General features: G+C 45.1%; 1 protein-coding gene and 1 non-coding gene across 2 annotated transcripts; one reads left to right on the plus strand and one right to left on the minus strand.

Annotated features, from left to right (window-relative positions):
• Nucleotides 1-299: 299 nt before the first annotated feature.
• On the plus strand, nt 300-32,809 carry LOC145393528 (aminopeptidase O-like). Its single transcript, XM_080267682.1, has 7 exons — nt 300-404; nt 6,943-8,007; nt 16,933-17,121; nt 19,572-19,709; nt 20,554-20,762; nt 27,639-28,947; nt 31,600-32,809. Exons 2-7 carry the CDS (start codon nt 7,168-7,170, stop codon nt 31,771-31,773), a joined length of 2,859 nt encoding a protein of 952 aa, XP_080123808.1. The 5' UTR covers nt 300-404; nt 6,943-7,167; the 3' UTR covers nt 31,774-32,809.
• Nucleotides 5,602-5,720, minus strand: LOC145394425 (5S ribosomal RNA). The gene has a single exon (XR_013896420.1). It is a non-coding gene; the product is annotated as a 5S ribosomal RNA (ribosomal RNA).
• Nucleotides 32,810-58,653: the final 25,844 nt, after the last annotated feature.

Below are 58,653 nucleotides of genomic sequence, written 5' to 3' on the forward strand. Positions count from 1 at the left end.
ATTTATATATGACTGTCCCAAACTGAACATAATTGTCTGGTACCAATGCAAATCAACTGGAAAGGGCGTCAACAGGATTGAAAGAGCTTTAGTATACGTTGATAATTCCAATAAATTTAGCGATTTGGGAACATAGGTACGGTGATCCCTGATTGTGTTTTCTGGTATAGGCTACTTTCCATTAAATATAGAAACTCGCCCGTTTTCCAGCCACTTTTGGATTTTTTTTTCATACTTCACGTTATCTTATCGGTTTTAACAAGAAGAGCAGTAATTGCTAATATAGATATGGCGACCCTGGGAAGCGTCATGAGTTGCCGCACGTCGCAATGTTTTGATCGATTTTCTGCAGATAACAATTTTCTTTGTTAAAATCTTCCGCCCCTCCACCGCAATCATTTTTGGTGAGTCGAGGCCGTTCTGTAATTCATTTCCCACCATTTCAACAGCAGGGCGTCCCGAGATAAGGCCGGGAAGGCGCCATGAGGAACAATTTATGAGGGGGTTAATGGAGAGCGTTTCCCGAAAATCAAAGCTTGTCAGTGCAAATGACCTTAACCCCTTGATTCCGGTGCCGGATTTTTAATATATTCCTTCCCCAGCCGGACGATTTTATTCATACGTGGAGTGGCATGTCAGAGTGGAGGGGTTGTGCTTAGTAAACTGAATATAATCCTCTGGAGGCGGCGAGGGTACATACAAAAATCCATCCTTTTATTAACCCTTTCAATTTGGTGCTGAATTTTTCAGTATAATATTTTGATGGTGCCGGACATTTAGATTCAGCTCTGGGTAAATTTGCAGTTTGAGACAGACCATGTTATTTTGATTTTTTAAAACCTAAAATCCATAATCTAACCCATCTGATCTATCATAGACTACCATAACTAAACAGATCTGACCGGATAAATATACTTAATACCTGCCAGACTAATGTAAGGTGATGAACTAGGCTGCGGGGCGTGACTGATACTACAATAATACCCAACTTTATAAAGGCCTTGGTATTTTTTGCAATTTTTAGACAGTTAGGGTAGGTAAGATCAGCAAGGTTAGGTTGTTTAGTGAGGTGGTATAGGTTAGGTTAGATTGGTAGTGTACTTATAGATTAGTTGGCAGAGGGTTAGTGCCCCTCCCCATCAAACAACTAACTCAAACGGCCACCTCGTTCGGGATTATGGCTCTTGGCTATAAATAGATAGTTAGATCGACACCCTCATTATACAGTTGCTCTCTGTACGATCATGGGCGTATAGTCATCTTGAATTTAGGACCTTTTTCATTTTACGATCTTTTTTATTTTATATATATACGATCACAACAACAGTAAATTTGTTACATGATCACTCGTTATGCAGTCGATTTTCAAAAAGATATCTCCATCATAAAGCGAGGGTGTGATGTAATATCCCCAGGTGCAGTGGGTTAATTTTGTATTGGCCCTCCATGCTGCTTAGTCTCTGGCAGCCTCACTTATTCAGTCCCTTATCCCAGAGGTCAGTCTCTCTCTGACCCCATCCCAGGTCTTTTTTGGTCTTCCTAATGCAGTCCTACTTCCAGCATTCACATCTCTCACTTTCTGCATCCAGTTGTCATCCTCCGTCCTCTCCATGTACCCAAACCATCTCAGTCTACCCCTTCTCATTGACTTATACCACATTTGACTTGTGCTGGGACGTGTACGGTACATCCTTATTATATATTATGCTCTGCCATTTTTTCCACATCAGATTTGCAATGGCTGGCTGCATCTAGGAAAAAGAACTATCATTTGTAGATATCAAAAGAGAAATTGTATAACAGATGAAGCATTTTTGTTGACTGTTTCCTGCAGAAGAGAGATTTTTTTTTGTGTAGGAAGTGGGTGGTTGGCCATGTGGAGTGGATGGTGAGCGAGAGACTAACTAGGAGTGTATGTGAGCGAAGTGGAAGGGGGGGTAGACTGAGGATGAGATGGAGGAATGGAGTAGAGAGGTATATGAGAGAGAGGGGATATCAGTTGGGGGGATGGAGTGAGAGACTAACTAGGAGAGTGTGTGTGTGAGTGAAGTGGAGCAGGGTAGAGGGAGGGTGGGATGGAGTGGTGAGGTATATGAGAGAGGGGGGTTTAGGTTGGGGGAGGGCAATGAAATGGCAGGGGATGGGGTGATATGGAGGTGATTTGTTTGTGGCTGCCCCTTACTGGATGAAGGTGTCTGGCAATAGATAGATAGATGAAGTGTGTTTATTTGTTTATTATTTCCAGCACAAGACAATTTTTTTTCTTTAATGGTATTTGAAGTGTTTTTTTTATTATTATTATTATCATTATTATTATTATCATTATCATTATTATGAGTGGATGGAGTGGTTGGTCAGTGGGGTGTGCCAGCTGAAGTAGATGGGAATGGTAGTGCTTTGGTGGACATCTGTGCTGGTAAGGGGTTGGCAATAGCCAACACCTACTTTCGTCATAAGATGATCCACCGGTATACATGGAGAGTAATGAGGAGGATGGATGGTGAACTTGTTGAACGAAAGGCAATGATAGACTACGTGTGTGTGGATGAGCGAATGAGAAGACAAGTGTTGGATGCAAGGGTGTGGAGAGGGTGGGGGAATGGAGTCTCGGACCATCACTTAGTGATGGCCAAGGTAGAGCTGCAAAGAAAGTGGTTGAGGAGGCGAAGGGGAAAACAGGAGGAAGCAGCTCCTGTGAGAAGAGTGGAGAAATTGCAAGATAGTGAGAAAAGGACAGAGTATAAGAGCATAGTGGAAGAAAGATTGGGAAGGTATGAGCTAGAGCAGATGGAAGGGGTGGAAGAAGTATGTAAGATATTCACGGAAGAGATAAGCGCAGCGTGTGAGGCGGTTTGTGGAGTGAGGAGGAGATGCAAGGGTGTGCAAGGGACAGCATGGTGGAATGATGAGGTGAAACGAGCTGTGGAACAAAAGAAGAAGGCATATGGTGAATGGTTGGCGAGTAGAGGTAGGGGAGAAGATGAGAGAGAGAAGAGAGAGGTATATGTGAGCAGGAGAAGGGAGGTTAAGAGACTGGTGAAGGAGAGTAAGAAGAAAGTGGATGAAGAGTTTGGGAGGAATCTGAGTGTGAAATGGAGGGAGAGTAAGAAATTGTTTTGGAAGGAGGTAAAGAAAGTAAGGCAGTGTGAAAGGGGAAATAGTAGGGGAGTGAAAGATAGGAATAATAGATTGTTGGTGGAGAAGAGAGAGAAATTGAGGAGATGGAAGGAGCACTTTGAGGATTTGTTGAATGTAGAGAGTGAGAGCAGTGTGAGTATAAGTGGTTGGGGAATGGCTGGGAGAAGAAGAGATGAGAGGAGGGAGGAAGAGATCAGTAGGTCTGAAGTAGTGGAAGACGATGAAGAAGATTAAGCTGGGAAAGGCCCCAGGAATTGATGGAGTGTGTGGTGAAATGCTTAGGTATGGGGGTGAGATTGTTGTGGAGTGGATATGGAAGTTGTGTAGATTGGCTTGGGAAGAGGGAAGGGTTCCAGAGGACTGGAAATCAGGTATAATTGTTCCTCTGTACAAAGGAAAGGGGAGAGAGAAGTATGTGGGTAACCATAGGGGTATTTGCCTTCTTAGTGTGACTGGTAAAATATATGGTAGAATACTCATTGATAGGGTTAGGCATATGACAGAGGAGCTAGTTGGAGAAGAACAAGGGGGATTTAGGAAGGGAAAAGGGTGTGTAGATCAGATATTTGTTCTAAGATGTTTAGTGGAGAAGTATCTAGAGAAGGGAAGGAAAGTGTATGCTGCCTTCATGGACTTGGAGAAAGCTTATGACAGAATAGATAGGCAAGGTATGTGGAAGGTATTAAGAATATATGGAGTGGAGGGGAAATTGTTGAGTGCTGTGAAGAGTATGTACGAGGGAGCTAGGGCTACAGTGCGAGTGGATGGTGAGCTGAGTGAGTTCTTTGATCTCAATGTGGGACTGAAACAGGGGTGTGTAATGTCTCCATGGCTGTTTAATATATATATGGATGGGGTTGTAAGGGAGGTACAAGGTAGGGCAGTGGATGTTGGGGTGGCCCTAATGAATGAGGGTGAGATTTGGAAGCTTCCAGTGTTGCTGTTTGCTGATGATACAGTATTGTTGAGTGAAGATGAATGGGAGTTGCAAGGTTTGGTGAATGAATTTGGGACAGTGTGTAGGAGGAGGAAGCTGAAAGTTAATGTAAACAAAAGTAAAGTTATGGTGTTTGAGAGGAATGAAGTCACAGAGTGTGCAGTGAGGTTGGATGGTGAGGATATGGAGAATGTGAGTGCATTCAAGTACTTGGGTAGTGTGATGAGTAAGGATGGAACTTTGGGGGATGAAGTACGTGAAAGGGTACAGCAGGGAAGATAGGTTGTTGGTACACTGAAAGCAGTGATGAGAAATAGGGAGGTGAGTATGGAAGTTAAGAAGTCACTGCATGATGGTACTGTATTGTGATCCCTACCCTGACATATGGAAGCGAGGCATGGACATTGCAAGAGGGGAACAAGTCAAGAGTGAGAGCAGTGGAAATGAGTTACTTGAGAGGAGCATGTGGAGTGACGTGGAGGGACAGGTTGACGAATGAAGAAGTGAAGGAACGTTGTGGGGTAGATGTGGATGTGGTTGAAAAGATTAGGAGAAATACACTGAGGTGGTTTGGACATGTGGAGAGAATGGAGAATGAAACACTGACTAAGAGGGTGTATGTAGGTGAGGTGGAGGGAGGGAGAGGGAGGGGTAGACCGAGGATGAGGTGGAGGGATGGAGTTGAGAGGTATATGAGGGAGGGGGGGTGAGTTGGGGGGAGGGGAGTCAAATGGTGGGTGACAGAGTGACTTGGAGGCGTTTTGTCTGCGGCCACCCTTTGCGGGATTAGGGCGTCGGGCTATAGATAGATAGATAGATAGATCATTATTATTATTATTATTTCCTTTAGAAGAGAAATGGTGTAATACAGGTATGTGAAGTGTGTTGGTTTATATTTCCAGCACATGAGAGATTCTGTTATCTATCTATCTATTGCCAGACGCCATCATCCCATATGGGGTGGCCATTTGACTCAGAGTTATTTGTTTTACAGGGAGGGGCACTAACCCTCCACCAACCCACTTGACACGTAGGGAGCACGTATGGTTTGGTTATATGGTTACCACCCAGTGTTGTAAATGGTTTCTTGGCTTACAGGAAACCATTTGGCTTGTCACTCAATGTAAAGCCACCTGTAAAGGAAAGAAAAGCATTAAGTAGTGACAGGAACGATGGGAGAAATAGGAAGAGAGGAGGGCAGGCACAGAAAAAGAATGATAAAGGCTAAGGAAGAAGTAGGCAGCACTACATCAAGTGAGTGGATGATGTTCGCCACCACCTACCACTATGTATTATGTATTAAATTTTTGTTTTGTTTTGTATATGCAGACAGCACAAGAAGCATATCGCTGTCCTGTATCGTAAATGCATTTATTCTATACATTTAGAGTATTGGCGGACAACATTCATTCATTCATTCATTGCCAGACGCCATGTATCCCAAATGGGGTGGCCAAGGGCTTAGAGTTAATTGTTTTACAGGGAGGGGCACTAATCCTCCACCAACCCCACTTGACACGTAGGGATGCCAACAGCATCTGGTGTTCCCAGGCGGTCACCCATCCAAGTACTAACCAGCCCCAACGTTGCTTAACTTCGCTGATCGGACGGGAAGCGGTGTACTCAACGTGGTATGGCCGTTGAGAAGTTTTATTTTGTCAGGGTGGTGGGTGGCAGCGACTACGATCCACTCATCTGATGTAGTGCAGCCAATGTCTTCCTTCACTTTTGTCATTCTTTTTCTGCGTCTGCCCTCTTTCTTCCTATTTCTCCCATCTTTTCTGTCACTTTTTAGGTGGTTGTACAATGAGTGACAAGCCTAATGGTTTCATGTAAGCCAGGAAGCCATGTACAACGCTGGATAGTATCCATTTTACCAGTCCCTGTGTGTTCTTTGTGTGTAATCAGGTGGGTTGGTGAAGAGTTAGTGTCCCTTCCTGTAAAGCATGTAGCAAACACAAAGACAGATGCCACCCCTTACAGGATTATGGTGGCTGGCTATAGATAGAGAGGTAGATAGATAGGCAGAAGTTAAGTAACGTTGGGTCTGGTTAGTACTTGGATGGGTGACCGCCTGGGAACACCAGATGCTGTTGGCATCCCTACGTCAAGTGGGGTTGGTGGAGGATTAGTGCCCCTCCTTGTAAAACAATTAACTCTAAGCCCTTGGCCACCCCGTTTGGGATACATGGTGTCTGGCAATGAATGAATGAATGAAAAAATGATTTCAGTGTGTATTATTTGCAGAGAAGACAAGGTGGTATTGTAAAGTAAGTATTTTCATTGTTTGGTGCTGAAAGAGAACACAAGAGAAAGAATGTTGTATATTAAATGTTTTCGTTGCTTTGTGTGTCCCGTGAGGCAACCTGCTCACCATTGCTGTAAGTTTTGGGATGGGGTAGCCTAGCCCAGGGCCCATAGACTCCTGATCTGGATAAAAAGGAGTGAATGATGATGATGATAATGAAGATGATTGATGGTGATGGTGATGATGATGATGATGATGATGATGATGATGATGATGATGGTGATGGTGATTAATTGTGATGATAACAATTGATGGTGAAGATGATGATGATGATGGTCGTGATGATGATGATGGCAGTAATGATTGATAATGACAGTGATGATGATGACAGTGATGATGATGATGGCAGTAATGATTGATAATGACAGTGATGATGATGATGACAGTGATGATGATGATGTCAGTAATGATTGATAATGACAGTGATGATGATGATGATGATGACAATGATGATGATGAAGATAATGGTGATGGTGATGATTGATGATGATGATGATGGTTAATGATGACAGTGATGATAATGGTGATGATGGTGATGATTTCCTGCCTTATTTTCCAGGAGCTGCTGCCATGGCCATCAGTAGGCAGTAGGAGAAGGGAAACATTTACAGCCAACAACACGAGTGACAATGTGCACGTCTGCCTAGTAGTAGTAGTTGTTCCCTAGGCAGTCTGGCTGAACAGCCCCGAGTCTGCCTAGTTTCATGCACAGACTCTGCCACTGTCTCTCGCACACACAATGCTTCTTCATGGACAGAGCTGACTGGGATAAGAACCAAGCACCATGAGTAACCAGGACCTCCCGCTGCTGGCCAACATCAACGACATCCGCGCCCGCCACTACCTCATTCGCTTGGAGCCCAACTTCACCACCAAGGTTATCCGAGGGAAGGTGTTTATATTTTTTGAGCCGACCAGCGAGTGCGAGGTGCGTGGGGGATGCTGCACACGCCAGTGTTCCTGCGGGAGCGAGAACGGCACAAACGACGAGACGCGCATCCTGTACAAGTATACGCCCAGGCCTCTGCCCCGGACCGAGTGCCACTTGAGCGACGACGATTCGGACGACGAGGATGAGAGTTACCAGCACAACAACGGTGAGAGCAGCGTCGCCAGCAACGACGACGAGAGTGCCGATGAGAACAAAGACTTTGAGGTGGTGCTCGACTGCTGTGACATTAGGGTGAGGAGTGTGAGTGAGGTGAGCTGTGAAGGAGTGGACCTAACTCAGTACTTGGACCCCAGCCATCAGAGACTGTGTAAATTTGCCTTGAACTTTTGGTCGAGCAGGGACCGTAATCCCCTCCAGTACTCGGTGAACCCCTGGTGCATCAAGATATGGAAACCCGGCGTCAAGGATGCCGGGGGGTTTCCAGGGGCCGTGTGCATCGAGTACGAGACGTCTCCGCAGGGGAAGAGTCTGCTCTGGCGGATGGACCAGGACGGGAACCCCTGCCTCTTCACCCCCGCAGCAGCCATCAACAACCGGTCCCTGCTGCCCTGCCAGGACCCGCCCTTTGCCATGGCCACCTGGCAGGCCTGGGTCACCGTCAGGAAGGAGTTCTTCGTCTCCATGACTGGTGATGCATCGCCGGTCAGATTTGTAGGCCACATGGACGACCAGGTGCGGTATTTGTAAGCTTTGTTGAGTCTGGGTGCCGTGTTCTGAGAGGCTGTGAGGTTCATGTAGCACCTCTTCCCTAGTGATTTATGTCTCTTGCATGTTACATGTATTTAATAGTTCTGTACCTTTTTACTTTAACTTGGCCACAAATTGTCACCTTTCCATCTTGAATACTGAGTTGTAACCTGAGATTAGCACTAAAATATGCTGCTAGTCACAAAGAAGTTCTGTGGAAAGGATGTAGACTCCCAAGCATTGCCTCTCTATGCCACTGTGCTTTGTGAAATAAAACACAAAAGGGCAAAAATCTGGGCCAGGTTAAGGTGAAAAGAGTGTAGTATTGATATGGTTTGCCCATTAACACAATCCATCTGTCTGTCTGTTACCAGATGCCTTAATCCCATAAGGGGTGGCCACAAACAAATCACCTCCATGTTGCCCTGTCCCCTGCCATTTCATTGCCCTGCTCCCAGCTCACACCCCCCTCTCTCATATACCTCTCCACTCCATCCCTCCATCTCATCCTTGGCCTCTCCCTCCCTCTTGCCCCCTCCACCTCATTCACATACACTCTCCTTGACAGTCTCTTGCTCTCCATCCTTTCCAAGTAACAAACAAGAGCATAAAAACGTGTCATCTGTAAACATCCAGGAAGAGGTGTTGTGGCATTTTCCTGTGCTGTATAGAATACAGTACCATATATCCCTAATTTTTGCAGTTAGTTCCCATAATGTGTCACCGTTTTTTTACATTAATTTTTTAGTGCACAGTAATGACAATAATTAACTATAAACTTCCCATTGCTATTTATTGCACTCGTTTTGTTTTGTTGATAAAGGCTCCAACAGGCTTTGATACAGCGGCCTTGGTCACTTAATTGCTGCTGTCCATGTTGCTCGATCTCTGGCAGTCGCCCTATACAGTCCCTTATCCCTGAGATCACACTGAATGACTTTGTCCCAGGTTTTTTCAATCTACTTCTCACAACCTTACTCCCAACTTTAACACTTCACACTTTCCGCACCCAATTGTCATCCCCCATCCTCTCCACATGCCCAAACCATCTCAGTCTACTGCACTAAGTGTTTTAATATTCGCACTAATAGAGAATAAGTGGAATTTACGAATATTGCAGTGTGGTACTAATCTCCTGATCCCCCCATTTAAAAGCATTATAGCCCTCAAAATTATCCTAGCCTGCCAAACACATTCATTTAACACAAAACTTGAATATACTGTATGAATGAACCAACCAAATGAGCAGACTAGCTTGGCCATGTGGAATATGAGAGGTGTGAATGAGGAGAGCAAGAGGGTGGAAGTGGTGAATATGTTCAAGAGTGCGAGATATGTCGTGATGGTACTGTGTGAAATGAAGATGAAAGGGTGTGAAGTGGAGGTGTAGGAGGATGTGAAATGTGTAAAATCGGGAATGAATGGACAAGGAAGATGCAAGGAAGGAGTTGCTTTGTTGATGAATGAGGTGTGGCAGAGTGGTATGAGAGACTACGAATGTGTCAGCTTGAAGTGTATGTATGTCAGGTTCAAGTTTGAGAAGGTGAAAGTGGCAGTGATTGTAGCATATGCACCGTGTGAGGACAGGAGTGAGAAAGACAGGTTTTGAGATGAGCTGGGTGAAGTAGTGGGAGAAATGCCCAGGAGCTATAAAGTGATCGTAATGGGGGATATGAATGGAAGAGTAGGCACTGGTCCTGAGGATGACATGTGGGTTGTTATGGAGTACCAGGAGAAAATGGTAATGGGAAGTGACCAAAGAATATGTGTCACGAGAGGAAGTTGTGCATTTGTAATTCATATTTCAAACACAAAGATGCACATAAATATACATGGTATAGAGGGAACGAGGACCGTGTTGAAAGAAGCCTGATTGATTACGTGCTCGTAGAGAGGTCGATGATGGGAATGGTTGCTGATACGAGGGCTGTGAGAGGACAGTGTGGAGGTCTGTCAGATCATATGATTGTGGTATGCAAGATCAAGCTGAGAGGAGTGAGGTGGTTCTAGAGAGAGAGGAGCAGTCAGGGAGAAAGACTGCAAGCTGAGAAGCTGAGGACCAAAGAAATGCCATATCATTACAGGACCAAAGTAGAGGAGGAGTTAGAATCAATGAATTGGAATGAAATGGATCTGGACAGCCTGTGGAATGCATATAGGGATTGCATCTTTAGGAATGCTAAAGAGTGTGTGGTGTGGCAAGAGTAACAATAGAAAAGAAAGGTACAGCATGGCGGGATGAGGAGGTTAAGAGAGTGGTGGAGGAAAAGAGGAAGAAATGGCTAAAATTGTTATAAGATAGGGGTTCAGGTGAAATAAGAACTGAATATATTGAGAGCAGGAAGCATGTAAAGAGACTAGTGAAGAGGAAAATGAAGGTGGTAAATGATGATCTAGGAAGAAAAATGAATGTGAACTACTCTGAAAATAGAAAGTTATTCTGGAAAGAGGTGCAAAAATGTAGAAGTGAAAATGGAAAGAAATGTGATGGTGTGAAGGATGCAGGTGGTAGATTATTAACCCAAGGGGATGAAGTAAGGACCAGATGGAAAGAATATTTTGAAAGCTTGAGGAATGGAAATAGAGAGAGCTGAGCGGCTGTAATCACAATTGGTTTTGAGGGTGTGCAGAGAAGGAATGCAGTACCAGGAGACGTGACACTTGCAGAGGTGAAGAGTGCTGTGAAGCAGCTGAAAAATGGGAAAGCGGCTGGGGTTGATGAGGTGTATGCAGAGATGCTCAAGTGTAGTGGAGAGAGTGGAATGAAGTTCTTGTTGGAGATATGTAAGAAGGCATGGATAAGTGAAACTGTGCCTGCAGAGTGGAAAAAGACTGTGATTGTACCCCTGTACAAAAATAAAGGTGAGGGAAGTGAGTGCAAGAATTATCGTGGCATAAGTTTATTGAGTGTGGTAGGGAAGGTACAGTAAAACCTCGATATAACGGACTTCAGTAGTCCGGAATTTGCTTTTATCGGACTCTTGGAGCTACTGGACTAAATTCCTATAGTATAGGAAAAAGTCCGATAAAGCCAGAAGCAGTCCGAACTGCCTGACCTCTTCAGCTATGTTCACCACAATGGGGTAAATAAAAGACATGTTTATCAGTGTACAGTACAGTATTATTATACCATTTGATCAGTGTTGTGAAGTTATAACACAGTACAGCACCGCAGTGGTAGCCAAAACAATTTAAAAACCGTTCATGCAATCCGACCTAATGTCTGATATTTTGGAAAAAGTCTGGATTAACAGGGGGAAGTCCGGATGTCGCTTTTATCGGAATTTCGCATTTTTTGGAATGGTTTGGGCCCCAATTAGCCCGTTAAAGTGAGGTCTTACTATATATGGAAGAAATAGAGAAAGTAAGAGAGATTTCAGTAGTCCTAGTGAGTGATGAACAGGGGCAGAGGATGTGCAGATCAAATATTTGCAGTGAGAGAGATAACAGAGAAGGCTTGTGAGAAAGGCCATAAGGTGTTTATGACATTCATGGATCTGGAAAAAGCATAGGACAAAGTGGACAGAGAGGGATTGTGGAAAGTTTTGTGCATGTATGGTGTAGATGGTGAGCTGTTAGGTGCTGTCAAGAGTTTTATGATGGTAGTGAAGCATGTGTAAGGGTTAATGGGCATCTAAGTGAATGGTTCACGATTGGTGTGGGCATGTGACAAGAATGTGTGATGTCCCCATGGTTGTTCAATTTATATATGGATGGGGTGATGAGAGAAGTAAAAACACAAGTAATGGAGAAAGGGATGGCATTGGTAATGAATGGTGATGGATGGAATATCTCATATTTGTTGTATGCTGATGATGCAGTACTGCTTGCAAATACCGGACACAAACTTGGTAGGTTAGTGTAGAGTTTTGCTGATGTCTGTGAGTGTCGTGCCTTGAGAGTAAATGTAGAAAAGAGTAAAGTGATGGTTATTGAGAGAGAAAGTGACTCCCAGTGCGATGTTACAGTGAATGGAGAGAGACTGGAATTGGTGAGAGTGTTCAAGTACCTGGGTACAGTGACAGAAAAGAGAGATAAATGTGCAAAAGAAGTGGAAAGTAGAGTGACACAAGGAAGAAAGGTAGCTGGTGCAATGAAGGCCTTGATAAGAAACAGCGACTTGAGTGTTGCAGCTGCGCGAGGCTTACGTGAAGGAGCGTTAGAGCCAACTTTAACATATGGATGTGAGACTATGGTGTGATATGAAAATGAAAAGTCAGGAGTAAGAGCATTGGAGATGGGACTGCTGAGGAATGTATGTGGAGTATGGAGGATGGATAGGATATGAAATAATGTGATTCATGAAAGATGTGGAGTGAGGAAGTCGGGGGACACCAGAATAGAAGAGAGTGTACTGAGATGGTATGGGCATATGGAGAGAATGGATAACAATAGAGTGGTGAAAAAGGTATACATGAGCGAATTTGAAGGAGGGGGGAGGCGAGGTAGGCCAAGGAGAAGGTGGAGAGATATGGTGGATGAGTGTGTGAGGAAGAGAGGTATGGAAGTCGGTGAGGCTAGGGAACTGACGAGATCGAGCTGGCTGGATGAATGTTGTGAGGAGAAGTGCATGATCAGGGATTTGGCACCCCTTTTTAACGTGGCAGCATTCGGATTGACTCTATCGGATACGTTTATGTGAAGCTACAGAACATGGTGAATATTTTTGGCGTATCCGATAGAGCCAGGATTCTGGGAGCTTGAATGATGAGTGGAAGCATAGCCCATTGGATTGGGCAAATTTGGGCTGTCTGGACATTGCAACTCCTCACCTTGCCCGAGGGTGGGAAAGGAGGTCCGGATGATGATGATGATGAACGTATAATGCTGTACAGTAGTTGGACATACCAGTGCTAGTCAGACACTGTTTATATTCCCCTTGTTGTGGTGAAGAGATGAGGTGGAGGGGAAGTGGAGGAGGGAGAGACCATGGATGAGATGGAGGGGAAGTCGAGGAGAAGGAGACCATGGATGAGATGGAGAGAGAGAGGAGGAGGGAGAGACCATGGATGAGATGGATGAGGTGGAGGGGAAGTCGAGGAGAAGGAGACCATGGATGAGTTGGAGGGGGAGATCATGGATGAGATGGAAGGGGTGAGGAGGAGGAGGAGGGGGAGACCCTGAAGGAGGTGGAAGGATGGGGTGGATAGATATATAAGAGAGAGAGGGATGTGATTTGTAGGGAAGGCAGACAAATGACGAAGGATGAGGTGATGTGGAGGCAATTTGTGGCCACCTCTTACGGGATTAAGGTGTCAGGCAATAGATAAATAGATAGACAGATAGATGGATGGATTGTGTTTCCGTACATTAACCATAAGTGTGTTTGTGAAGTGTTTGATGACTCTCCAGGCTGAGTGAACAACGAGGTGAAAAATATAAAGCGAGCCATACATGCACATGTGAGCCCGTCCAGTGGCCTGAAGAGGTCGGCCTGTTCAGTCAGACCTGAGTGTGTGTGGGTAGGGAACAGGCGCCTGTGCAGGCAGCCTCAACGGTTGTCATGGAATCTGTCACGGACAGATTTTTGTGGTCAGGCTCCGGTCAGTTTCAGGCAAACTGAGTGTGTGCGGGGTACCGCATGCCGTCAGGTGTCAGTCTCGTGTCAGTTGTGCGGGAGAATTTTAAATCCTCGTACGAGCAACCTGTGGCAGTGAACCTCAGTGTGGCTGTCAGTCTTTCATGCAGCGAAATAACACTCCTCATACAAGTGTCCTTCTTCTTTATTACTGGGGAAACCAGTGACAACAGCTGCAGGCAGGAATCCTAGTCCATCCTCAAGTAATTAAACGAGTTATTTTCCTCACACTGCAGTTCTTTCGGCAGAGTCAGATGGGACACTTTACTCCTTCTCATCAAGCAGTCTTTTGCCCATTTGGTTCGTTTTTTCCTCCTCTTTCTGTTATTTGCAATATAGGCCGCGGCAACAGACCCAGCAGCATACAGCTCAAGGTCATCTGTGGGCAGCAGAGCGTCCATGGCCACCCTCACGCCACGGCGTTTCGCTTGCAACTGAGCTAGACTCGTGAGGCCGACTGAATCGTGTTTGGGCACAGCATTGTTCGTTGAGGATGGGCTCCTCAGGCCACTGGACGGGCTCGCCTGTGCGTGTATGGCCTGCTTAACAGAAACTAAATAATTTATGAACATATTTAACTGCTAAGGAAGGCTTGTTTATTGCAGTAATAGGATAAGATCTGTTACGTACACTTAATTATTTACAGTATTTAATTATTTATGATTGTCATTATTATTATTAGCTATTATTATTATTATTGTTATTTACTGGTATGTAATTGTTATTGGTATTTATTATTTTTGATTGTCGTTACTCTTGTTATTATTATTATTTTTATTATAAGTTTTATTTTGTTGAGATAGGCTCCAACATGCTTGCATGCATCGGCCTTGGTCACCTAATGGTGGTTCTCCATGCTGCTTGATCTCTGGTAGCCTCCCTATTCATTCCCTTATCCCTGAGGTCACACTCTATGACCTTGTCCCAGGTCTTTTTTTGGATTGCCTCTCGCAACCCTACCTGCAACATTCACAGGTCTCACTTTCTGCACCCAGTTGTCATCCCTCATCCTCCTCACATGCCCAAACCATCTCAGTCTACCCCTCCTCATCACAACACCAATACACTCCAGTCCCATCCTTCCTCTTAATTCTTCCATCATAACCCTACCCCCCAGGCTTCACATTCAAGGACACACTGCACATCCACCTAATCATTGTCATTTCTGTATGTTTGAGCCTACAAATATCCTCTTCCTTTACTGCCAAGGTCTCACTACCATACAGCATTACATTCCTAAAACATCTATCTATCTATCTATCTATCTATAGCCCGACGCCCTAATCCTGCAAAGGGTGGCCGCAGACAAAACGCCTCCAAGTCACTCTGTCACCCACCATTTGACTCCCCTCCCCCCAACTCACCCCCCCCTCCCTCATATACCGCTCAACTCCATCCCTCCACCTCATCCTCGGTCTACCCCTCCCTCTCCCTCCCTCCACCTCACCTACATACACCCTCCTAGTCAGTCTTTCATTCTCCATTCTCTCCACATGTCCAGACCACCTCAGTGTATTTCTTCTAATCTTTTCAACCACATCCACATCTACCCCACAACGTTCCTTCACTTCTTCATTCGTCATTCCTAAAACATGCTGCATACAAAGATCCCTTAGCACAGAGGGAGAGCCCTCTCAATGTCAGGAGAGGCAACAGCTCCCTGAACTTCTTCCAACCACTTCTCATCAGAGCTGCTCCAGCCCCACCTCCAGCACATAGCCTAACATATCTCCCAAATAACAAAACTCTTCCACACACTCAAGAGGCTCACCAGCAAATTCAGTCCTTTCCATCCATCTGTCATCTAATCCTATGTTGCCCTATGGGGAGCATAGGAGCCCAGGGCTAGGCAAGTTGGTCCAGACATTTAAGATGAGAGTGACCAGCTTCATTCATCCCTGAGTGGCATAATGTGAGCAATAAACACCAAGCACCCCTTGGATCGAACCCGCACAGGCTCAATCCGATTGGAGCGCCTTAATTACCCACTAAACCACTAGGTTCCATAATTTGGTTATATGGTTACCACCCAGTGTAGTAAATGGTTACTTGGTGCACAGGAAATCATTTGGCTTGTCACTCAGTGTAGAGTCACCCATAGGCAGAAAAAAGAGGAAAGAATAAAGATACTTTCATGCCTGACAATCTCCACCTGCTCTCCCCAACACGCCACACACATGAAATCTGCATTATCTCGCAGTCTGCCTCGAATACCACTACATTTCTTGTGCACCCATTTATCACAAACACTGCTCAAGATGGAATTACAGTACTTCCCACACCCTTGTGACAAACCGCTCATGGCCACTCGCCTCCTCTTTGACAGTACTGCCACAAACCCTAGATACCATCACATTTGTTTTCTTTACATTTACTCTAAAGCCCTTGTGCCTCATGCTATCTCTCCACTTCCAAAATCTTTCCTCTGGCTCTCTTTCATTCTCTGCAATCAACACCAAATCATCGGCATACAACATCTCCCACAGGAGTTCATATCTGAAGTCACTTGAGAGGGCTTCAAGTACCATGATAAACAACAAAGGGCTCAAGACTGACCCCTTTTGCACACCAACATTCATGGAAAAGTCATCACACGTCTTTCACTCTCACCACTGTGTGAGCACCCACATTCATGGCCATAGCCACTCCAATCAGCCACTCCTTGATCCCAAGCTTTCCTGTCGCCCACTTCACCACCTCCCCAGGGACTCTGTCAGAGGCTTTCTCCAGATAAACAAAAACACAATGTGGTTTCTTTTTCTTTCATTCATATTTTTTCTCAGGCTGTCAGACAATGAATATGGCATCAGTGGTCCCTTTGCCTGGCATAAACCCAAACTGCATATCTTCACTGTTCACCTTTTTCCTAACCATATCTTCTCGGACTCTCTCTGCTACCTTCATTATCTGATCCAAAAGTTTTATGGCTATAATTTCCTCTCTCCAGGGCATCACTCTTCCCTTTTGTACACATTTACAATCACACACTTCAGTTAGTCATCTTGGACAACACACTCATGTATTATCATATTTATCACATCAGTAACTCACCCCACCGCTATATCTTGAGGCCTTCAGCATAATCTGTTGTTTTATTGTTGTTGGTTTTGTTATTATTATTATTATTTATTGTTGTTGTTGTTAGATTTATTCCTTGCTCCTTTGACCCTACCTCACCCCAGCTATAGGTGGGAAAAGAAATGTTGATGATGATAATGATGATTGTTATTATTATTATTATTATTATTATTATTATTTAGTAGTAGTAGTAGTAGTAGTAGTCATAGTAGTAATAGTAGTAACATTATTTATTCCCATAATGCTTTATGTAGGAGTATCATGCAGCAACCCACACACCAAGCAGTGCCGTCTGCTGCCCTGACTCAGACAACCATGATGGGGGTTACTATGGTAGCCACGTGCCTGAGTGGGAGATCTCTCGTGTGAGCTACTACTACCATACTACCATGGTCCTGCCCATAGCCACCATTGCCATAGCAGCGGGCATGTGGGAAACGCAGGTGGGTGCTCCAGGCTTGATTTTCTTTCGTCAGACTGAGCTACTAACCACAATTTAAATACAGTGCAGTAAAACCATAATTAAATGTACTAATTTTTCTATTCATTTATTTTTCCTTTCTCTGTTCATGTGGAAAAACAAGTATGATAAACCGGATATCAGATTTAATGGACACTGTGAAGCCTCTGGATGTCTGTTGGCTGTAATGAACAATGTCTTAAACTTGGCACAGTACATGTGTTTTGTGAAAAAGTACAATGACAAGGATGTGAAAGAAAGTGCAAAAGGGTAAAATTATGGACTAAATATAAAATGGGCCCAGTTTTCATTATTTATGTGAGAATATGCTGTTGTCATTTATTTTCAGACATGCTGGAAATCTCTCCCCAGGAAAAGATAGTGTATCTATCAGATTTTCAGCTTTATTAAACCAAGCTTTCCTCCGATTACTCCATTATAAGGAACTTTTGCCGCATTAAATTGTAGTAGCATGTAATTTGATGAGTCCTGTGTAGTTCGTTCACTTTAACTTGGCCCAGATTTTTGTCCATTTGCAGAATATTTCACATAGTTTAGTGGCAAACTAGGACAATACTACTGCCTTACTCACCTGACACTTCTTCATGAGTAATGTCATACTCTTGTGTTGTTGACCCTATTGGATATGTGTATGTGAAGCTACAGAACGTGGTGAATGTTTTTGGCATATCAGATAGAGCCAGGATTCCAGGGGCTTGAATGATGAGTGCATGGAAGCGTGGCCCTTTGGACTGGGCAAACTTGGGCTGTCTGGATGTTGCTACTCCTCATCCTGCCCTAGGGTGGGAAAGGAGGTCTGGATGATGATGATGAGGATGATGATGATGTGTTGTTCTGCTGTGACAGGTCTGTGGCAGGATAATATGTTGCTCTGGCTCTACAGCAGTTTTTCATGACTAACATCGTTCTTGGTATTAATTTATTATCGTAACTCTGCATGAAGTATGGCATATTTAGTGTTAATCTTTTGTTACAACTCTGCATTCAAGATGAAGAGATGGCAAATTTAGGCCAAATTAATGTGAAAAAAGTATAGGAAACCATCTGTGAACATTTTATGGACCCCGCCACCCATTGAGAGCTGAATTTTAGGCCATCTTGAAGTGAAAGGAGTATTGGGGAGTCTCATACAGTGCACCCTCACACAGTGTGAGTTTGTGGGTGGCAGAAACCCTCGCTTTCTACGATTTCGCATTGTGTGAACCAAAGAACTTATGGGAAGAATGGTATATGGTGGACAGCCCACCCAGTGCTTGGTCTTCGGGTCCCCTTCCAGCCTACTCTACCCTGCTAATACTAGTACTGCTAGTCGTACCAACAAATAAAACAACAAATAGAACACCATGTACCTTTATTTAAGAGACTTTTGGGCTCGTTAAGAAGGGAGGGGGTGGGTATCTGAGGCTCGGAGCGTCTACTCTTGCCCCGCGGGGCAGGGCGCCCCATTGTCACTCTCTGTCACTGCTGAGGTTTCCTGGAGGTGCCATAAAGCCTTCAAAGTCAGCAGCTGAGACCATGATGAACAGGTGGGTACTGCTATGATGCTAAAACAGACCACAGGATGCGAGGCATAACATGTGTTCTCGCGGCAGTATGGAGGAGAAGTGTCTGTTTACCCAGGAATGTCAGTAGATGGCATGCAGATAGCTTGCCAGCTGCCTGCCATTTTGATTCTGGCTCATTTCCAGCCACCTGCCTTCTCGTGACTGACTCACACTGTCCAGCCCGACACTTGTAGTAGTGGAGGGAAATCCATTTTTGCCTTGGAATCATACAGCCGATTCGCATGTTGGGAAGTTCGATTCACAGAGTTCGCATTCGATAAAAATAAGCATTTTCTGTGTTGACCTCGCATTGTAGGTGATTTGCTCTATGTGAGTTTGCATTGTGTGGAGGTGCACTATACATGAAAAGAATCCTACCCACAGACCCTGCTAGCTATCAACAATTGCCAGTTTAAGGCCAAGTTACAGTAGGTGGAGTATAGCATCATAATTGTAGTATTAGTGTTACAGCTCAGCATTTAGAATGGAGAGATGGCAGTTTTAGACCATGTGAAAGGAATAGATGGCAGTTTTAGACCATGTGAAAGGAAGAGATGGCAGTTTTAGGCCATGTGAAAGGAAGAGATGGCAGTTTAGACCATGTGAAAGGAAGAGATGGCAGTTTTAGGCCATGTCAAAGGAAGAGATGGCAGTTTTAGACCATATAAAAGGAAGAGATGGCAGTTTTAGGCCATGTGAAGGGAAGAGATGGCAGTTTTAGACCAAGTGAAGGAAGAGATGTCAGTTTAGGCCAAGTGAAAGGAAGAGATGACAGTTTTAGACCAAATTTGACAGTTTTGTACCACATTAAAGTGGAAAGAGTGCTGTACAGGGAACCGTTTATTCTATCGAGACTGCTGCCCCACAGAGCCTACCAGCTGTGTGTAGCAGCGACAGCCCCACTCCCAGCCGCCCGTGCAACCACTATGCCTACCCCTGCCACCACCAGGAGCAGTGGTCACGCGTCACCCCACTCACCGTCGTACACCCCATCTCGTGCACACAGGTATCCCCATTATTTATTTGACTGTCTGTGGCCCGTACTCTTGTCGGGTGAGGAAGCTCCCTAACGCCTCTCCCTTAGCAATTTGTTTTGCATTTTACAACTTGCTGTCCTCTTCTGTGTTACTTAAACCATTCTAATATCGCCATACTGTGAAAAAATATTGTACTTAAATCATTCTAATATCACCATACTCTGCAAAAAAGATATTAACCAGCCATATCTAAAAATAAATCACTAAGGAAGAGGTGCTAGGGAGCTTCCATATCTGACAAGACTACCGCCCTTTATCTGTCTCTTTGGCTTGCATTCTGGTCAGGTAAGGAGATATTCCAGCATTACATTTCCAATTTATGTGTAGATATTGTTCCTACCTTACTGTCGTACCTTACTTTCCTACCTTACATTCCTACCCTATCCTCCTACCTTACATTTCAACCTTATGCTCCTGTCCTACATTCCCACCTTATGTTCCTCAATTACCCTCGTACCTTACCTTGCTACCTTACACTCCTACCCTACATTGCTACCTTATGTTCCTCTGTTACTCCCCCTACCCTACATTCCAACCTTATGCTCCTACCTACCCTACATTCCCACTGTATGTTCCTGCCTTAGTCTCCTACCGTACATTCCTACCCTACATTCCCACCTCATGTTCCTGCCTTAATTTCGTGCCTTACATTCCTACCCTACTTTCCCACCTCATGTTCCTGCCTCACTCTCCTACCTTACATTCCTACCTACATTCCCACTGTATGCTCCTGCCTTAGTCTCCTACCTTACATTCCTAGCCAACATTCTCACCTCGTGTCCTGCCTCACCTTGTACCTGTGTTCTTCCCTAGGCCATCAAGCCTGTGGTGGCCTTCCTGCCGTACGCCCTCCGTGCAGCCACGCGCCTGCTGGGGACGTACCCTTGCAGGCGGCTGGAGGTGGTGGTGCTGCCCCAGTGCTTCGGCAGCCTGGGTCTCGCCTCACCCAACCTCATCTTCCTCTCACCCACCGTTGTCATTGATGATCCGTCCGCCTTCATCAGACTCGCCCATGAGATCAGGTATGCACACACACACACACACACACACACACACACACAGTGCAAAGAAATGTAAAATATTGGAAATGGGTAAAAGTACCAAGAGGCCTTCATTGAATTAATTATTTGATGGGTAATGAACCAATCACAAATGCGAGAGAAGAGAAAGATTTGGGAGTGCTGGTCCAGGATAGTTTGTCACCAGAAAAGCACATTAACAAGACAGTTAGAGAGACATATAAACTCTTGACTAACATAAGAGTAGCATTTCATCACATGGATGAGGAGGTGATGAAAAAATTGATAGTGGCCATGATCTGCCCCAGGTTAGAATATGCAGCGGTAGTGGGGTGCCCACACAAAAAGAAAGATATAAACAAGATTGAGAGAATACAAAGAACAGCAACCAAGATGGTTCCCAGTCTGGCAGATCTGTTATACAGAGAGAGGCTGGAAAAGCTGGATTTGCCTTCCTTAGAGGAAAGGAGAAAGTGACGCGACATGATTGCAGTGTTCAGGACCATGGTGGGAGTAGATAAAATTGACAAAGAAGATCTGTTTTTATTGGATACAAGAGTAACAAGAGGACACGGAATGAAACTGAAGAAGCCAAGCTGCTTGAAGGATATCAAGAAATATAGTTTTCCTTATAGATGTATAGACCTGTGGAACAGCCTGGACAAAGAAATCATCCAGTCTAAAAACTTAAACGAGTTTAAAACGAAATTTGACTTATTGAGAAACAGAGACGGGACCCCACGAGTGTAGCTCATTTCCTGTATATCACAATTAGGTAAATACAACTAGGTAAATACACACACACACACACACACACACACACACACACACACGAACACGAACCGCCAGAGAGAGAGGTCGTCCCAGGCATCGCTCCTAACCTTGAGTAGTTCCAGGAATTTTGTCTGTCCTGTCTCCTAGGGTCTTTCTTTAAATTTAAAATAATGAAAGTTGGTAGACTACCAAAAATGTAAAGATTTGTTGGCAATAGTATACATGAATGTTTGTGGCTTATTCGGTAACAGCTGTTCAGGTACTTTACCGGTATGTTAAAGATGGCCGAAAATGTAAACAATGAGGGAATGGAATTTCAAGGATTTGATGCTAATACTAATGTCATGGACCTGGTGAAAACATTAATTATGAGGATTAGTGAACTCGAAAAAAAAGTAGAGAATCTAGTGATAAAGGATGTGTCAGGAAATACGGAAACCACCATACAGAGTCTAATCCAGTCCAACGAAACAGCCAATGAAGAGATTAAGAATTTGAAGAGGGAAAATGTTGAACTGAGGAGGAAACTTGAAGAGAGTACTAATAAAACGGAGAAGGTGAGTAATGTACTAGAAGAACACAAGGCAAAGTGGGCACACGTAGAAGAAGAACAGAAAGAAGTGGTCAGCTTAAGAGAGATCATCCAGGAAGAAAAGGAAATGAACAAGAAAGAAATGGAAGAAAATGTAGTGAAAATACTGAAGAAAAAAGAGAAAATAGTGAGAGAAACTGTAGAAAGGAACAGATGTGTGGTAGTATTTGGAAACAGGGAAGAGGAAGAAAAGGTTAGGTTCGCAAGACTCGAGAGAGACACGAACATGGTGAGAGGAATATTAGGCAAGATTGACCCCGAAGGAGACAAGTGGGTAAAAGAAATTGAGGAAGTAAGGAGGATAGGGCCTTATAGGAAAGGGGAAACAAGACCAATGAGAGTCAAGTTTACATCAGAAAGTGTAATAAATGAGATACTTAAAGTGACCTGGAAATTAAGCAAAGAGGCGGGGATGGAAAATATTATAATAAGAAAAGATCTGAATGAAGAAGAAAGAGAAGTTTTAAAATCATTAAAGGAAGAAGTAAAGGAAAAAAATGATAAGAGGACAGAGGAAGAACGTAATACTTTTTTTTGGAGAGTATTGGATATGAAAGTAAGGAAATGGTATTTAAGGAAATAGAAGTGAAGGAAACTAGGGGGATGGTTGTGAAAGATCAGAAGTTGAGGAAGTGGTACGGACAGAGAGTAGGAGAGAAGAGGGTATTAATAATGTCAAAAATAATTTGAAGGTGATATATACTAATGTTGATGGTTTCATATCGACAAGGATCGAAATTAATGATTTCTTGAGAGAACATGAACCTGATGTCATGTGCTTTGTAGAGACCAAATTAAGAGAAGATATTGATGTTCATTTGGGAGATGGTAAATACAAACTGTGGAGAAAAGACAGAAAAGAAAAAAAGGGAGGAGGAGTGATGATAGCAGTGAAGAACAACATAAATGTAGATACTGTGGAAATGGGAGAAGGCAGGGCTGAAGTGATATATATGAAATTAGAAACTGGAGAGAATGTTAAGAGAGATATGGCGGTAGTGTATGTTCCCCCAAAGACGAGAGCATGGAAGGATGACGAATACCATGAGATGTTGTCAGATATGGCTAGCTACTTGCAAAAAATAATTGAGAAAAGCAATAATATAATTTTGGTGGGTGACTTTAATTGTAAAGAGGTGAACTGGGAGGAATGGTACTTGGGAGGCGGCAAGGATTCGTGGGGTACTATGTTATTAAATATAATAATGAATAATGTGATGACGCAGTGGGTCAAAGAAGAGACACGGTTTCGAGGTGAGGATACACCAGCAAGGTTAGATTTACTGTTCACCAAAGAACCCGATGTAATAGAATCATTGGAATATCTCTGTCCTTTGGGAAAAAGTGATCATGTGGTCATTGAGTTCCAGATGTTAATAGGAAACGTTGAGCCAAGAGACGAGCTTCATAGACAGGGAAGATACAACTTTGGCAAAGCAAATTTTACAGGATTGAGAAACTTTTTTGAAAATGCAGATTGGAGAAAATTCAGAGAAACAAGAGAGATACAGAGGAAGTGGGATATCTTTCTAGACCTCTGTAATTTGGGAGTGGAAAAATTTGTACCAAGAGTAAGAGGGAAAGAAAACAGGAAAAAGGAGTGGTTTAATAGAAGGTGTATGATAGCCAAAAAAAAAGAGAGATAAGGCGTGGAACAATTGGAGAAAGAGAGGTAACGACAGAACAAAGGAAGAATATAAAAGAACAAGAAACGAATACACAAGAATACGTAGGGAAGAAGAAAGGAATTTTGAAAAAGGTATAATTGACAAATGCAAGGATGAACCCAAACTGTTTTATAGATTTGTTAATGGCAAACTGAAACAAAAGGAAGGAATCACCAAGCTGAAAGTAGATGGAGAGGTCTTTAAGGATGCGGCAATGCAAGCAGAAATAATGAACAAATGTTTCCAGTCAGTTTTCACTAAAGAAAAGGAGCTTGTGGAAGGGGAGGGAGTGATTAGAAATGTTCCGGTGATGAAAGATATAAAAGTGGAGGTGCAGGAAGTGTACAAATTACTGGAAACTCAAGATGTAAGGAAAGCCCCAGGACCTGATGGAATTTCTAATTGGGTACTGAAGGAATGCAGAGAACAACTGACAGATAAGATTCACAGCTTAATTGTATGCTCACTGGAAGAGGGGAAAGTGCCAAAAGAATGGAAGAGGGCAAATGTGGTACCAATTTACAAGAGAGGAAACAGGGAAGAACCCCTGAATTATAGACCAGTGTCTCTAACCAGCATGGTCGCAAAATTGTGTGAGAGAATCCTGAGAGACAGATGGATAAAATATCTGGAAGAGATGAATATTTTGGCTGAATGTCAGTTTGGATTCAGAAGTGGAAGGTCATGTGTTTCAAACTTGTTGAGCTTTTACTCAAGAGCGATTGATGTGGTACAGGAGAGAGATGGTTGGGTGGATTGTGTGTACTTAGACTTAGAGAAGGCCTTTGACAAGGTACCTCATAAGAGACTAATGTGGAAACTAGAATATATAGGAGGACTAAAGGGGAAACTTCTGGAATGGATGAGAGACTTTTTGAGAGACAGAAAAATGCAGACAGTAATAAAGGAAAAGATGTCTGGATGGAGGGAAGTAACAAGTGGAGTCCCTCAAGGCTCAGTGTTGGCGCCAGTAATGTTCCTGATTTACGTAAATGATATAGTAGATGGAGTGAACAGTTATGCGAGTCTGTTTGCTGATGATGTAAAGATCTTGAGGAAGATAGAGGTTGAGGAGGATTGTAAAATACTGCAGGAGGATTTGGATAGGATACACAATTGGAGCCGGACGTGGGAAATGAAATTTAATGTAAAGAAATGTAAAATATTGGAAATGGGTAAAAGTACCAGGAGACCATCACTGAATTATTTTTTGGGTAATGAATTAATCACAAAAAGGAGAGAAGAGAAAGATTTGGGAGTGCTGGTCCAAGATAGTTTGTCACCAGAAAAGCACATTAACAAGATAGTTGGAGAGACTTATAAGCTCTTGACTAACATAAGAGTAGCATTTCATTATATGGATGAGGAAATGATGAAAAAATTGATAGTGGCCATGATCCGCCCCAGGTTAGAATATGCAGCGGTAGTGTGGTCCCCACACAAAAAGAAAGATATAAACAAGATCGAGAAAATACAAAGAACAGCAACCAAGATGGTCCCCAGTCTGACAGACCTGTCATACAGAGAGAGGTTGGAAAAACTGGATTTGCCTTCCTTAGAGGAAAGGAGAAAGAGGGGAGACATGATTGCGGTGTTCAGGACCATGGTGGGAGTAGATAAAATTGACAAAGAAGATCTGTTTGTATGGGATAAGAGAGCAACAAGAGGACATGGAATGAAATTGAAAAAGTCAAGCTGCTTGAAGGATATCAAGAAATATAGCTTTCCTTACAGAAGTATAGACTTATGGAATAGCCTGGACAAAGAGATCGTCCAGTCTAAAAACTTAAACGAGTTTAAAGTTATATTCGACTTATTGAGAAACAGCGACGGAAACCCACGAGCATAGTACATTCCGTGTATATCACAATTAGGTATATTCTTAAATATTTAGATTGACTCAGACAAAGAGGTGGTGCATGAGAAAAGCATTCATGTGTGTAAAGGTAGACTTGATAAATGTGGATATGGAGACAGGACAACACGAGCATTGCTCAATTCCTGTATACTACAAATAGGTAAATACAAATAGGTAAATACACACACACACACACACACACACACACACACACACACACACACACACACACACACACACACACACACACACACACACACATCAGCTATATACAGTATGCACACACACACAGGCTGTCCACATATCACCTGTACAAGCGCATGGCAAATATTTATCTGGATGTCTTTAGTGTATTGTAGGGGGAGGCCAAGGATGAGGTGGAGGGATGGAGTGGAGAGGTATATGAGAGAAGGGGTTGTGAGCTGGGAGCAGGGCAGTGAAATGATGGGGAACTGGGCGACATGGAGGCGATTTGTTTGTGGCCACCCCTTACCGGATTAAGGCATCTGGCAATAGGTAGATAGACCTTTACAACTTTAGGGCATGTGTTTACCTTGACGTCTTCAGTGTGTTTATGGTATTGGAGTTGGAATAAATCAGCAGACATGTCTTGAAATAGGATGCTGCACTGACTCACCAAGATCTGGGTGTTGGAGAATTCGTAGGCAAAACAGATTCATGCTGTTGAGTTTGTTGGATGTGACTGAGAAAATTAGGAGAAATACACTGAGGTGGTTTGGCCATATGGAGAAAATGGAGAATGACAGACTGACTAAGAGGGTGTATGTAGGTGATGTGGAGGGAGGGGGAGACCGAGGTTGAGGTGGAGGGATGGAGTTGAGAGGTATATGAGGGAGGGGGGAGTGAGCTGGGGGGAGGGCAGTCAAGTGGTGGGTGACAGAGCGACTTGGAGGTGTTTTGTCTGCGGCCTCCCTTTGCGGGATTAGGGTGTCAGGCTGTAGATAGATAGGTAGATAGAGTTTAAAGAGATGAGCCAAGTTCTTCATGGTATTTGTGGTGCTGGTGTAGAGGTGTACTGAATGCCCTCACAAAAAGCTTTGATATTTTCTTGTTAATATCAGCAAAGCATGTGAAAGTATCTCAATTCTTGTAGCGTTCTAAAGGTGTGTAGATAATTTGTGGGCACCCCATATTACACTGCATTTCACACCACTGGGTAATTTATTATGTGTTGTGGGGGCAGGTCATTCAGTGTTATCAGCATCTCTCTCTCTCTCTCTCTCTCTCTCGCTCGCTCGCTCGCTCTCTCTCTTTCTCTTTTTAATGCCAGGAAGGAGGAACCAAAGACTAGCCTGCATGATTGTTCGCTCCAAGAAAAGATAAAACCAAGATAATATACTGTAGATCGAATTCAAGATCTGTTCATTTTGAAATACTTGGACACACAGCATTTAAAAGTGGAGGTCATAGACGGTTGGAAATACAGACAGAGGGAGACAGTTCCAGAGTTGACCTGTTGCATGCATGAAGGACTGGGAGTAACAGTTAACTCATACATTATAGAGGACAGGAAAGGGATGAGAGTTTTCTGCTAGATGGGTGCATCGTTCATTCATTTCCTGATCCCACTGACACACCCATGCCCACACCAGCAGACTGAACAATGCCCACAACACAATATACTACCATGTGAGTTGCTGGTGGAGTGCTGTTTGCTGGTTATCCTGTATACTACATTCTCCCAAACCACCACATATGATTTCCAAATACCTTCACACTCCAGAATATTTTTTCATGCACTAGAAGGGTGTTGATATCATTTGTCCCCACACTATCTATCTATCTATTGCCAGACACCTTAATCCTGTAGGGGTGGCCACAAACAAATCCCCTCCATGTCACCCTGCCCCCCCACCATTTCACTGACCTGCTTCCAGCTCACACCCCCCTCTCTTACAATCTGTGCATATTTCAAGACAGTTTGTTTGTGAATAGGTATAATAGCCCAGCCTCTTTTCTCCCTGCAGTCACGCATGGTTTGGCATCGTGTTGGGTGCGCAGGACTGGACAGAGGAGTGGCTGAGTGAGGGTTTTGCCACGTACCTGGAGGACGCCATTTTTGCCGATGCTGCCTTAGCCTATCACCGCGCCAGTCGGGCCCCCTCGCCCCCATCGCCGCAACCCCAGTGCAAGAAGCCTCGCAATGGCACCAGCGAGGAGGAGGAGCAGGAGGGAACGGAGGAAGAGTCTCACAGTGGTGGAGAGGAGGAAGAGGGGGAGAGAGAGAATGAGGGGGATGAGGCCAAGAGTGGAGATGAGGAAGAAGATGAGGAGAGAAAGAGTAAAGGAGATGAAGATGATGTACCTGATGAATCCAAATTGTGTGAATCTCATGATGAAGAAGAACATCCTGGAAATAACCAGCACCGCCACCAGTCCTCCAAGGAAGCTGAGGGAGGCAGGAAAGGGTCGACCGAAGAAAGTGCCGGAGGCGAGGAAGACAAGAGTGTCAGGTGCGGGTCAGATGAGGAGAGAGAGGGAGACAAGAATCCCTCCGGTGAGCCAGCAGCGCCCCTTCGCTTGTGTTCGGGCCAGACCCTGACCCGAGCCCGACTGGAGGAACTCGCGGACCTACGGGCCCACATCCGGTACCGCACCCTGGCCAGCGAGCTGGAGCACTCAGCGGAGGACCTGCAGACCCTGAGGCCCATGCAGGGGGAGAGTATGGTGGGGGCGGATGGCATCAGCTATGTCAAGAATGGACTCAACCCAGACAAGGCCTTCCTGCAGGTGCACTACCTCAAGGGATACTTCCTGCTCAAGTACATGAGCCAATTGGTGGGTCGGGCCAAGTTTGACGCCATGATCCGGGAGTACGCCGGGGTGTACCACGGCCAGCTGGTGCTGTCCCGACACATACTGGACTACTTCATCAAGACCTTCCCACAGGTGAAGCGGCACGGGGTGACCCGGGAGACTTTGTACACCACCTGGCTCAACCAGCCTGGCCTTAACCAGGAGATAGCGGACATGTATGCAGAGACCTCCAGTGACCTGGTGGCTCAGGTGGCTCACCACCTTCAGTTCTGGGAACACTTTGACAAGTCCAAGAAGCGCTCCGGCCAGACCATCAAGCGAGCCAAGGTCCAGCTGGACCCGTTTGTGTTCCCAGACCAGCTGGTGCTTCTGCTGGAGTACCTGCTAGAGCTGCCCAAGGTGTACAAGCGAACCCTACGCCAGATAAACGAGTACTACGACATGGCCGCACAGTGTGGCGATGCACGACATCGATGGTGCGAGCTGGTCATCAAGAATGACTACGAAGACTTGTCACAGGTATTTAGCTTGGGATGTTCCCTGTTTATGTTTTCCTACAATAGTTGTAGTATACAGGTCTTGAGCTAGGCTGGTATTATCCATTCCCATTAGCTACATTTTTCCAGTGTATGTGTGTGTGTGAAAGGATGCGAAGATGTGTAAAGGATGCAAGAGTGTCTAGAGGTGGGGGAGTGGACTTTCTGACCACTACTTGGTGGTGGCCAGAATTAGAATGCAAGTAAGATGGAGGAATAGAAGAAGAGAAAGACGAGAGGAAGGAGTAGTTGCAAGGAGAGTGGAAAGGTTACAAGAGGATGAGAAAAAGGCAGATTATAAGAGAGAAGTGGAGGAACGATTGGGAAAATATGAATTGGAGCAGATGGGAGATGTGGAAGGTGTGTGTAAGATATTTACAGAAGAAATATGTGCAGCATGTGATGTGGTGTGTGGAAGGAAGAGAAGACGGAGGGGGGTGCAAGGAACAGCGTGGTGGACTGAAGAGGTGAAACAGGCTGTGGCACAAAAGAAGAAAGCATACAATGAATGGATGAGAAATAGGGGCGTGGAAGAAGTTGAGAGGCGGAAGAGAGAGTTATATGTGGAAAGAAAGAGAGAGGTGAAAAGATTAATAAGAGAGAGTAAGAAAAGAGTGGATGAGGAATTTGGAAGGAATTTGAGTGTAAAGTAGAGGGACTGTAAGAAAATGTTCTGGAGAGAAGTGAAAAGAGTAAGACAGGGTGGAAGTGAAGTAAGCAGGGGAGTGAAAGATAAAAATGGTAGATTACTAGTGGAGAAGGGAGAAAAAGTGAGCAGATGGAGAGAACACTTTAAGGAATTGTTGAACGTAGAGGATGGAAGTAATGCGAGTATAAGTGGCTGGGGAATGGCTGGGAGAAGGAGGGAGGTGAGAAGACAGGAAGAAATCAGTAGGATAGATGTTGTGGAAGCAATGAAGAAAGTTAAATCGGGGAAAGCCCCAGGAATTGATGGAGTGTGTGGTGAAATGCTGAAGCATGGGGGAGAGATAGTTGTAGAATGGATGTGGAAGATGTGCAGATTGGCCTGGGGGGAAGGTAGAGTCCCGGAGGATTGGAAGTCAGGTATAATTATTCCCTTGTAAAAAGGAAGAGGGGAAAAAGAAGTGTGTGGTAATCATAGGGGCATTTGTCTTCTGAGTATAATAGGAAAAGTGTATGGTAGGATACTTATAGACAGAGTTAGAGAAAGAACAGAGAAATTAGTTGGAGAAGAACAGGGAGGCTTTAGGAAGGGAAGAGGTTGTGTAGATCAGATATTCATTCTTAGATCTTTAGTGGAAAAGTTTCTAGAGAAGGGGAAGAAGTTGTATGCGGCTTTCATGGATTTGGAGAAAGCATATGACAGGGTGGATAGACAAGGATTGTGGGAAGTATTAAGAATATATGGAGTAGATGGGAAGTTGTTGAATGCTGTGAAGAGTATGTACGATGGTGCGAAGGCTGCAGTGCGTGTGGATGGTGAACTAAGTGAATTTTTCTCTTTGAAAGTTGGTTTGAAACAGGGATGTGTCATGTCTCCATGGTTGTTCAATCTGTACATGGATGGGGTAATAAAAGAGGTACAAGGTAGGATAGTGGATGTTGGAGTGGCCCTGATGAGAGAGGATAGTGTTTGGAAGCTCCCTGTACTGTTGTTTGCAGATGATACTGTGTTGTTGAGTGAAGACGAAGGGGAGCTGCAAGGCCTGGTGGATGAGATTGGGAGAGTGTGTAAGAAACGGAATATAAAGGTGAACGTAGGGAAGAGTAAAGTGATGGTCTTTGAGAGAGGTGAAGTTAGTGAATGTACAGCGAGGTTGGATGGTGAGGAATTGGAAAATGTGAGTACGTTTAAGTACTTGGGTAGTGTGATGAGTAAGGATGGAGGTTTGGAGGGTAAAGTGCTTGAAAGGGTACAGCAGGGAAGAAAGGTTGCTGGTTCTTTGAAAGCAGTGATAAGAAACAGGGAAGTGAGCATGGAAGTGAAAAAGTTACTACATGACAGTATTGTGATACCAACTCTAACGTACGGAAGTGAAGCTTGGACATTGTTGGAAGGACACAAGTCAAGAGTGAGAGCAGTGGAAATGAGTTATTTAAGAGGAGCCTGTGGAGTCACGTGGAGAGAGAGGCTGACAAATGAAGATATAAAGGAGCGTTGTGGTGTGGATGTGGATGTGATAGGAAGTGTTATGAGGAACACACTGAGGTGGTTTGGCCATGTGGAGAGGATGGAGGGTGAAAGACTGACGAAGAGAGTGTATGTGAGTGAGGTGGAGGGGGGAAGAGGGAGGGGGAGGCCGAGGATGAGATGGAGGGATGGGGTGGAGAGGTATATGAGAGAGGGGGGTGTGAGTTGGGAGCAGGGCAGTGAAATGGCGGGGGACAGGGCGACTTGGAGGCGATTTGTTTGTGGCCACCCCAAACGGGATTGAGGCGTCTGGCAATAGATAGATAGATAGTGTGTGTGTGTGTGTGTGTGCAAATGAACCTAATTGTGCACAGAATTTCAGGTAGGCTCATGTTGCCAGGTCTCCATATCAACATTTATATAGTCTTTTTGAAGGCATGGGTGTTGATGGTGATGTCCATGTGTGAGAAGGGTTTAATCATCATACTCAGACCTCCTCTGTCTCTCTCCCGTGTGACTCAGGTGGAGAGGTTCTTACGTGAGGATCAGGCCATGGGTGTGTACTTGTATGGGGAGCTGATCATCTCTCGCAACACCAAGCACACCCGCCTCGCCGACCAGATGTTCACCAAGACACAGGAGGACATGGACGAGACCTCACGCATGGCCGTCTTCTCCATGTTGTACGGGGAGTAGGGTACAGGGCCGGGGTTCTGAGTGGCATGGCAGGCTTTGTACCACCTCTTCCTGCGTGATCTCATTTGCATACTACACCTTAACATTCTCGCGCATGCTGTTTTTGTCATTTTAGTACTGACGTAATTTCCTTCGGGTGTGTACGAGAGAATGCCGATTTTGCATAATACGTCTTTCCGTTCGTTTGTTTGTTATTTATGTCATTTTAATATCCATACAGTTTTTTTAGTGACTTACAAAGGGAAATCAGTGTATCATTTGCATACCTTACCTCTGTGTTCTCGTTTATATAATTTTAATAGCATAATTTCCAAGAGTTATAAATGAGAGAATTCCGATTTATTTTTGCATCCTTGGCTTCAGCATTTATGTCTGTGTTATGTCTGTCATTTTAACATCAGTAGTTTTCGTCCATTCCTTACAAGAGGATGTGGAAGTGTATTTATATTGCGTACTACGGTTCAACATATTCTGCTGTGTTATTTAAGGACTATTCGCACAAGTCACATACAGGAGGAGTGTGAGGTGTAATACTGAGCATAAATCACAAAGGAAGAGGTGTTAGGGATCGCCATAGCCACTTGGAATGTGACTTAGAGTGACGGTGGACCACATGACATGCCTGATCTACCCAGGTTTAAGTAGATGGCAGCACATTAATACAGTACATGTACAGTATGGTAAAGTTAATGAGTTACATGTCCTCCTAACCCCTCGTAGTCCCAGGGTGTATTTCCTACTGTATTCTTGCCACATCCACACCGTTATACCCAACACCAGGCAGAGCTCAGGCACTGCATTTAGTATATTCTTTCCACATCCACACCGTTATACTCAGCACCAGACAGAGCTCAGGCAGTGCATTTAGTATATTCGTGTCACATCCACACCATTATACTCAACACAGGACAGACCTCAGGCGGTGCATCTAGTATATTCGTGTCACACCCACACCATTATACTCAGCACAGGACAGATCTAAGCAGTACATCTAGTATATTCGTGTCACATCCACACCGTTATACTCAACACAGGACAGACCTCAGGCAGTGCATCTAGTATATTTTTGCCACATCCACACCGTTATTCTCAGCACAGGACAGATCTAAACAGTGCATCTAGTATATTCGTGTCACATCCACACCGTTATACTCAACACAGGACAGATTTAAGCAGTGCTGGGATCAACAAAGACTACACTATCTCCACTCTGAACCTGTATTCTTGTCGGTTGAGGAAGCTCCCTAACACCTTTTCCTAAGCAATTTATTTTGTTTATTACACCTTACTGTCTTCTTCTGTGTTATATAAATCCTAATATTGCCATACTCTGCATAAAGCTCCTTAACACACATTCCTAAGCAATTTATTATGCTTATTGCACCTTACTGTCCTCTTCTGTGTTATATAAATCCTTCTTATATTGCCATACTTTGCATAAAGCTCCCTAACACACATTCCTAAGCAGTTTATTTTGTTTATTACACCTCACTGTCCTCTTCTGTGTTATATAAATCTTTCTGTTATCACCGTCCTCTGCATAAAGCTCCCTAACACCCTTTCCTAAGCAATTTATTTTGTTTATCACACCTTACTATCTTCTTCTGTGTTATATAGATCGTTCTAATATTGCCATCCTCTGCATATTAAAGCTCCCTAACACCCTTTCCTAAGCAATTTATTTTGTTTATTACACCTTACTGTCCTCTTCTGTGTCACATAAATCTTTCTCTTATCACCATCCTCTGCATAAATAATGTACGAAAAGGAAATTAACCAGCCATATCCAGAAACAAACCACTAAGGCATAGATGTTAGGGAGCTTCCTTACCTGATGAGAATACAGAGGACAGGAGGAATGAAGGAGGGAAGGAGGAATGAAGGAGTGGAAGAGGAGGGAAGGAGGAAAGGAGGCATGAAGGAGGAAAGGAGGAATGAAGGAGTGGAAGAGGAATGAAGGAGGTAAGGAAGAATGAAGGAGAGAAGGAGGAATGAAAGAGGGAAGGAGGAATGAAAGAGGGAAGGAGGAATGAAGGAGTGAGGGAAGAATGAAGGAGGAAAGCAGGAATGAAGGAGGAAAGGAGGAGAGAAGCAGGAATGAAGGCGGTAAGGAAGAATGAAGGAGGAATGAAGGAGTGGAGGAGGAATGAAAGAGGAAAGGAGGAGTGAAGGAGGAAAATACATCCTGGGACTGGGGTAAAGCGGACGGATTCTGTTTTTGTTGTTTTAAATGTTACGTTAGGTCCCACTCTCCGCCTCGGCTGCTTTTGGATAAGTGTAAGGGTCATTTTTTCCAGCCAGCACAGGAGGCGTCCCTGGCACCTCTCCCCCAGTGATTTATTCTGTGTATTTCACCATAACACACTTTCCTCGGTGATTTATTCTGTGTATTTCACCATAACACACTTTCCTCGGTGATTTATTCTGTGTATTTCACCGTAACACACTTTCCTCGGTGATTTATTGTGTATTTCACCGTAACACACTTTCCTCGGTGATTTATTCTGTGTATTTCACCTTAAAACACTTTCATTCGTGATTTATTGTGCATATTCACCGTAAAACACTTTCCTCGGTGATTTATTGTGCGTATTTCACCTTAACACATCATCCACAGTGGTTTATTTTGCATAATTTTCCCTTGTGGTAGCACATAATTTCAGTGGTTTATTTAGCCTATTTCACCTTTATATCCTGTAGTATGTTACTGAGGCAAACTTTGTCACTGGAAAAAAAAAATTGTCGAGGGGTAAAAGTAGAGTAATCCTGGTGTGTCTTGGGTGGATGCCGCATATACACATCACCCAGTTAACAGGGGCACCATAGAAGGCCCCACATCACCCCCATATTTGGTTATATGGTTACCACCCAACCATTAGGCTTGTCTCAGTGTAGAGTCACCTTAGAAAGAAGTAGGCAGCACTACATCAAGTGAGTGGATGATGGTCAAGGGGTATAACATAGAAAAAAAAGTGTTAGGATGTATTATATAAAAAAAAAAAAAAATCCCCCCCAAGTCAGTTTGAATTTGACCCTAACGCCCAAGACTGAGGAATGAGATACCGGCCTTCATACAGGGTGGCCCAAATTATTGTGCTGCACTGGATGGTATGTCATGGGCTGCGAGGATGTGCTCAGTCTGGTGTGGGTGTGTGCATGGGGCAGTGGGAGGAGGGAGTGAATAAATAATGCCGGCAATGCACGAGAAACTATCTGTCTATCTATAGCCTGACGCCCTAATCCCACAAAGGGTGGCTGCAGACAAAATGCCTCCAGGTCGCTCTGTCACCCACCATTTGACTGCCCTCCCACCAGCTCACTCCCCCCTCCCCTGTGTGGAATGGAAGAGGAGCGTTATTCATGGACCATCCTGTATTAGGCGGCGTAGGAAGCATCTTAACACCTTTACTTTTGTGACTTATTTTGCACATTACAGTATATTATTCTCATATGTTATTTATATCCCCTGTGCACTGACGCAGCATACGTATATAACATGTGCTGCAGGGAGGTGCCTTCATGTGGTGGCACTGATATAATTGGGTGGCTGAGCTGCCCGGTTATACTTGTACAAACATCCAATTAAATACTCCCTGTTCCCTGAAAGGTTGAAGGTGGACTGCTGGAGAAGGCAGCTTAAGCCAACAATCCACCGAGTCCTTCTTTAACTTGTGCTTGATTTGTTTTCACGTGATGGATCAGCACCACTCACAAATACTGTCATGGTTACGTGAAATTCAGTGAGCCTTTGTCATGAGGCAGGAATGAGTCTCCTTGGTTACCAGTCAAATTTACCCTGCAGTTTGACCTCATATTTTTTTTTCTAATGAAAGGAAGAAAGAACCGAAGACCAGGAGCCCACAAACCATTCCTACCAAGAAAAAACAAAAACATTACAAAAGCGAGCCACCAACTGTGCTCAGAGTGGTTAGGGGTCTTTGCCAGGTGAAAACAGGCCAGATCAAGACCTTCGGGTAGTCCAGAAATAGCACTTCACTAGACACCCAGCTGCTGGTATGCCTCATGTTGGGAGAATGGCTAAGTCTGCTGGTGTGGGCGTGGGAAATGAATAAATGATGCAGGATAGACGTTGACATTGCTGACTGCTGTCCCCACAACACCTTACATGCAGTACCAAGAGGTGTGGGAGGAATTTTGACCTTTCCAGAATTGAGAAAAGAGAGGTTAGTCTATTTATCTATTACCAGATTAGGGATGGCCATAAACAGACCGCCTCCACATCGCCCTGTCCTCTGTCATTCGGCTACCCCCCTCCAGCTTACACACCCCTCTCATATATCACTCCATTTCCTCCAGTTCACCTCAGTATCCTCCTTTATATAATTAATTGAAACTACTGTTCTTTGATATAAAGACACAACACAAAGGGACAGACAGATAAATGAGTAAGCAAAGAAGCATTGTGGTGTTACTGTGGATGTGACTGAATGTGTTAAGAGAAATAATGAGATGCTTTTGCCATGTGGAGAGGATGGAGAGAGACTGACTAGACGAGTGTATATGAGAGAGGTGGAAGGGGAGGGAAGGAGGAAGCAGAGATCAAGGATGAGATGGAGGGGTAGAGTAGAAAGATATATGAGAGAGGGGTGTGTGAGTTTGGTGGAGGGCGTCCAAATGATAAAGGACGGTTATGTGGAGGCAGATTGTTTGTGACCATCCTTTGTAGGATTAAGATGTCTGGCAGTAGATAGATAACCTCTCCAATTTGAAGAGTCTCTCCAAATGCGAATAAACACACGAGGGAACTCCAGATGCTTTTACACAACTTGGGAGACCACTTGTGTTGGTGGGGTTGACTATTGATACACCTGCCACTGTTATCACCATATGTCTTTACACTAATGTAGCTTTTAAACCTTTTGTAACTTTGTTCACGTAGCTCAGTGGTGGAAAAAGACAGTGCTATGGCTCAGCAGTTTTTGCATAGCACTTCTTGATGACTAGCATTATATTTCAGTCTTTATTATTACAACATAGCACACAAGATGAAGAGGTGACACTCTTAGGCCAAGTTAAAGTAAAAGCAGCGCAGGTGGCGAAGCTGCTTGGTTATGCAGACATCTCTCAATCCCCTTCCCATCCCCAGAAGGGTTGGTGGACTGTGGAGTAAGGACAGCTGTAGCCTGCAGTTGACTGGGTTCATGTTCAAATGAGCCTGGGGTTGCAACTACAGTAACCACTCAGTTACCCGTCATTCAATATCTGGCCAAATGCAATATCCGGCACTGCTGGCTCAACCAAGCAATATCCAGCGAAATTATGCAACATTACCACTGAGCCAAACAGAACCTAACAGAGGATCTCCACTTTGCCTCTGGGTAATGTGGGTTTTTATAGACCCCATTACATCACTTTTCTACCCTTGGTGATTAATTTGGTGAGTTTTGAACACAAGGTAGCGTAGCATCAGAGGCCACCACAGGGTACGCTGCGGAGTGCGGACCACACCAAACAGCTCATCCCCGATATGAAAGGACAAGGGCGCTGCCAGGTAACTAAGGAACAACAAATCATCACCCTAGCCTCGCCTCAACCCACATCACTGCCAACCAATATAATAACTGAACTGAAACTTAACAAATTAATCACTGGTCAGACCGACATTCGCTCTCGGGCCCTCGCGCTCCACATGTGTGTACGTTACACTGTGCCAAACAGCATCTCTGCTTTGTCCCTGGGCAACGCAGGCTTTTATAGACTCCATTACATGAATGAGACAAGGATAGCAAAGAAGAAGGGTCTCCCCAACCCTCCAAACCCTCCAGCTGAAGCCGGCAGTAAAAAGTCACAAGGAACACCACACAGTAGGCTATAGAAAAACGTTTGGACATTTTACAGGAAAGTGTGAATGGAGAAAGAGAGACTATCACAGTGTAAGCTGAAAATGAAAAAGAATGAATTAGTACTGGCTATAAGATTTTTTGTTTTTATACCCACCCCTTCCTTGTCATATACTTATCTAGCCAATGCTTCAAACTATCAATGGAAGAGATAGCAACTGCATTACTAGGCAGCTTATTCCATTCGTCCACTACTCTATTGCCAAGCCAATTTCTACGTATTTCCTCAATAAACGGAATTTACCTAGTTTGAAACCATTACTTGTAGTTCTGTCCTGTATGCTCACTTTAAGCACGTGTCATTTATTAACACTGTATGAGACAACTATCACTACATTGAGGTGGTTTGGCCATGTGGAGAGGATAAAGAGTGAGAGACTAACCCAGAGGGTGTATGTGAATGAGGCGGAGGGGGGTAGAGGGAGGGGGAGGCTGAGGATGAGATGAAAGGATGGAGTCGAGAGGTACATGAGAAAGGGGGGTATAGAGGCATTTTAGAGAGGGGTGTAAGTTGGGGGGGAGGGCAGTGAAGGAGGGTGTATGTGAGTGAGGTGGAGGGAGGTAGAGGGAGGAGGAGACTGGGGATGAGATGGAGGGATGGAGTAGAGAGACATGCTAGAGAAGGGGGTGTAAGTTGAGGGGAGGGCAGAGAAGGAATGTGTATGTGAGAGAGGTAGAGGAGGGTAAAGGAAGGAGGAGACTGCATGAGATGAAGGAATGGAGTAGAGAGGTATATAAGAGAGGGGGGTGAAATGACAACATCCAGCAGCAACACGACACCCTCAGGGGGCAACAACGGAGGGTTAGTCGGAGCGAGTGGGACGTCCGTGCTATATGGGCACAAGTCCCTATAGAAGCCACGCTCCCCTACTCCCCGGAGCCGGCCCGACCCGAACACCTCAGCCCGGGCGCATTACCCTCTCACCAGAACAGCCTGTGTCAGGATTGGGATGGAGCTGAACCTTACGCTCCATACAGCGCCCCAGAGACGACCTCCATGAGCCGCTCACCCCAGGAGACGGCCTCCAGCTGCTTCCTCTTAGAGACGGCCTCCAGCCGCTTCCTCTTAGAGACGGCCTCCAGCCGCTTCCTCTTAGAGACGGCCTCCAGCCGCTCCACTTGGACCACACACTCCACCTACAGGGCCTGTGACGGCCTCCAGCCGCACGCGGGGGAAGAAGAGTACGTCCCCTTTCCACCTGCAGGAGACACGGAGGGCATGACACCGGCAATGGCCTCCTGCTGCGCCTACAGACGGGAGACAGCCTCCAGCCGCTCCACGCCTGCATGTCCCCGTTCATACAGGACTCAGGCAACGGCCTCTAGCCGTGTCCATATGCAGGCAACGGCCTCCAGCCACGCCTCGTCAGCAGTCCTGTCAGGAAGTCGGGCCCCGGTGACGGCCTCCTGCCACGCCGACAGGGTTGGGACAGCCTCCACCCGCCCTTCTCCTGTTGGCCAAAGGACCTTGGAGACGGCCTCCTGCCGCGCCAGGAAGGGTAGCTACCAAAGCCCCTCGCCCCCTGTGACTTCACAACATCTCTGCCCCTACAACTGTAGCAGAGTCGAGTGTCTCAGCCCCCAGACGGAGGGTGACCCGATCGAGGACTGGTGGCGAGGCCCTGTACTATCCCCAGGGCTGTTCTCCCTGCAGCCATTACCTGACGATGACCTGCCCCTGACGGACCGCTCCCTGGGACAACGCCACAGCCCTACCCTGACGGGGGGACACCAGAGAGGGGACCGCAGTCTTTGGGATCCCAACAGCGCCCCCAGCACCCCGGGGCGAGGCCTCCCCAGTTCTCGCCCCAAACGGAGCCGCTCTTTCACCAGGCGGATACGGGAATGCCTGAAGAAGCTGTTTGGCCTGTGTCCTGTGGGCCAGACCTCTGTCCACCGCCCCCAGCACGAGGGGCCCCTCACCACGCCCAACCCGAAGGAGACGACCCTCACCCTTGTCCAGGACTAAGTGACAGGTGTGTGTATGTTAAATAGTGACTTACAGTGCTGTACAGAGCCCAGAGGAAGAACGAGAGAATTCCCGATTCAGTGCATTAGTGACAAACCACCTGTGATTTCTCTCCCCCCCCCCTTGTGATTGTGCCAACCTATCGTGCAACTTAGCTCTCCCACCCCCCACCTCCCCAGTGACCAGACCCACGCTCGGAAAGAAGCTTAGAACGAGCGTGTAGCAGTGAAACCAGGAACTCCTACAGGACAGGGAGCCACTATGGTGAGAGACTGCGGCACTGAGTTAGAGACAGTGAACTAGTCCCACACGCACAGACCCTCGTATAATAATACCGATTGTGTCTCTCGTATCCTGCGTCATACATTCAAACTGATCAGCAGCCCAAGGACTGATGTAACATAATTATTGTGAGATTGTCTGCCGTTCCTGTAATGTAGAATTGGTGAATATACGTGTAGGTTGTTGCCCGGAGTTTTTATGCCCTGTTCCTCCTATGTTTGTATTCTAGCCCCGGTCTAGAAAAGGATCCACCTATACGCCAGGTGTTTCTAGGACGGGAAGCCAACCTAAGAACATCCAGCATAACAATACTGGACTGGTAGCCTAGCGTGGGGTATGCTGTTCTCATTATACTATTCCTATTAATTTCCTCCCAGTTTACAATATCAGTGTTATGAAAATGGTTGTGATAATATGGAATACACCTTGCTTTATCATGCCCTGTTCACTTTAACTTGGTCTAAAACTGCCATCACTCTATCCTGAATACTGTGCTGTGATAAGAGGTTAGCAGTAAAATATGGTGCTAGTCACAAAGAAGTGCTGTGGAAAGTGACAGAAATCTCAGCCAAATTAAAGTGTATGGAGTATAGTTTCTGTAATGCTAGGTGTTTTAGGGTCGGCCTCCCGTCCCTAGAGCACTTATGGGTTCTCTTTCTAGACCGGAGCTTAGACAAACAAGAGAGAGGCAACTCAAGGCAACACCTTACACGTGTATTACTAAATCTTACACAGGAACCAGCAGATGTCACAAATACAAACAAGCTGGACAATTATAATCCTGGTACTGCAGATATGGAAAAATAGTATCACGCAGGATACTGTACAGGACCAGATTGGTTAGGGGGAACGACACTTGAGCTAGACACTTATGTTGGTGGGGGAGTTTAGATTTCCTAGGCCGGTGGTGGTGGTTGTCTGATTTCCCAGGATAGCGTTAATATTTTACACTGGGACTAAGCGTGACGTTACCGAAACGAGCCGTCACTGTTGTATAGAGTATTCGCTGTACCTTGCTCGTAGATCACTATTACACTACTTTACTATGTACGCGGGTGGAGCTGACGGTATTGGAACTGCAACCCAGGGGCCTAGGTATGATCTTCACGTGATACGGTGGCACTGTACACTATGGTAGGCCCGTCCTTCACTGTCTTACTATTGCACTAGCTTTTCCACCACTTTCTTTTATGCTCTAACCACCGGCCCAGTTTACTCCATCACTTGTACACTGTCTGTATGCTGCGTGTGTTCACTTTCACTCACTGTCAGGTCGGACGTGTCACAGTCAGGCACAGGGACGGCGGCGGAGTCTCAGCCTCCATACTGACGGGGCTGGGATCCGCCAGGGGAGGCTAGGTCCTGGGGGCGGGGGACAGCGCGTAGGGGCGTCCTTTCTCGTCTGGGGCTGCAGGGGACGTCGGGGCCTGAGGCTTCTGGGCTCGGGGTGGGAGTCTGGCCCTCTGGGCTGGGGCCGAACAGTCACCTGAACTTCTGAGGCAGGCGCCTGACGGAGGCTGGGGATCTCCGGCGCCTGGGTGCGGGGAGGTCCCGCCCGGGAGTCTGAGGGGCGGTCGAGAGGCTGCGGTCCTCGCAGGTTGGGGATCCCGTCAGGAGTGAGCTGTGGCGTCGGCTGGCGTCAGGGTCCGTCAGGGGCGTCTCCACTGGCTGCAGGGAGAAGAGCCCGGTGGTGGTCACAGGGCCTCTCCAATACTCCTCCAGGCTGGGGGCTCCCTCTAAGTCGTGGGTAGGTGGACCAGGCTCAGCACCTGACAAAGGAGCGGCTTAATTCAGGCCGTCTCTGGTGGTAGGGCCCGGCTACTGGCCGTGGCTGTCTCGGGACACCTTCGGAGCAGCTACCGGCCGCCTCCTGCAGGAGGGTAGAGTGGCTACAGTCTGACTCTCCGGGGGCACCTTCAGAGTGGCTTCTGGCCGTCTCCTGACAAAGGCGGGAGCGGCTACCGGCCGTCTCCTGATTGGCCTCTGGAGCGGCTTCAGGCCATCTCCTGTAGGAGGGTGAGCGGCTGCAGGCCGTCTCTCCGAGGAGCACCTTCCGAGCGGCTTCAGGCCGTCTCCTGACGAAGGCAGGAGCGGCTTCAGGCCATCTCCTCTTTTCCTCCAGAGTGGCTTCAGGCCATCTCCTGTAGGAGGGCGAGCAGCTGCAGGCCGTCTCTTTGTAGGGCACCTTCCGAGCTGCTTCAGGCCGTCTACTGACGAAGGTGGGAGCGGCTTCAGACTGTCTCCTGGTTTCCTCCAGAGCAGCTTCAGGCCGTCTCCTGTAGGAGGGTGAGCGGCTATTGGCCGTCTCAGGGGTGCTGTTAGGAACTGAAGAAACATTTCAACCCCGGTCTGACTGATGGGCAGCTAGCCCGGCAGGTCCTCTTGTATTCCTGCTATGGTGATGGCGGGAGAGTTCCGTGTCATACGGGCGCGCGGCCCAGGTGGACTTAGGCCGTTTCCACCCAGAGCTCATTTCCGCCATGTACACTCCTCTGTGGGTTCCTTCTGGTGGATTGTTGTTGTCTGTTTCGATGTCCTGCTGTATTTTAGTTTCAAACCCAGGGTCATTGCTCTCGTCAGCTGAGCAGGACCTCTAGTGCCTCTTCCTTAGTGATTATTCTGCCCATTATGGTTGGTAAAATTTCATCTGATGGAACTGGGCCACGTCTTCAACATAATACTAAGTTGTGGTTACATGAAATTCAGTGAGATTCAGTTATGAGGGGGAAATGAGTCACCTTAGTAACAAGTCAGATTTATTCACCAGTCTGGTTACGTTGGCCATCAACTGAACTGAAAAGAGTGATGGGTCTTTGTCATAAGAAAACAGATAGTATTGCACACACAGCTGTCCTCTTATATGTTATCTACCTATAGCCTTTGCCTTAATCCCACAAGGGTGGCCACAAACGACTCCACTATGTCACCCTGTCCTCTGTCATCACGCCACCCTCTCCAGCTTCTCACCTTCCATTTCATTCTTGGCCTCCATTTTACTCTTCCACCTCAGTGTCATTCACATACACTTTATGCACTCTAACGTGGCCTAAAGTTGTGCATGTTGAGTTGTAACAATAAATAAACACTAGAACATAGAGCTAGTCATGAAAAAATGCCATGGAAAGGATGTAAAGGCATAACAGTCTTTTTTCTGTCACTGAGCTACATGAAGTAAACTGCAAGAGGACAAAAATCTTGGCCGAGTTAAAATGAAAAGAGTATAGCCAGTCTCATTCTCCATTCTGACTGTGTTATCTACATCTCAAATATTGACGTAGGTTGTATAAATACCATACAAGAGAGTCTATGAGTTTGTCGTGTGCAGAAATACATTGCTGAGGAAGAGGTGCCAGGGAGCCTCATTAAGTGGTGAGACTGTGGCCCTATATAGACTGTGGTGGGGTCAGATGTGGTGCCTTGTGTGTTTAACTCTTACAGTCTGATGGTGTGGTGCTGGAGAGGGATGCCTTCATGTGGTGGTACTGATATAACTGGTCGGCTCCACTACCCTTATTTATTTTTTTTCCAGAAGGTGAACAGTGGAAGGAAAAACAAAGAAAGAAAATCCATATACCAGGCTCTGTTCATCTTTCGGAAAAAAAAAAAAAAAAAGGAATGGATAAAGAAAGTACAGATTAAATTTAAAAAAAAAATCCATGCACCAGACGACAGGTATTCTCCATTAACAAAAAAAAAAAAAAAAAAAAAAAATCCGCAACAGCCTTGGACTGCATTGGTTACACATATGTCCCTCAGCTCCCTCGCTCTCCCATGAAAAAAGAATAGTGGACTACAGGAGGACAACTTCAGCCTGCAGTCCACTGGGTTCACATTCAGATGAGCCTGAGGTTGCAACTACCATTACTAAACTGACAGTGCATTAACCGTATTATTTTTGCTGCCTCCAGACGATTGTATTCAGGTTAGGTGACTTGCTGAGTGAAGAGTTAGATGTAGACTTGATCATCCCTCTCATTACTACACTTGAACCAAATGGCTGAATAAAATCGTCAGGAGGAAGCAAGATTAAACTAAACACTGCATCACGAGACTCAAGGGCCTAAGAGCTGTGATTTGGTTGGATTGGCCAAATGTACGTGATATATCCATGACTGTGATAAAGGAGAATAAGTACATGATAAATATAGTATCTCTTCACTGTGTTGTCTTTTCCTTCATTCCAGCATTACCATCAAACTCAGCATTGACTTTTTCTTCTTCATAATGTACGTGATATATCCGTGACTGTGATAAAGGAGACTAAGTCCACGATAAGTAAAATATATCATCTCTTCACTGTGTTGGTTTTTTCTTTCATTCCAGCATTACCATCAAACTCAACACTGACTTTTTCTTGTTCATCATTACACAGTGCTAAGGAAGAACATCATTTGTTTATCTTTTCGCTGTGTAGAGTGACCTAGCCAAGGATATCTGCAAGTATATTTCCTTCTCTCTGGGATGATGTTAATAGTTTCCCATGATTGACATTCCTGTTTGTCCATGTGGAGAGGATGAAGAGTAAGAGACTGACGAGGAGAGTGTATGTGAGTGAGGTGGAGGGGGGGAAAGGGAGGGGGAGGCCAAATATGAGGTGGAGGGATGGTGTGGAGAGGTATATGAGAGAGGGGGTGTGAGCAGGGAGCAGGGCAATGAAATGGAGGAGGACAGGTCGACATAGAGGCGATTTGTTTGTGGCCACCCCTTACAGGATTAAGGATTCTGGCGATAGACAAATAGATAGACAGATAGACGTTCCTGTTTTTTGTCATCATATCTCTGGCTGGTGGATTTGGGCAGAAGTTTTATAATCAAAATGTAGATCCCAAATGTAGGTCTGCCATAATTAGTTTGTTTTCATCTGAGGGAACTGAGTCACTCCCATAACTTGAGTACCCTGTCGTAGTTGCATGAAATCTAATGCTCACATAATGACACTCAGACAAGTGAGGCTGGTCACCCTAGCTTTAAACGTCAGGACTGAGTAGCCTATCCCCAGGTCCCTACGCTCTTCAAGGGACAGAAAATGACTGGATGATGGGCACTGGATTCTTGGCCAATGCAGCAACTCGATTTAGTCTCTCTCTCTCTCTCTCTCTCTCTCTCTCTCTCAGAACAAGGCATAATCTCAACCCCTTCACACCAATGAGCTATATTCTTCCTCCTCCACACTGTTTGTTCAGGACATCACGAGACGCTTGTCGCAGTGGAGGGGTTGATACAGCCCTCATATATCCCTCAGTGTAGAGTCTTCCGAGATGGATGACATTTTTTGGATATATGGAAACAATAACAAGAAGAAGAAATAAAAGAACAACAAGAAAAAGAAATAGAACAAGGAAAAGGAGGAGGAGCAGGAGCAGGAGGAGGAGAAGGAGCAGGAGGAGGAGAAGAAGGAGATGGAACAGGAGGAGGAGAAGGAGCAGGAGGAGGAGAAGGAGCAGGAGGAGGAGAAGGAGCAGGAGGAGGAGAAGAAGGAGATGGAACAGGAGGAGGAGAAGGAGCAGGAGGAGGAGAAGGAGCAGGAGGAGGAGAAGGAGCAGGAGGAAGAGGAGAAGGAGATGGAACAGGAGGAGGAGCAGGAGGAGAGGAAGGAGAAGGAGCAGGAGGAGAAGGAGGAGAACAACAAAAACAATAATAAATAAATAAACAAACACCCAATCTCATTTTGCCCCATATAAGCAAGAGTGTAGGGTCCCAGGGCTAGGCCATCAGTTCCGACATTCAAGGCAATGGTAACCAGCCTCCCTCATCCCTGAATGGCATTACGGGAACACTAAACCCCCAACCACCCTCAGATGGAGCCCATAGACTTCTTAACCCACTAACCCACCAGGCGTCATTTGGATTTATGGTTACCACCCGGCATAGGATATGATTTGGTTATATGCTTACCATATAACCAAATACTGTACAATATAATTTGACATAATGCAATAATCCACTTATTTTATTTTATTTTATTTATTTATTTACATGCAGCAAAAGTTATCGTGTTGCTAAAAAAAAAAAAAAAAAAAAAATTAACACAAGAACGGTATTGAAATTTAGTAGCATGAAATACTTTACTTAACTCAGTATATGCACATAAATTATTACTTGAAGAAACTAATGATATAGCAGCAAAATTCTCTGCCTAAAATTTAACATTAAGAGGTAAATATATTTGTGACGTCACTAGAGGATTACGGGATCGGCGGTGGTGAAGGTGAGCGATGATTTTATTCATTAATTACGGTGTTATTGTGATTTTTTTCTGATAATTCTCACATTTATATATTTATTAACTTCTTGTGCCATTATGTAGACGTATAGATAGTTGATATAGTGTATAATTATTAGCCATGAAGAGGACATACGATGGTGTTTATTCCCAGGTGGTTGAAGTGTCCATTTAAACCAAGGTAGGATGATGCTGTTAAATCCCCAAATATTCGCGTCATCCATACTTATTTAAAGGTTGAGTATGGTCCCAGACATGAGGAATAATGAAGATTTATATGGCTGGGGATATATTTGGATATATTTTGCGACTGGGCATTTTAAAAGGTTATAAAGATGTTTACAGTGGATTAAAGGCCGCGGAATCCCTTTAGGTAGGCTGATGGCGGTGTTTTAAATCACATACTTTTTCTGTCATCCTCTGTAATGGAAGCTTTAAATATGATGTTAATACAGGTAAGCGCTGGAAATTTATTGTTTAAGATTTAGTATATGATATAGCGTAATTTTTGGTATTTTGAAAGGTAAAATGTTTGTTAACATTTTTATGAAGAGACGGGGAATCCAGTTGTTGATGCTGCCGTTTTAAATCGTGATATTTCAGTCCTGCCGTTCTCATGGAAGGCTTGAATGTGGGGCTGCCCATAGGCAAGCATCAGAGATCAATATGGCTAGGAATTTTTAGACGATATAGTGTAATTTGGGCCATTTTGAAAGTTAAAAAAGTTGTCTAGTGGTTAGAAGGCCCTGCTGGCCCAGCCTACAGTAGTTGGATTCCAAAGGGTCGATGAGGGTTTTTGATCATGTAGGGCTGTTAAGAGAAGTAGGCTGGTCATAAAACTTACCCTTAGGTGTACAGTACTCACCTAGCCTAGCCTCAGGACCCTATACCTCTAAGGGTACAGTGGGATAGGCTGATGCTGTTATCATTTATCCTGCTGTAATACCACACAGTATTTAATCAGTTTCATTCCTCAGTCCTGAGAAGTTTTCAGTGTAGCGATAGCAGCAGAAAGTGTCCTGAATTCCTTGAAACTTAGGGATGCTGTAGTGGATACACAGTTTTTTTTTCTTTTTCTTTTACCTGGTGTGAGGTAGATTTTTCCAGAGCAGCTGTTTATGGATTAACAGAAACTGGAACCTGCATGGTATTGGGAGGGGAATTTTGGATGGATTTATGGTTGACTTTGTCTTGAGTCTGATTATTTACGGGAAGGAGAGGAATACAGGCTTTCCATGTTTAAAGCAGTGAGAGGAATACAGGCTTTCCATGTTTAAAGCAGTGAGAGGAATACAGGCTTTCCATGTTTAAAGCAGTGAGAGGAATACAGGCTTTCCATGTTTAAAGCAGTGAGAGGAATACAGGCTTTCCATGTTTAAAGCAGTGAGAGGAATACAGGCTTTCCATGTTTAAAGCAGTGAGAGGAATACAGGCTTTCCATGTTTAAAGCAGTGAGAGGAATACAGGCTTTCCATGTTTAAAGCAGTGAGAGGAATACAGGCTTTCCATGTTTAAAGCAGTGAGAGGAATACAGGCTTTCCATATCTAAATCATTCCAAAAAGCAGTGAGAGGTATAGAGGCTTTCCGTATCTAAATCATTCAAAAAAGCAGTGAATAGAGTTATTGTAATATTTTCTGTAAGAGGAAAATTATCATAAAGTACAGTATGTTTGTTCTGGCAGGAAGGTCAAGGAAAGGAGCATGCAGAATGCTCCTGTGTCTTTAGTTCTTCCTGTAAAAGCAGAGATAAGTTACAACAGGGAATTGGTGATAAATATTTTCAAGAATCCAGCCCCTATACTGTACTTCTGATCACTGTTTAATGGCAACGTGTTTACATTGCAGGCCACAGATGCTGCTGCCCCACAATTATCCCAGGAGTTGAGACGGCAATTTAGCACTTTTGTGGGGTGGACCTGAGCCGACCACTGCCTCACCACGTACTGCGTCACCTGTGGGTCTGCCTCGGATGGTCCAGGCAACTCCACTGCCTCTGGCTAAGAAGATCTAAGCCTGGGCCAAGGGAAGGGTTCATATGGGCTCCTTGTCAGTTAGAGCTCTGAACCCAACACTGAGAACCAGAAACCAACCATTTGCAGTTTCAGACATTCATGGTAATTCTATATATTTATTTATTTATGTATTTTTTAACCCCTTAACCGCGGGTGTCATTCCAGAATGACGGCGACAAAACTGGACCAAACCGCGGGTGGCATTCTGGAATGATCGTGAATATTTTGAACACCGCGCGTTTTCCCGGCGCGCAAATATTCTCACGCAAGAGTAGCTGTCGAGTTCTTTCACGCCAGCCATCCCACACCTCCCTCCTCCAACCCCGAGGGGACCCCCCCCACCCCTGCCCTGACCCGCGTCAGTCAGTATCTGTCCAGCTCTGTGCGTGATAATGGCGCTCCGTCCCGACTCATCGTCGCTCGCTTCCTCCTCTACAATGTTTAGTGCTAGTGTTCCCTCTACCTCTACACCGGTAAAGGAACTGCCGACGGCGAGGCAGAAGGGGTTGAGCACTCCTGAAATTAGAACTGAGCTGGACAAAACAGTAAGTACTACTCTTGATTGTGGCAGTGAAAGTGACACACTCACAGCAAGCAGTGATGATTTGGCAGTGATTGGTGGTGAACCATTTTCCATTGATAGTGACAGTGATGAAAGTGATCGTGTTGATTCCCCCCCCCACCCCCAACTTACTCTGGGAAAGGAAAGGCTCCTATGGGCAAATCTGGTATTGCACGTGGGAAGGGAGTGAAGCGCAGGCTCACGTCTCCCACACCAGGCCCTAGTACGCATTTCCCATCAATTTCCCGTTCCCCTAGCCCAATTGCCCTCACATCATCATCATCATCATCTGTCGTGCCTCTCCTCAGTCTACATCATCTGAGGGAGTACGAATTACCAAAGCCTGCAAAGCGAGGGAAGGCAGGCCATTGCAGGCCGTGCAGGCAGGCCTAGAACAAAGGGGATGCGTGGCAGTTGGAGGGCAAAGCTGGGCGATAAGCGAGGCGATAAGCGAGGTGATAAGCGGGGTAGAAAGGGTCAAGTTTCACCACGCACCAGGTCAGAAACCCCCCCGCCTGCCCCCCGCTCAGTTCCCTCACCCCCCCCCACCCCCACTCACCGCCCCCGCACTCACCCCCTCCCCGTTGCCTCCTGCCTCACCCACCTCCGCTTGCCTCCTGCCTCACCTCCTGCCTCACCCATTGCCTCTACATCAGCTCCTTCTCACGGGAAACAGGTGAATGCAACCTGCCCCTGCCACTGAACCACGCTTACAGGGCAAGTTGATGCATTTGTTTGGACTGACGGTGGAGATTTCCAGCCACACAATCCACCGTTTGATATGACAAATGCTGGAATACAGCCTGCCTTCCCATGCAACGCAGGTGATGAGTTTGTTGATTACTTCCTGGCCTTCCTTGATGATGAAATTGTGCAGCATGTCAGCGATGAGACCAATAGGTATGCAACTCAGTGTGCAGCACAAGGGCTGGGACCTATTGGCTCGCCAAAGCAAGTGTCGTGGTTGCCTGTCGGGATCAGAGAGCTGTATGTTTTTTGCACTCATGTTTTTGATGGCCCATATAAAGAGACATGAGTTGGAGGAGTACTGGCTCGTGGATGACATAACTACTATCCCCATATTCAGGAAGTATATGTCACGGGATCGGTTCCGACAGCTGCTTGGATACCTGCACTTCGCTGATAATGACAACCCGTCCCAAACTGACCCTTTGTGGAAAGTGAGGGATTTCCTCAACAAGATTAGGGATCGATTTATGCGATTTTTCAGGCCTATGCAGAAAGTCGTCATAGACGAGTCCCTGGTATTGTTCAGAGGACGTCTCAAATTCAGGCAGTACATCCCCAGCAAACGCCACCGCTTTGGGATAAAGTTCTTTGTGCTGTGTGACTGTGAGACGGGGTATATAATGGATTTTGTCATTTACTCGGCTAGCACAATGGATGTGAACAGGAAAGACCCCCTTGGCTTCTCTGGCTCCGTTGTAAAAGTGCTGATGGAGAGGTATTTTGGTGGTAATCATGTGCTGTACACAGACAATTATTACACAGCACCGAAACTCTCCAAATACCTTGCTGAACACGGCATTGGCACTGTTGGCACTGTACGGAGCTATAGGAAAGAGTGGCCTAGTTTCCCCGAAGCATCATCATCATCCAGGGGAGATGTTCACCTGAAGAAGTCAGAAAAGCTTCTTGCGATCAGGTGGCATGACAAGAAGGTTGTCAATATGATCAGCACCATCCACAAGGGAAATGAAGAGAACTGGGAAGGTCAGCTACAGGACAGGAGAGCCAATCATGAAGCCTGATGCCGTCATTGATTATAATGTAAATATGAGACTCGTTGATAAGTCTGATATGATGATTGGCGAAATAGACTGTCTCAGGAGAAACACCCGATGGTACAGGAAGGCTTGCCTGCACATGCTCGATATGTGCATGCTCAATGCCTTCATTCTTTACAAGACACAAGTCGGGGGCATAAGGCAACCATCACTGAGACAGTTTTCCAAGACTGTCGTTCAGCAGCTACTTGAACGATTTGGTCAGGTGACGGCATTGATCCCGAGGCGACACTCTGACACACAACCTGACCGTCTTGAGTGCCGCAATTACATGAGCCGGCACCAGCTTGTGAAATTGCCTCCTAAAGCAGGCGGCAGGTTGTCACAGGGCCGCTGCAGAGTATGTTCAACCACCACACGAAGGCCTACGACGAGAAAAATGAGCACACACCAGTGCCTTGAATGCCAAGTCGCTCTATGTATAACTCCGTGCTTTGCCGAGTACCACTCTCTGAGTAAATACTGAAAGTGACAGTGATATATAGTGATGCGACAGTGACGTGCTTTGCCAATAATTGTATAATGGATAATGTAGTAATAAGGGATATTTTGCCTAGAAAATAAAGGAAATATTGGCCAGTATAATAAGTGATATTGTAATAAGAGAATCTGCGGCACTTATGTAATTCTGTGATGCGCCAGTGACGCAATATAGTAATAAGTGCATTGTAAATATAATGTACATTGCCCATATTATATGTAAAATAATATTAGAAGTTAGAAAGAATGAAAAGATCGCAGGAAACGTCAGTGAGCGGGTGCCGCCGCAGTGAAGTGAGGCGCAGCCGCAGTGAAGAGCGGGCGCAGCCGCAGGGAAGTGCCTTTTACCTACCTCAGTGAACACAGAGTGGGTGTTTATCGTATGTACAGTGTTCATATATGTTTATATTACTATTATGAGAGAGTGGTTGGCATTTGGTACTGGTGTGTGGGGCGTAAAATAGTTATTTCACACCCCTCACTTCTAACGGCTCTCCCCGTCCTGTGAAAGTCAACGAAGTCATGAAACCTACATCAATGGAAAGCTGAAGGTTTGTACTTTCTAATGGTACCTTATTTTTTTCTCTAGCTTTATTCTGTGCAGAGTTATTAAGGTTTAAAGGTTTGTTTACATTTGGCTGAAACCCCCGCGGGAGAGGACAGTCAGACCAAAACAATACCCGCGGTTAAGGGGTTAATCAACCCTACCTTACTTTCTTTTCAAATATGCATTGATTGTGTAATGACTGGTGGTATCAGTACACCGCCGTGGCATCAGAAAATGTTTTGGAAATTATACACTCTTTGGTAATTAGATTTTTAGATTTGAGTGCACTGTGATGTTAATGGGGATGTGTGAGATAACATAAGATTTTGTGAATGTGCAAGAAAACATAAAGAGAATTACTTTGAGATGGTTTGGCTATATGTAGAGGATGGAGAATGAGAGGCACACTAGGAGAGTGAGTGAGGTTGGTGGGGGAGACTGAGAATTAGGTGGAGGGAGAGGGTGGAGATGCAAGAGAGAGAGGGTGAGTTGGAGAGAGGACAGCTAGGTGGCATAGGATAGGGTGACATGGAGGCAGCTCCTTTGTGTCCACCTCATATGGGATGAAAGCATCTGGTGATATAGTTCCACAATATACAATAAATATCAGAAAGTTGGACTTGGTGTGGTCAGAGTTGCCACTGAGTTGGACTATGGATGGCTGGAACCATTTAGCAGTGGCTTTGGGCAAATAGCCTATGCCATGTCCCATATGTGCAAAGAAACACAGATTTTTGAAAAGTTTCTCCAACTGATTTTGTCTTTTGTCATAATGGATTATAGAGAATGTGAAATAGTGCCACTGCATTTGTATCCATTTTTTTTGGGGGGGGAGGGGGGCTATATGTATTAGCAGGTACAGTGTCTTGTATATTTGTATAATTGTTATAGTAGCTGCAACCTTAGACACATCTTAAATATGAACCAGGTGCATTACAGGCTTAACACTGTTTTAGACATCTGCCATGATATTAATGCATTGCAGATATGTCCTGTTTTTTCCTTAGGCCACATAAGACATCATGATTCATGTGCTTTGTTTTTATACTACGGCCAATTGTAGGGTAAAGTTGGTGGCAGATGCCATAATAATGGTGCTTACCCACAGTGCTTATCTCTGTAACTTAAGCCACTGAGCCTGTGGTGGGTTATTCACTCACTGTGCTGGGATACAAGGCCACTGCATCAGCTAGGTCACTAATGAACTCCTCCAGGTGTTATCTAAACTGTGTAAGTACTGTATATTGTCATACACTATATGGATGCTGTTAGTAATTACCTTGAGACAAAGCAGTGTACAGTATATGGGACGGTGACCAGCTGGTACATGATGACCAGCCTGGCCAGTGATTGATTGAAGACCCAGTGTGGGCAGAGTTAAAGCTTGAACCAGTGAACAATCCTGGCTACCCCCAGAGCCTCATGCTACCAGTGCCCCCCACCCCTTTCCCAGCATACTTTAAGGGAATATATGACACTGAGGATATGTCTTGGTTTAACCCACCAGACCTGCCATGACATACCCAATAAGTCACCGTACCAAAGGGATTAAGATGCATTTCCCGTGCCGTCCAGATGCCTTTCTCCTTTAGTTGATCCTCCTACCTTCAGGGGATAGGGAAGTAGTGGAGGGAGGTTTGTATAGCCAGACAGTTAAGCCACAGGGATTTGATCAATGCCACCACATGAAGGCATCTCTTTCCACCACTTATGACTTTATCAGATAATACTGTACATTATTGTAGGTTTTATCAGATAATACTGTACGTTATTTTAGGTTATTAAAAAATCAATTTCACTGGTATGAGATGTAAGAAGGCATGCTGAGATTTGGGTGTGCAGATTTCCAGGTCAGTGTCCACCCTAGCCATAATGAACAGTAAGATATTTGTCATCATTGTCATCTTCTTCCTACCCTCAGGTGGGGCAAGACAAGGTGCAGAAAGCAAGGAAAATAAAATGATAATGGGATAACTAATGAACAGCGTACAGTACCCAGTTAAAAGAAATTATAGTAGGAGAACAGTTGAGTGCCATGCCCAGGTGAAAAATGAGTGGACAAATGAACACCATGCCCAGTTAAAAAAATAATAAGGGAATCAATGGCCAGCATCCCCAGTGAAATGAGTCACACATTCATTCATTCACCATTCAAGCCTGTGGAATCCCTGCTGCACCTCCTAGCCACACCTTCCTTATGTAGCTTGATAACGATGTATTGTATCAGTGCCATGTGTGTGACATTTAAAATTTTGTATTTCAGGTGAAGTGGTGATGGACGTGTCAGTTCTTCTCGCAGTGACTGATGATGATATTTTGTGTTGCAGTTATGGAGTAAGTGGTTTGAGCGACCCACAGTTTGCTTAGTGCTGAGGTGAGTTTGCATATTTACAAATCAATCTATCAGTCTGTCTATCTGTAGCCAGACACCTTAATCCCATAAAGGGTGGCCACAAACAAATCACTTCCATGTCTTTCTGTTCCCTGGCATTTCGATGTCCTCCCCCCAGCTCACACCCTACTCTCTCGTATACCACTCCATTCCATCTCTCCATCTCATCCTTGGTCTCCCCCTCCCCTCCTCGACCTCACTCGTACTCTCTCCTCGTTAGTCTCTCACTCTCCATCCTCTCCACATGGCCAAACCACCTCAGTGTATTTCTCCTAATGCTTTCTCTCACATCCACATCTTGTATTTTAATCTTAATTTGATTCCATATTGTTCTTGTGTTTATTTAAATTTCTTAGTTTATGCTCAATTTTTTTTTTCATTTTTTTTATTCTACAGTATGTATAGTAGGAATTAGAGACTTTGTAAAAACCTGAACATTCTTTGTATTACTCATACAGGATATACAGTAGGAATCAGAAGCCTTTTAGGGTGTCAAACTACTTTTTTTCCATTTTTCTTCTATAACATGCAGGACGTACAATAGATATCAGCCATTTTTGAAAGTTAGTTTTTTTCCAACAGAGGTTAGAGTTAGTTGGACATTCATGTACAATAAACCCTTGATATAACGAACTGTTTGGGGGGGTGAGGGTCGCTATATCCGATAATTTGCTATATCTGAGGGTCGGTGTTATCTGAGGGATTTCTGAACCTAGGTCGCTATATCCAGGGAGTCGTTCAGTCCTACGTGCACAACCACAACCTAAACTTTGTGATATTTTATGTGGAGAATTCAATGGTTTATGAAATTGTACATGTAAATTCAATACTGTATGAAGTTGTACATATAAATACTGTACAATACCTATAATAAGAATACAGTGTAATGTAGTACTGTTACAGTACACTTACTGTGCCAGGAAGGAGTGCTGTTGAAGTACACTTACTGTGCCAGGAAGGAGTGCTGTTGAAGTACACTTACTGTGCCAGGAAGGAGTGCTGTTGAAGTACACTTACTGTGCCAGGAAGGAGTGCTGTTGAAGTACACTTACTGTGCCAGGAAGGAGTGCTGTTGAAGTACACTTACTGTGCCAGGAAGGAGTGCTGTTGAAGTACACTTACTGTGCCAGGAAGGGATGCTGTTGTAGTACACTTACTGTGCCAGGAAGGAGTGTTGTTGTAGTACACTTACTGTGCCAGGAAGGAGTGCTGTTGTAGTACACTTACTGTGCCAGGAAGGAGTGTTGTTGTAGTACACTTACTGTGCCAGGAAGGAGTGCTGTTGTAGTACACTTACTGTGCCAGGAAGGAGTGCTGTTGTAGTACACTTACTGTGCCAGGAAGGAGTGCTGTTGTAGTACACTTACTGTGCCAGGAAGGATGTTGTAGTACACTTACTGTGAGTGCTGTGCTGTTGTAGTACACTTACTGTGCCAGGAAGGAGTGCTGTTACAGTACACTTACTGTGCCAGGAAGGAGTGTTGTTGTAGTACACTTACTGTGCCAGGAAGGAGTGTTGTTGTAGTACACTTACTGTGCCAGGAAGGAGTGCTGTTGTAGTACACTTATTGTGCCAGGAAGGACTGTAGTACACTTACTGTGCCAGGAAGGAGTGCTGTTGTAGCACACTGTCACTGTGCCAGGCTGTTGAAGTACACTTACTGTGCCAGGCAGGAGTGCTGTTGTAGTACACTTACTGTGCCAGGAAGGAGTGCTGTTACAGTACACTTACTGTGCCAGGAAGGAGTGCTGTTGAAGTACACTTACTGTGCCAGGCAGGAGTGCTGTTGTAGTACACTTATTGTGCCAGGAAGGAGTGCTGTTGTAGTACACTTATTGTGCCAGGAAGGGATGCTGTTGTAGTACACTTATTGTGCCAGGAAGGAGTGCTGTTGAAGTACACTTACTGTGCCAGGAAGGGATGCTGTTGTAGTACACTTACTGTGCCAGGCAGGGATGCTGTTGTCACAATGGGCTGATTCATGAACTTCCCCTGCATTTAGCAACCTTTGTTCGCAAAATCCGAGGGAAGTTCGGTCGCGATTTAGGTGTTCGCTATATCCGAAATTTGCAATACCAAGGTTCGTTACGTCGAGGGTTTACTGTATGTCAGGACTTTCCTCTCTGTAGACTGGCCCAAGTGCCTGTTAGTCATGGCATCTTTTGTTTTTTCATGCCAGTAGAAAGCATTTTGAAGGCAGCTTTTTAACCTCATTGTTTGTGTTAGTATTTACCAACTTAACACAATATTTTTTTGGTTGTGAGTGTATAAAACTGTTTACCAGGTATCTTCGTGTGGTGGCACCAATATGACTGGTTGGTGGAGCTGCCTGGTTATACAAATATCTCTCACTCCCTTCCCTATCCCACAAAAAGAGGATGGTGGTCTGTAGAAGCAGGGCAACTTGCAGTGCGTCCTTGAGTGCAAGGCCTGGGGGGGCTAGGTTTGCGATTCAAGAATTGAGAGGAAGGATGGGACTGGAGTGTATTGGTGTTGTGATGAGAATGGGTAGATTGAGATGGTTTGGGCATGTGAACAGCATGGGGGATGGCGGTTGAGTGTGGAAGGTGAGAAGTGTGAACACTGGGTGTAGGATTGGAAGAGGCAGACCGAAAAAGACATGGGATGACATCATGGAATATGACTTCAGGGACAAGGGACTGAATGGGGAGGCTGCCAGAGATTGAGCAGCATGGAGAGCTGTCATTAGGTGATGAAGGCCGATGCATGCAATAATGTTGGAGCATTTATAGACGATACAAATTAATTCACCAGGTAACAGCTGCCATCCTTCACCAACTCTTCTGTTATTACAGATCCTTCGCAAGTTTGATAAGAGAATAGCACAATGGCATAACAAAAAAATTAATACTTACTCACGTGGAATCCCTGTATTAGGAGTGATCATGGTATAGCTGATGTTTTCAGCATACTGTAAGCAGAACCCAGGGACTAAACCAGCTGATTACACACACACACACACACACACACACACACACACACACACACACACACACACACACACACACACACACACACACACACACACACACACACACACACACACACACACACACAAACACACACACACACACACACACACACACACACACACACACACACACACACACACACACACACACACACACACACACACACACACACACACACACACACACACACACACACACACACACACACACACACACACACACACACACACACACACACACACACACACACACACACACACACACACACACACACACACACACACACACACACACACACACACACACACACACACACACACACACACACACACACACACACACACACACACACACACACACACACACACACACACACACACACACACACACACACACACACACACACACACACACACACACACACACACACACACACACACACACACACACACACACACACACACACACACACACACACACACACACACACACACACACACACACACACACACACACACACACACACACACACACACACACACACACACACACACACACACACACACACACACACACACACACACACACACACACACACACACACCAGTTATTAATGGTTACCTTCTTTTCCAGGCTGCATGGAGGATGATGTGGAGTGGCATGCAGGACAAATACACCTCCAGTATGAGGTCCAGAATGCCAGCTGTGTGATGGGGTGAAGGAGGAGTCCACTGGTATAGTCTACAGTACATTATTCTTATACTCAAGGGCAATATGCTCCTTGGGCAGCCTTGGACAGCAGCTGCATGACTGAGGTATTAAGGGAGAGTCAAAGGCCGAGATAAACAAACACATTTACAATCAGCCCGTTGTCCATATTCTCGTTAGTTGAGTAAGGTCCCTAACACCTGTTCCTGAGTGATTTACTTTGCTTATTACACCTTACTGTCTACTGTGTTATACATAAATCCTTCCACTATCACCCTACTCTGCATAAATATTGTGCAAAAGGATATTAACTGCCCATATCCAAAAGTACATTGCTAAGGAACAGGTGTTAGGGAGCTTCCTTAACCCCTACACACTGGGGGTTTTCTGATGTCTCAAGTTCCTCCCTATGGGGGATATCCGTGACAGGAAAAAAATACCCTTACTTCAGACCCTAATATCAGCCAAACTCTAACAGCTAGAGAAAAAATTAAAGATACATAAGACCCACCAACTCTTCCTCTTTGAAATGAAAGTATCCCCACATCACCAGGTGGTCCCGTCGATGAGTACGGATAAGTTAAAGTTCAAAGGGTGGCGGGAAGACACTTGCGGCTGTATACGTCAACTGGCATTGCTTCGTGCCCAAATTCGTGACGGCTATACACATCAGCCGGTGGTTAGGGGTTAATCAGTGAGAATATGAGCCCTGTTTGAACTGTGGTTTGTTTTGCCAGGAAGGATAAGGAAGGGAAAGTGTAGAGTCTGTTTAAGTGTCATTGATCCAGCCAGAAAAAGTAGTTAAAGAGGAAAATTAACATAAGCTGTAATAGTTATTTGTGTGCAGAAGAAGGAAAGGAAAGGCAGACCATTCTTATTTGTCTGCTGTACTTCTTCCTGCAGAAAATAATGAGTTTTGAGAAGGTTTCATTCATAAATGTGGGTAGGAATCCCACCCCAGGCTGAGACTACTGCACGCTGCAAGATGTCTGTCATATGCAAGTGCAGTGTGATCCTGAGGGGGTCTTGGCAAGCATGTGT

The sequence above is a fragment of the Coenobita brevimanus genome, chromosome 3, assembly GCF_032717465.1.
Source record: "Coenobita brevimanus isolate Jiangsu-jjx chromosome 3, ASM3271746v2, whole genome shotgun sequence".
Lineage (NCBI taxonomy): Eukaryota > Metazoa > Arthropoda > Malacostraca > Decapoda > Coenobitidae > Coenobita > Coenobita brevimanus.

Bases quoted from the DNA above. Each gene is read 5' to 3' on its own strand.
- LOC145393528 (XM_080267682.1), top strand. From the start codon at position 7,168: ATGAGTAACCAGGACCTCCCGCTGCTGGCCAACATCAACGACATCCGC. The intron at 17,122-19,571 runs GTGGGTGCTCCA...GCTGCCCCACAG, and splicing joins CGGGCATGTGGGAAACGCAG to AGCCTACCAGCTGTGTGTAG. The intron at 20,763-27,638 runs GTATGCACACAC...TTCTCCCTGCAG, and splicing joins AGACTCGCCCATGAGATCAG to TCACGCATGGTTTGGCATCG.